Source organism: Hevea brasiliensis, chromosome 17, assembly GCF_030052815.1.
Source record: "Hevea brasiliensis isolate MT/VB/25A 57/8 chromosome 17, ASM3005281v1, whole genome shotgun sequence".
In the NCBI taxonomy this organism is placed as follows: domain Eukaryota; kingdom Viridiplantae; phylum Streptophyta; class Magnoliopsida; order Malpighiales; family Euphorbiaceae; genus Hevea; species Hevea brasiliensis.
In genome coordinates this window covers 57,725,554-57,782,596 of record NC_079509.1, presented here as the reverse complement: position 1 = coordinate 57,782,596, position 57,043 = coordinate 57,725,554, and the positions used below count along the sequence as shown (strand labels likewise).

The 57,043-nt window shown below is 32.9% G+C and overlaps 4 protein-coding genes, 2 long non-coding RNA genes and 1 other non-coding gene across 10 annotated transcripts; 6 read left to right on the top strand and 1 right to left on the bottom strand.

The window, feature by feature from the left end:
* The first annotated feature begins 4,400 nt into the window (after window positions 1–4,400).
* Window positions 4,401–5,477, top strand: LOC131175559 (uncharacterized). Its single transcript, XR_009145741.1, has 2 exons — window positions 4,401–4,681; window positions 5,258–5,477. It is a non-coding gene; the product is annotated as an uncharacterized LOC131175559 (long non-coding RNA).
* Window positions 5,478–8,188: 2,711 nt separating this feature from the next.
* On the top strand, window positions 8,189–14,035 carry LOC110641999 (E3 ubiquitin-protein ligase ORTHRUS 2). 2 transcript variants are annotated; one of them, XM_021793919.2, is made up of 9 exons: window positions 8,189–8,686; window positions 9,429–9,961; window positions 10,491–10,616; window positions 11,649–11,748; window positions 11,834–11,895; window positions 11,985–12,087; window positions 12,297–12,441; window positions 12,667–12,881; window positions 13,295–14,035. In XM_021793919.2, the coding sequence occupies exons 1-9, from the start codon at window positions 8,237–8,239 to the stop codon at window positions 13,838–13,840; spliced, it is 2,280 nt and encodes a 759-aa protein (XP_021649611.2). In that variant the 5' UTR covers window positions 8,189–8,236; the 3' UTR covers window positions 13,841–14,035. The 2 variants fall into 2 exon arrangements, with proteins under 2 accessions (XP_021649611.2, XP_021649612.2); XM_021793920.2 differs by lacking the exon at window positions 10,491–10,616.
* A 7,726-nt stretch (window positions 14,036–21,761) lies between these two features.
* On the top strand, window positions 21,762–28,937 carry LOC110642017 (peroxisome biogenesis protein 3-1). Its single transcript, XM_021793941.2, has 7 exons — window positions 21,762–22,305; window positions 22,712–22,873; window positions 23,008–23,207; window positions 23,341–23,471; window positions 26,764–26,891; window positions 28,019–28,246; window positions 28,486–28,937. Exons 1-7 carry the CDS (start codon window positions 22,241–22,243, stop codon window positions 28,736–28,738), a joined length of 1,167 nt encoding a protein of 388 aa, XP_021649633.2. The 5' UTR covers window positions 21,762–22,240; the 3' UTR covers window positions 28,739–28,937.
* A 2,141-nt stretch (window positions 28,938–31,078) lies between these two features.
* LOC110642021 (pre-mRNA-splicing factor SPF27 homolog) lies at window positions 31,079–35,741 on the top strand. Of its 2 annotated transcripts, none has more exons than XM_021793946.2 (7): window positions 31,079–31,409; window positions 31,519–31,697; window positions 32,057–32,140; window positions 34,374–34,443; window positions 34,535–34,668; window positions 34,759–34,817; window positions 35,474–35,741. In XM_021793946.2, exons 1-6 carry the CDS (start codon window positions 31,167–31,169, stop codon window positions 34,814–34,816), a joined length of 768 nt encoding a protein of 255 aa, XP_021649638.1. In that variant the 5' UTR covers window positions 31,079–31,166; the 3' UTR covers window position 34,817; window positions 35,474–35,741. The 2 variants fall into 2 exon arrangements, with proteins under 2 accessions (XP_021649638.1, XP_021649637.1); XM_021793945.2 differs by lacking the exon at window positions 35,474–35,741 and adding an exon at window positions 34,908–35,233 and having other exon boundaries at window positions 31,080–31,409.
* A 10,593-nt stretch (window positions 35,742–46,334) lies between these two features.
* Window positions 46,335–53,545, top strand: LOC110642003 (chaperone protein dnaJ A6, chloroplastic). The gene is made up of 8 exons (XM_021793924.2): window positions 46,335–46,518; window positions 47,106–47,267; window positions 48,663–48,804; window positions 48,990–49,047; window positions 50,351–50,393; window positions 51,988–52,036; window positions 52,131–52,211; window positions 52,331–53,545. The coding sequence occupies exons 2-8, from the start codon at window positions 47,161–47,163 to the stop codon at window positions 53,183–53,185; spliced, it is 1,335 nt and encodes a 444-aa protein (XP_021649616.1). The 5' UTR covers window positions 46,335–46,518; window positions 47,106–47,160; the 3' UTR covers window positions 53,186–53,545.
* Window positions 53,546–53,658: 113 nt separating this feature from the next.
* On the bottom strand, window positions 53,659–54,937 carry LOC131175333 (uncharacterized). 2 transcript variants are annotated; one of them, XR_009145412.1, is made up of 3 exons: window positions 54,825–54,937; window positions 53,980–54,122; window positions 53,659–53,890 (listed from the first exon to the last, which is right to left on the bottom strand). It is a non-coding gene; the product is annotated as an uncharacterized LOC131175333 (long non-coding RNA). The 2 variants fall into 2 exon arrangements; XR_009145413.1 differs by having other exon boundaries at window positions 53,980–54,113.
* A 56-nt stretch (window positions 54,938–54,993) lies between these two features.
* Window positions 54,994–55,067, top strand: TRNAN-GUU (transfer RNA asparagine (anticodon GUU)). The gene has a single exon. It is a non-coding gene; the product is annotated as a tRNA-Asn (tRNA).
* The last annotated feature ends 1,976 nt before the right edge of the window (window positions 55,068–57,043 follow it).

Sequence of the window (57,043 nt, the reverse complement as noted above, 5' to 3'; positions counted from 1 at the left end):
GGTGACAGGAGCGTGGCTCCGTATAATTTGGTGTCAGCAATTAGTGCTAGAAAAATGTTGAGGCGTGGATGCCAAGGGTATTTGGCATTGGTGAGAGATACATCTGTAGAAGATGTCAGCATGGAAAATGTTCCTGTTGTCAGAGAATTCATGGATGTCTTCCCTGAAGAGCTTCCAGGGTTGCCACCAGAAAGGGGAATAGAGTTCTGCATTGATGTTATTTCGGGTACAAACCCCATATCCATGCCACCTTACAGGATGGCACCAGCAGAATTGAAAGAGCTGAAGGAGCAACTACAGGAGCTTTTGGACAAGGGTTTCATACGTCCGAGCACTTCACCCTAGGGTGCTCCTGTTCTATTTGTGAGAAAGAAGGATGGGTCATTGAGGTTGTGCATTGACTACAGACAGCTGAACAAAGTGACAGTGAAGAACAAGTATCCACTTCCTCGGATCGATGATCTGTTTGATCAGCTCCAAGGAGCTAGATTCTTTTCCAAGATAGACCTGCGATCAGGCTACCATCAGTTGAGAATCAGGAATGAGGACGTGTCCAAAACGGCTTTCAGGACAAGATATGGTCATTATGAGTTCTTGGTGATGTCTTTTGGACTCACTAATGCACCAGCAGCCTTCATGGACTTGATGAACAGGGTGTTCAAGCCATTTTTGGACCGTTTTGTCATTGTATTCATAGATGACATTTTGGTGTACTCTCGGACCGAGGAAGAACACGTGTGGCACTTTAGGATGGTGTTGCAGACTTTGAGGGAGCACCAGCTATACGCCAAATTTTCGAAATGTGAATTTTGGCTAGAAAGCATCTCATTCTTGGGACACGTGGTTTCTAGAGACGGTATTCAAGTGGATCCCAAGAAAATTGAAGCTGTAACTGATTGGCTTAGGCCTACAACAGTCACTGAGGTGCGAAGTTTTCTGGGTTTAGCTGGCTATTATAGGCGTTTTGTACAAGATTTCTCCAGGATAGCGGCTCCCCTAACTAAGTTGACCAGGAAGAATGTTCCATTCATTTGGACAGATGACTGTGAGGTGAGTTTCCAGAAGCTTAAGGAGTGTCTAACCACTGCCCCTGTGTTGACACTACCTGTGAGTGGTGAAGGATACACCGTGTATTGTGACGCCTCCAGAGTTGGCCTAGGGTGTGTTTTGATGCAGAATGGAAAGGTAGTGGCTTATGCTTCAAGGCAGCTGAAGAGGCATGAGCAGAACTACCCCACCCATGATTTGGTAATGGCGTTGTAATCTTTGCCTGAAAATGCTGAGACACTACTGTATGGTGATGCGTGCGATATATACACCGACCATAATAGTTTGAAGTACATCTTCCAACAGATGGACTTTAACTTTAGACAGAGGAGATGGATGGAGCTTCTGAAAGACTATGATTGCACCATCCGGTACCACCACAGGAAGGCCAATGTTGTGGCGGATGCTTTAAGCGAGAAAATCTTACAGTAGTTTGGCGCACATTTCAGCAGAGAAGAGACCGTTGATTCAGGAAGTACATGAGTTGATGGATCAAGGTTTAATCCTGGATCTTTCAGATGAGAGGGTATTGTTGGCTCACTTTTCAGTGAGGCGGACTTGAGGGCGAGTTAGAGTTTCCCGGCCACAGACCAACAAGCGATGAAGATCATAGAAAGATTACAACAAGGTGAAGGTGGTGAGTTTGGATTTGCCAATGATGGCGCCCTAGTGCAAGGTTCTAGGATATGTGTGCCCGATGTGGACAACCTCAGGAATGAAATCATGCGAGAGGCACACTACACACTGTACAGTATCCACCCAGGTTCCACCAAGATGTACCATGATGTGAAAGATAGCTATTGGTGGAATGGCATGAAGAGAGACATAGCAGACTTTGTGTCCAAGTGCTTGACTTGTCAGAAGGTGAAGTTTGAACACCAGAGACCGTCAGGGAAGCTGCAAGAGCTCCCTATCCCAGAATGGAAGTGGGAAATGATTACTATGGATTTTGTGACTGGGTTGCCTCGTACCACGCGAGGATATGATTCGATATGGGTAATTGTAGACCGCTTGACCAAATCAGCTCACTTCTTACCTGTAAAGACTACATACTCTGTGGCACAGTATGCCCGGCTCTACATTCGAGAAATAGTCAGATTGCATGGAGTTCTGGCTTCCATAATATCTGATAGAGGGCCCGCCACTTCTCGGTTTTGGAGAAAGTTGCGGAGGCACTTGGCACACAGTTGAACTTCAAGACGGCTTTCCACCCTCGACAGACGGGCGATCAAAGAAGGACAATCCAAACATCGAAGACATGCTTTGCATGAGTGTCTTGGATTTTGGAGGTTAATGGGATGAGCAGCTAGCTTTGGTGGAGTTTGCCTACAACAACAGTTACCACTCCAGCATAGGGATGGCACCCTATGAGGCACTATATGGAAGAAAGTGTAGGTCTCCTCTGTGTTGGACGGAAATGGGGGAAGCGAAGGTGCATGATGTAGACCTAGTGCAAGACACTTGAGGTAGTTCCTTTAATCGAGAACGATCGAGGGCGGCTTTCGATGAAGCGTAAGAGTTATGCACGGACCCAGACGGAGGGATGTGGAGTTTGCAGTGGGCGACTATGTATTCCTGAAAGTATCTCCAATGAAGGGAGTCATGAGATTCGGAAAGAAGGGCAAGTTGGCACCTCGGTATATCGGACCTTTTGAGGTTACTGATAGAGTTGGAGCCGTTGCCTACCGGTTGGAGCTACCACCCAACCTTTCTCACGTTCATCCCGTGTTTCACATCTCCATGCTCAGGAAATATATTCCCGATCCTTCTCATGTACTGCAGCCGGATGTGATAGAGCTAAAGGAGAATTTGACATTTGAGGAGCAACCTGTAACCATAGTGGACTACCAAGTAAGACAGCTAAGATCCAAACAGATCCCTATGGTTAAGGTTTTGTGGAGGAGTCAGTCAGTGGAAGAGTGCACCTGGGAGTCAGAGCGGGACATGCGTAGCAAGTACCCTTACTTGTTCAATGTATAATCATGTACTTTATTCTGCCTTGTGTAAAAATTCGAGGACGAATTTTCTGTAAGGAGGGAAGAATGTAACACCCCAAATTTTTTTTTATTTATGAGTATTTTTGGTATTTTAATTTTATTTGAATTTTAGGAATTTTTTTTTTAGATTTTTCGGATTTTAAAAATCGGGTTCGATTTTCCGAAAATATAAACTTTGATGATTTTTAAAAATTAATTTAAAGACCACGTGGCAAAACTAAAAATATATTTGGAGTCTACGTATTTTTCGAGTTTTCGGAATTTTTGAATTTTGGACCTCGTTTTCGGTCCCGAGGCAGAGTAAAAATTCAAAATTTTGTATTTCGAATCGAACCGGCCGAATCGAACCGGACCGGATCGGACCGGTCGAATCGGACCGGTCTCTTCTCTTTTTCTTCCTCTTCCTCCCGCGCGCGACGCCCTCTCCCCTTCTCTCTTTCTTTTCTCTCTCCTCCCCTCCCCTGCCGCCGGCCAGCCGCCTCCCCTGCGTCCTCCCCTCGCCGTAGCCTCCCGGTAGCCCGGCCAGTGGCCGCGCGAACGGCCGAAAAATGCGCGCGATTCCCCCCCTGCGCGTGCCGCGCCGCTTCGACTTCCTCGGCCAAATCCGGCCGATCCGGCCATCAATTGGACCGGGTCTTATGTCCAAAATCATCTACTCGGCGAGAGCTTTCCATAGACACCAAGAACGCCGAAATCCATCGAGCGGATTGTCCGATTTTAGCTCGGGAAGATTTTAGCCTATTTCGACTTTTGGGCAAGATTTCTCGAAAACCGTGAATCCCACGAGGAAACCGAGACCACCAGCATGCTCCATTCGTCGAGAGCTTCGCAACGACATAAATTTCGAATTTTTTCGACACCGTTTTTCGGTGGGTCCCACGAAACTTCGCAGTGTATTTTCGAGCATTAAATGAGCTTAGAAAATTCTGAAAAATTTATGTACTAACCCCCGTGTTATGGGCTTCGTGTAGGTATCCTCGATTCGCGGAAATTCGGCGATTGACCAAGATGCGCAAATTTCGGGCCAGACAGACCCGTTACCGGAAAAGTCTCCGAATTGGGCCGAGGTTTTGGCTAGTCCCCCATTGTCAGACGTCTCGAGCGCGTCCCCGAAGTTGGAATCGGCAAAGGTAAACCCGAACCTAGTTTTTACGTAATTTTCTAGTGCTTAAATAGGATTAAAAATCCATAAAATATTCGTGGTAGCTTAGAAAATTACGATTCTTTTTGCAATAGCTTAGTAATATTGCTAAGGACCGCGGGGCAAAGTTTTATAATTTTTAGAGCTTGTTTGAGTAATTTTTGCAAAAATGATCTATAATAAGGACAAAATTGAAATTTTGCGTATTGTGATGAATGACTGATTTGATGGGCCCAGGAGGGGCTGTGTGATATGATTGAACTGTTGATGTATGGATTGTGAGTATAGAAGTGCGTTTTTAGCCCTTTTGCAGGTTGGGTAGGTCCTAGGTATAGGGGAGACTCTGCCGGATTTTCGGCACGACTTAGGACGTACTTGATATTTTTCTTTGTTTGTATTGAGTCAAATTTATTAAATAGATGTAATGTAATTGTCAGGTGAGCCGGGACAGCCTTCTTCCTCCGCCCAGCCGCCACAGTAATTTGTCGTCAAGTTTGTGAGTAGAATATTAATTTTAATTGTAATTTCGATATTATTATATGTTCGAGATGCCCATGCATCACTTATATGCATATATTTATGTAGTTAAACTCTAGGCACGAATTATGTTGCATTCATAAGCTATTAATGTGCCATGAGTGTTGTTGTGGTAATTTGGAGCGCGGTGTCGTGCGTTGGCGTGCATGTGATGTGGTGTGGACTATGGATAGGACGGGGTAGTCACGGCTTGAGTTCTTGGTGGGACGTTCCTTCGAGGGTAGTCACGGCTTGAGTTCTTCGCTGGGACCCGCGATTTGGTTTATTAAGCGAAAGTCCGGCTTGAGTTCTTCGCTGGCACTAGGTTGGATTTAAGAGAGCTGTATAGGGGATCAGCTCCCAATATATTATGATTGATGCTACAGGGTGTGTGAGTGCTCCAAATTACCTTTTTGATGCTATGATGTGAATATGATGTTGATGTTGCATTTCACTCTACAGTTGCATTAGTTTGAGCTAGTTAGAGAGATTATGGTTAAAATTGATTTTTTTCTCTCTGAGTCGAACGCTCACTCCTGTTCAAAAATTTTTACAGGCCACAGGAGGATATTTTGTTCTGGGTTAACCTGCTTTTCTACCTCGCAGGTTGTTTATCAATAATTGTGTAATTTTAATTACTCCTATAATTTCCGCATGTGTTAGCAGTATTTATTTGAATTTGGTCTGTAATATTTTTATCATGTTGGACCTGTAAACTTAAATATGTTATGCACGTTGATGGATTGGATGAGGGAGCTGAGCTCCCATTTATTTTATGTTGATGAGTATGTGGAGGGTGAGCTGAGCTCCCCAATTGAGTATTTATTGTGTTTACAGGTCGGGTGAGTCAAAAACTCCCCGTTGGAAAGTCCATTTTATGGCCGGACTCTGTCCATTTGTTTTCTTGAAATTGGGCCCAAATGGGCCTTAGAGTTGGGTTAATGAATAGTTAAGGCTTACTACGGGCCTCGGGGGCTTTAGGCTGGCCCAGGTCCTAGTGCCGGTCCGGCCCATAGGTTGGGTCGTGACAACAAGTATTTGGTGAAACATTTGGAGAACTCTTTCCCTCTTTAACTACACTGCTACTGGGTGTTCTCTTTCAGTGGCATGTAACTATCACATTATTTTAAGTATGATAATTTTATTATTCTTATTTTAATTTCAAGTATCAAATGATATAAAAAAAAATAATAATATGTATAAAAAGTTAAAACTGTAAAAAAAAAAATTGTAATTAATTAATTAATTTCTTCAAATAATTTGATCTTGTAAATTTAAATAATAAAAAAATATTAATTACTAAATATAATTATCATATTATCTAATTTTTAATTTGAAAAATAATAATAAAATTAAGACTATATTTAATTAAAGTTTTAATATTTTAAATTGTAATCTTTAAATTCTTTCAATTAAATAATAATTTTTTTAATTACCAATGGTTTAATTGCCTAATTAATTTTGATATAAATTTTTTTTATTTTTGCCTATAAATAATTAATATCTCCTACTATTTATCACACGCCAAACTTTTTTCTTTTCACTCAGTATTATCTCTTTATCTAATTACTCTTAATTTTTTTTATTTACTTTACTATTTTTATTACATTTTTCAAGAGTTATTGATCTTAATTTATAAATATAATTTATATATTTATGTCAATTGTTATTTCCCTAAAGTATTAAAAAGAGTTCATTGAATCTTTGAGAATAATGGCTCGTGCCAGAATTATTCTTAAAACAGTATCACCATACCATAAACTAATATTTTATTTTCATCATTTTATTATTATTATTTTCTAGCACTATCCTCCATTAATTTATCAATTTATTTTTTAATTTATAATTGAAGCAATAATACTTTTCTTAGTTCATTTATAATTCAATCACTAAGTCATTAATATTAATTAAATAATAATTTAAAAATATATAGTCACATTTCATAATAATTATATTTTGTAACTTTATTTTTATTACTATTAGTCTTATTTTACTTTTCTTACTTCATTATTAATATATATATTTAAGAGTAAACAAAACAAAATTAAAATAATTTAATTTTTTAAAAGAGTTGAAATGACATAGATTATTAATTAAATTAAAACAAATCAAATAAATATATTAATATTATTTATTTGAGTTGTCCTCTACTAATTTCTTTTTTTTTTTTTCTAATTGAGTCACTAATGCCTTTTTCTACCGGATTTATAATTCAATTAATTACTCACTCATTAATGATTAATTAAATTACAATTTTAATATATATCATTACATCTCATATATGCTTATTTTGTAGCACAATTTATTATTATTAATAAATTTATTTATAATAGAAAGTTAAGTCGACATAAATTATAAATTAAATTAAAATAAATCAAATTAAATTAATATTATATTATAATCAATTAATATAAAGTTAATCTACATTGTTTATATAAAATCACCCAAATACACAAGCTTTACTTTTTTATAAAATTAATATAAATTTTTCTTAAAAAATTAAAAAAGCCATATTTCAAGTATTCACTATAAAGAATTAGCAGCTACTTTTTTTTCATTTCCTTCTTATTTGCTTATTTGTATTAAATTATTTTCTTAAATAACTATTTTTTAGTAAAAAATATATAAAAAATAAAATAAAATCATAAATTTAAATACAAGTAAGAATAATCTTAAATATTAACTGAAAGCAATTAATATATATATATATATATATATAATAATTGAATTAATGAATCAAAATCAAATGTTAAAATAATCAAACTTTGTAATTTTATCATGTTAGATAGTAATTCAGTATCACTCAATTTATTTTATTGATAATATTAATAAATTTTAAATTATTTTTATGAATAAAATAATTTAACTATATTACATAAATTACTATTAATTTATATATAAAAAAAATTAAAAAATATATTTTCTTAAATAATTATGTCATAATTAATTTAAAAAATTAATATATATATATATACACACACTACCGTACACGGCAGGAATATTCGCTAGTGAATAACATTAAAAAAATTTTAAAAAATTATTTATTTTTTTAATATTTTTATAATTAAAATTTTATTAAATTTAATTTTAAATTATTTTTTAATATTTCTCAATTAATATATTTAAAAATATATTTTCACTTGCAGTCCTTGTGAGAATAAATTTAATAATTTTTAGATTAAATATTTATATTTAAATTTAAATAAAATATAATATATTTTTTAATTTAAATAAAAATATTTAATAGAATAAATATTATTAAATCAATTTTCAACTCACGCTTATGATAATTATACCGTAAACAGTGCTAATAAAAAAGTAATAAAAAGCAATAAAAGGTAAGGGCAATATGGTAATCTCAGAAACTCCGTCCAAAAATTTCAAAAAGATTCAAGCTCTTTACCTAACCCGCCTCTCCCTTTTCCCACTGCCCGCCTCTCTATCTCTCCATAAAACCGCATAACATAAAACTGTCTATTCATCTCTCTGTTTCTCTTCCCTCTGTCTTGTGTTGTGCTTGTCCTGTTCACACTCTATGGCGCACGATATCTCGCTCCCGTGCGACGGAGACGGCATCTGCATGCGCTGCAAGGCAGTGCCAACTACCCAAGAAACCCTCACTTGTATCACTTGCGTTACTCCTTGGCACATAGTTTGCCTTTCTTCCCCGCCGGAAACCCTAGCATCCACTCTCCAGTGGGAGTGTCCTGACTGTTCTGGTGAACCTGCTGCCTCTGCAACGGTTGTTGCCGGAAGTGGAAGTGAATTGGTGGCTGCTATAAGGGAGATTGAAGCGGATGCGGCTCTTACAGAGAAGGAGAAGGCGAGGAAGCGGCAAGAGTTGTTAAGTGGGAAGATGGAGGAGGAAGATGTGAAGAAGAAAGGAAAAGGAAAGGAGAAGGAAAGTGGTCATGATGTGTTGGACATTCTTGACGAGAGTTTTAAGTGTTCATTTTGTATACAGTTGCCTGAGAGACCAGTTACTGTGAGTTTACTTCTGTCAGTTTTTATTTTTCTCTTGTTTTACTATTTTTTTAATTCATTTCTGTATATAGTGTTTTTTTCTGCATGATTTTGATCTTGTTTGGGTTTCTGCATTGTTATGCTTTTGTTTGTATTTGTGCATTTTTATGGATTTACCCGGAGTTTTCTTCTTTTGCTTTAGTTATCTCATGCTTTACTATCGTTTTCTTTTTAAGTTTCATTTCTGTAAATGGGTGTGTTTTTTTCCTGCATGGTTTTGATATTATTTGGATTTCTGCTTTGTTCTGCTCGAGTTGTGGTTCATTAGTTTCGTATAATAAAGTTTTTGTTATAATTATTCTTGTATTTCGTGGATTTTTTTTGAAGTCTTTGTATTTAAGGTCATTATTGTGATTTTTTTTTTCTTGTGGGTATTCGTGATTTTATTTGTAATCGATCACAGTTCCTTGAAATCTAGATTTTATAGATGCATATAGATTTTGGTTCCTTTTTTTTTGGCTTTATTTACCACATTTTCCCCATTTTCAACCTTTATATCATTCATATTTGTTAGAGGATGTTGGGCTCATTTAGTCTTTATTCCAATTTTGGCATTCCTTGGATTATTTTGTCATACAAATATGTGGGTTGTGATCGAACTGTGATTGGGAAGTTGTTGAGGAACTTATATGCTTGCTTGATGGAAGGCTAGTGATGCGTGCGCTTGCCTAAGAACTGAATTGGTAATTATTGTTTTGTTTCAGACACCATGTGGGCACAATTTCTGTTTGAAATGCTTCCAGAAATGGATTGGACAAGGGAAGCTAACCTGTGCTAAATGTCGGAGCACAATTCCCTCTAAAATGGCCAGTCAGCCACGCATTAATTCTAGCCTTGTGTCTGCCATCCGAATGGCGAAGATGTCGAAAACAATTGTTGCTGGGGGCCTCCCAAAGGTTTACCATTTTGTACATAATCAAAACAGGCCAAACAAGGCATACACTACAGAACGGGCACAGAGGGCTGGTAAGGCCAATGCCTGCAGTGGGAAGATATTTGTCACTGTGCCACCAGATCATTTTGGGCCTATTCCAGCTGAAAATGATCCTGAGAGAAATCAGGGTGTGTTGGTTGGGGAGTGTTGGGAGGATAGATTAGAGTGCAGGCAATGGGGTGCACACCTTCCCCATGTTGCTGGTATTGCTGGACAAACAAACTATGGTGCACAGTCGGTGGCACTTTCTGGGGGCTATATAGATGATGAAGATCATGGAGAATGGTTCTTGTACACTGGAAGGTGTTTTTAAAGATCACTAGACAGTTAAATAATTTGAACTTTATTTCATCAATCTCCTGCTTCCTTTTTATCACTTTGATTGCAGTTGTTATGTTCATTGAATGAGGTAAATCTGTTAGATATTATATCTATGGAGGACTTTTAACTCCTTCCTCTAATTTAGTTGGTTGTATATTCTTGTGCTTCACATCTTCTCTAGCCTCAGTCTCTCTCACTTTACATGCTTTACTGCTTTTACGGATAAGGTATGGTGCAATACCAGAACAGGATCAATCGTGAATTTATATCATGTCTGTCCTTGTAACTTCCTATTTATTGTTGTCCAAAACTCTCTTTTTTATTTTTTCTCTCTCTCTCATTTATACTTACTGGGTGCCATTTGGTGATGGGATAAATTTATTTGTTTTGTTAATTTATGCTTCTGTCTATTTTGTTTCTCACCTTTTCTTTAGAGTTCTTCAAGTATTTTATCCACTATCAGTATATTAATTTGCTGATGTTCAAGTCTTTTCATGGGTTTGAATGGCAGTGGTGGTAGAGATCTTAGCGGAAACAAACGGACTAACAAGGAACAATCCTTTGACCAAACTTTTGAAAAATCTAATCAGGCTCTTAGAGTGAGTTGCAAAAAGGGATATCCTGTAAGAGTTGTGAGGTAATTGCTGGGATCCATGATTCATTTGTGTTTGAATGTGTATCGGTTGTGTGTTTTGGTAATTTATGGGTGCATGTGCAATCTGGAGCATAACACTTTGTTTTATCGTTGTTTGAGTGGCTACTAATGCTACTAAAGTTTGAGGTCAACTTAGTTAAATGCAAGTTGAACTTGAATATTTTGCAAGTTAAATCCAAGTAACTCATGGATAGTTTGACTCGGTCATACTTTTTGATTAAGTCGTAGTGAATTGGATCAACATAACAATTTTGTAACTTAAGTGAATTTCTTTTCTTCTTTTTATTGCTTCATTTAAGAATTTGTTGACATTGATGTTGGTCAAATGCTCATCTTTGCAGTGGCATTGTCCATAAGAGAAGGACGGGCATATTAATGAGTTTTATGTCTCTTGCAATGTGTGCTGGCAATGATTTTTCACTGCCCAGGGCGTTAAATATTAAACCATGGCAGTATGCCAGTATGCTATTCTTATTGTAGATTGGAATTGCAATTTCTTATGCTAGCCTAATTTTCTTGGATCTATATATTAAGTGGAGGGCCAGTGCTAGAAAGGAATTGGTAGTTGTTATATGCTAGTACTTTAGTTTATTTCGTTTAAAATGGCAGTTTAAAATGTTGCACAGACACCACCTAGTTGAATTTGACTACAAATTTCTGATGTTAATCATGGCCAAATATATGAAAAACTAGCACTTTTTTAGTGGAGGTGCTTGTTGACAATAAATAAACCAAAGAATACTTAGCTTTTTTATTGTATTGGCTGATATCGGTTTTACCTGTAATAAGGGTTGAAATTGTAAAGAATGAGAGCCCAGTTCATATGGGATTGCAATTTGTTGATATGAAATGCGCAAGATGCTTATTTTATTTTATTTTCTTTCTGTGGAATTTGATGATTCTGTGTTGATGTTTATGGTACACAATTTAGGTTGCTAGAATCATTTTTTCATTGTTTTTAACAATTGCTGTTTACTTTCAATGTTTGTCATACTTTCTGTTTGAAATGAGCAGGTCCCACAAGGAGAAGCGTTCCTCATATGCCCCTGAGAGTGGGGTGCGATATGATGGGGTCTATAGAATAGAAAAATGTTGGCGTAAGGTTGGAATTCAAGTAAGTACATCAACTGCTCATTGAATTTTTCTTTCCATGTTATTTTCTAAATAGAGAATTTTATTGACAGTTTTTCCTATATTAGGGTCATAAGGTCTGTCGCTACTTATTTGTTAGATGTGACAATGAACCTGCTCCTTGGACAAGGTTTGTATTTGACAATTGGGTTATTTGGTTTCCTTTATTGGACCATCTCTCTTGTTCTCCCTCTTAATGTTTTCCAACTTTAACTTTAGTGATGAGCATGGGGATCGACCAAGACCTTTGCCTGCTATAAAAGAGCTCGCCAAGGCAACTGATGTAACAGAGAGAAAGGAAAGCCCATCGTGGGACTATGATGTGAGTGAATTTATCCTGTATGCTTAATTTTTCCTTCTTGGAAATGTTTTCTTTTGTATGGTGATGATTTAGTCTTGAATGAATTTTCACACAGATTTCAATTATGTTATGAGTGTAGAAACTTTTGCCAAATGTTGTCACAAATTGAATTCGTTCTTTGATTTTTGTTACTTCATTGGAAAGGAACTCTGACATGAAAAATAACTTAGGAAGAAGATGGTCGCTGGAAGTGGAACAAACCTCCACCTCCTAGCCAAAAACCAGTTGATACTGGAAACCCTGAGGACAGGAAGAGGTCACAGAAAGCTACAAGGAAAGCACAGAATACAAATGTGAGGGAGAAGCTCCTAAAAGGTTAGTCTTCTTTTTTTTTTAAAAAAAAATCTTGTTAGTACTTATTAGTCATTACATTGCTGTTTTTGACACTTCTGCCAATAAAAAAAAAATTTCACTCTTGTTTAAGTTTGCTGATGTGGAGGATTTCAACATAAATGTGTTGATTGTATTTATGCATGCATTGTTCATATTTGGTCTTTGGTAATGAATTTTATATTCACTTTGGTGAGTCTGAATATGCAGAGTTCAGTTGTCAAATCTGTGGGCAAGTGATGGCTCAACCAATTACAACACCCTGCGCACATAACTTCTGTAAGTCATGCTTGGAAGGTGCATTTGCTGGGAAGACTCTTATAAGAGAGAGAGGTAGAGGTGGACGGACACTACGAGCACAAAAGAATATAATGAAGTGCCCGAAGTGTCCAACAGACATCTCTGATTTCCTTCAAGATCCCAAGGTGTGATATAGATACTTATAACTGCTCATTTTTGGGAAGAACAGTATACAGGTTTTCTGCGTTCCTTGTTTTCTATGATTTTATCTGATGAAAACTTGAAATAATTCTGGCTGTAAAACCTCACTAAGGCCCTGACTTGACAAGCTATTTTCATATTAACTCGCTCTCCGCTCCCCTTACTCTTTTATATTAGAAATAAATTTTTGACATCTTCCCTGCAGCTTTTGCAAGAGTAAGATGTTACCATTGAACCAAGCCAAGAATCAATTAGAGCTAGTATTAATTTTGAAATCCTAAAACTGCATTGAGTAGAATGAGTGAATGGCCAATTTTAACTTTTGTATTCCATAGTCTTTTAGCAAGTAAATGATGTGTGAATTTAAGCATGGGTTACATTTTTGTTGTTATGACAGGTTAATCGAGAACTGATGGCTGTGATTGAGTCACTGCAACGACAGATGGAAGAGAATTTGGATAATGTAAAAGATTTAAGTGAGGATGAGGCAGATGGTTCTGAGGAGAATCCTACTGAACCCGGAGAGAATGATTGTGAGAAGACTACTGCTCACAATACTTTGGAAGGCCCATCAATTGAGCCCCAGATGGCCATTGAGAAGAAAGTTGATCATGGTGAAAATCCTGTATACTCTGAAGCTGTAGCCAATAGTTCTGAAGAAACTGGTGATGGCAGTTTGGAGGAACCAAAAGTTAGTTGCAATCCCCAGAGGGTCAACAAGAAGAGGAAAGTTCATTTTAAGGGTAGCTCTGAAGGTGATAGTGTGAACCCGCAAGTCCCTGCATTGAAGCGTTCTAAAAGGAAAGGTGCTGACAGTGGAGTTCAGTCATTGGAACCTCCTGCTGGGCTGAAGACTAGGAGCTCAGTTCAGGAAGCAACAGCTGATGGCAATGATTCGCCATCGAGTCCTCTCATTGTGCAATCTGATGATGATTTTGAATGATAAGGTTTCTGTTTTAATTTAGATATGATGGATGCATAATTGAATATGCATGATTTTTTGAATGGCTGGGTTTTTGGGAGCAAGCTCTGTTTTTGTGGTGCTAAGCAGTAAGCACTGTATAATGTGAAAACATTCACTATATTTTTGTACGTGTAATTGTGGATGTTTATGCTAATGCAAAATCATTCTCTGCAACTTTTTCATAACTGATTATTACTAGTTGAATGTTCTAGCAAAGCCATACACAAGTGGATATCAAACTTGTGACATTTTTTTTTAAAAAAAATTTCATATTTGAAAACTTAATAATTGAATTCAATTTTAAAAAAAAATTGAATATAATAAAATATCTATATAATTCACTTTTTTATATATTGATGGCCATGTTATCTTTTCCTCTTATACTCGATACCATTTCTCCATTTAATTCTTTTAAACTTTATGAATTCTCTCCACTTGAGCTGAATCCAAATATTTTCTCTCAAACTATTCATCTTTCAAACACGAAAAAAGGATCTACTAATTAAGGTCAGCACAGAGATGAAGCATGAACATATGAGAATCTGCAGATGGAAAGCTATGTAACTGCATATGAATGAAAAAAGAAAAAATCAGTGTATTTATTGACAGAAGTACACACCTTATTCAAGCAAAATTTAAGTTTTTTTTTAACCACGTGCATTCCCATCCGCTTATGCAAATGGTACAAATACATGATTAGTAAGAGATGATAATTAGGTAAAACTCTTTCAACTGTGGTAATTAGGGTTGTGCACGGTTCTTGGGGGAACCGAACCATACCGAATCGATAAGAATTGCATTGAATTGAATTTATTTTGATATTTTGATTCGGTTCTGGTTCTTCATTAAGAATCAAACCAAAACCATACCAAAACCGAATCAGAACTGTACTGAACCGAGAATCGAATTTATACATATATTTTTTTTAGATATATTATATACTTTCAATATAATTATATAGACTTATATATGTATATATAATTATGAACTAAATATAACTTAATATTACATTTCATTTTTCTATATTTTCTTAATAATTTTAGTTATAAATACATTAAATTACCTTATCATTCTTAATTATAAATATACTATTATCTTTTATATATATTGTAACATTCTCACTTTAGCTAGTCCCAATGTCGATAGAATGTTTGAAATTATAATTAAACTAGAGTGGGGAGTTATAAAGAAACCAAATAATGCTCATAAAAATCAAGAAAAATTTTTAGAAATGAAATACACTAAGGTTAAATGAGCCGAAACCCTAGTGATGAGTAACCCGAAGGGGAAGTGACAGTGAAGGCCGTTAGCAACCCTAAACTCGGGGAAAACTTCATAAAATAACTTTTGGGACCTCAGGGAAGGATTATTGGGGTTCCCATGATAATAGAAAGTTAAGAAAACACAAGAAAAATTTAATCAATCGGTACACACAATTTTGGCTCGTTAAGCCAAACGGAGGGCATTTTGGTCATTTTGTCTTTAGAGATGTTTTTTTACCAACTTGTCCATTTATGTAAGTGAATTATATGACATAAAATATAAACAAATATTGATGAAAAATTATTTAAAAATGAATAGGAAAGGAAAGGAAAGAAAAAGAAAGTAAATTGGATTTATTACCTAATGCTTATGTAAGCATGAGGTAATTAATTCCTTTGGCCCATCAAATTTATGAAACAAAATTAAAATACATAAAAGAGGGCAAAAATCTGAAACAAACCAGCAGCCCTCTCCCTTCTTCAAAACGTCACCCATGCTCTCCCTCACTCCTCCATTAACAAGCTTCCAAACCTTCATTTTCTCTAGTTTTCTTTCAACAAAAACCCTAAGTGTCAACATAAAACATTGATATTTCATCTTGGTGAATCTTTTGGGAGCAAAAAGAAGTGTAAAAGAAGAGTTCTTGCAAGTTTGAATTTCTCTCCATTAGAGGTTAGTGACTTAACTTGTTTTTCTCTTTCAATTTATGTTGGAGGAGTATGATTGAGTTTAAATTTACAAAGAAATTTAATAAATAACATGTGTATGCCATCCCACATTTTTGGCAGCCTTGAATGTGGTAAGGTTTTGAGGATTTCATGGAACTAGAAATGGTAGTATGGCTGCCTTAACATTAGTCTCTTACGTGAAATGGTGAAATGCAAGTTAAATGCATGATTTGAGATGTTAGGGTTAGGGTTTGGGTATGAAATGGAGACTTTGAGCATGTAATAGTGAAAGTAAGTTTTAATGGTCAATTAGTGACCATTTGGTTATGTGTAAACAAGAAATGAAGTGGTTTGTATAGTGAGAATTGAGGTTAGTGTGGTCGCTTGGTGACTGCATGAGTCCAGCAGTTTTGGGCAGCAATAACTGGAGTTGTAGAGGTTCAATTGGTGCAAGGCCAATTGAAAATGAAACTAGACACATAATGGCACAACTTTAGTGAAGAAACCATACCCATAAAACCAAACCAAGTTGACCTAAAGATTGCCCTAATCTGGGTGACCTGTATTCTGCCTGGGCAAATTGACCAAATGAACAGTATTTATTCATTTGGTCATAACTCAGCGCAGAAAGGTCCAATTGACCTGAAATTTTACCAGCAACAAACTGAGATATAGACCTACAACTTTCATTAAAAAACTTAACCCAAATTATGATCATAACATATTCAAAAAGTAACCTGCAGTCACTGCTCAAAATACTGTAGATTTGGTCAGTCTAGAAAATCTGGAAAATTTGTAATCCTGCCAGTTGTGGTTTTTGAGCCATAACTTGAGCTACAAAACTTCAAATGGAGTGATTCAAAAAAAGAAATATAACTAGACACAATAAGGAACAACTTTCATGTTGAAAACTTTGCCAAATTTCCACTACAAAAATGACTAATAGAACAGTAAATACATAACTTGAAATTTAAAAATTTTAAACAATTAACATTAAGCTTAGAAATTGTATTGGCAACCAATATCAACAATTTTAGAATGCAAAATGTGGTATGTTGAGAATATTAAAACCAATATACCTTTTGTCCATATAAAAGTCAACATTTTTGTTAACTAATGAATTGAATAGTAACACGTAAACTTGAATTTCAAGAATTGTATAATTTAAGAGTGTAACATGCCCTAGTACACCTAGCAAGATTGGTTTGGATAGGTTGGCATGCCAATAGGGTTCGCGCAGATCGCATATGGATTCATGCCATTCTGTGTTTTATGGCTTCACGTGCCATTCTGTGATAAAATAGCCTTTGGCTATGTTGATTGAGATATTATACTTGGGTTTTATTCCTGATAATTATTACAGCTTATTACCTGTTCTGTTGCATACCGGGAGACACAATGTGACCGATGGTGTGATGGTCCGAGGTACTTAATACTCAGTGCCAGTTCACCCATTTATCCAATACAGTCGACTGGTATGGGTTACTCGGGCAATGATAATGAATCTTACAAAATTTTAATCGAATAATACTGCAATAAATGCCAGAAATTAAGTCTACCTAAAATGTAAACATACATTCTGCATATTTATGTTATTTTAGTTATTTTATTTTATATTGTCACCACTAAGCAGAATTGCTTAGAGGGTCGTTTTTGCCACGCAGAGACGGGAGTCCAAAGACCTCATCGTGAGCTTTCGGAGTCCAGAGTGACCTCACATTTGCAGCGCATTTGATAGGACATTAGGCCACTTTTGGAATTTTGTATTTTGTAAACTTTTGTAATGAATATTATAAACTCATATAATTATGCTTATGATGTAATTATCTATGAACTATGTTCAGTAATAAATGTGAGCATTTCTCATTGAATTGAGTGTGATATGAAGTGAATTGAATTTTGAGATACTGAAGTGATTTGAGAAATTGTTGAAAATATGTTGGTGGTTGACTGAGATTGAAATTATGATTATATTGGAAGTGTTTTTAACAGATTCAGAATAACTGTTTTTCCAATTTACAGCCGGCACTCTGCTGGATTTTTTATAAAATTTGTAGAAAATTCAGATTAATAAAAAATTATAAATAAATAAGTAAAAATGGTAAATTGAATTGAAATATGATTTGGTGCTCCGGCACACTATATGACATATCTTGCTCGGCTACACTGTAGACAAGTAAGGGGTGTCTCACACACACACACACACATATATATATATTCTTAATTATATTTGTATCTTATAGTTAAATATTATATGATTAATAAATAGTTAAAATATATATTATATGATATACTATTATATTATATAATATATTTAATCTTAAGTTATATATGCACCTTATAATTAAAAATTATATAATTTAGTTATAGCTAAAAGATATATTATATAATATATTATGTATTAATAACTCAATTCAAAACTTAAATGCTAATTTAAGTATGACTTTTTAAAGAAATACTCAACTCAATTCAACTCAACTAAGCTTTTATCTCAAAAATTTGGGATCGGCTGTATGGATTCGCTTTCTCCACTCTAAACAATTTGGGGTTAAATCCTCAGAAATGTGTAATGCTTCTAGGTCATGTTGTACTACTCTCCTCCAAGTCAATTTAGGTCTATCAATTTTTTTCTTTCTATCCTCTAACCTAATGTGCTTTACTTGTCTAACCAGAACCTCCGTATGTCTACACTTCACATGACCAAACCACCTTAATCTTCCTTTTCTCAACTTATACTCAATTGGCACCACTCCTACCTTTTCTCTAATACTCTCATTACGGACTTTATCTAGTCTAGTATGACCACTCATCCACCTTAACATTTTCATCTTTGCAATTCTTATCTTAGACGCATACGACTCATTCAGTACCCAACACTCACTACCATATAACATAGCTGGTCGTATGGTTGTACGGTAAAATTTTCCTTTCAACTTATTGGGAATCTTGCGATCTCATAAAACTCCCGTAGCACGTCTCCACTTCAACCATCAGGCTTTAATCCTATGACTAACATCCTCCTCACATCCTCCATCTACTTGAAGGGCTGAGCCGAGATATTTAAAGTGATTACTTTTGGGCAGTACCACTCCATCCAAACTAACTCCTTCCTTATCACTAGTTTGGCCTTCACTGAACTTGCAATGCATGTATTCTATCTTCGTTCTACTTAACTTAAAGCTCTTTGACTCTAGAGTACTTCTCCAAAGCTTTAACTTTCTATTGACTCCTTCTCGCGTCTCATCTATCAGAACAATATCATTCGTAAACATCATGCACCAAGGAATACTCTCTTGTATATGTTTCGTCAATTCATCTAAAACTAATGTAAAAAGATAGGAGCTTATAGCTGATCCTTAGTGTAATCCAATTGAGATCGGAAAATCTTGTGTCCCCTCCTACTGTGCGCACAATAGTAGTTGCTCCTTCACTTTTTAAAGAAATAATTACATAAAATTATTTTAAGAACCGTGAACCGAATTGGAATCGTACTGAATTAAATTAGAACCGAAGAACCAAGAACTGTACCAAACTGAAACCGAAACAATAAATAACCAAACCGGAACCGTATCAAAATTTCAAAATTCTGGTTCAGTTCCGATTCTTAGGCGAATCCCGAACTGAACTGAAATCGAACACTCCTAGTGATAACCCCATATTCAAACTCTTGATATTATAAGCAAAGTTAACCTGGGGAGGTCGTCTACTTCAAATGATCCAACACTTCGTAATTTATTTATTTTTCCTCCCTTTAATTCAGTTTTAAGTGACCCATTATTACATTGAGATTCACAATGAGGCAGTAGGACAAGTTTCTCAGCAAATTTTAGAGTACGATGGGAGCATATGCTTTCTCACTTGTATAAACGTTGGATTGATTTCCTATAATTTATAAAAGGACTCACATTTATATGAATGTGAGAACTTATTTTAATGCCATAAACTCTTAAAGCTGCAAAATGAAGAATTTTTTTGGTGTAACTCAAATTTAGATTTGAATTTAATTGGGTTCTGGAGTTACTTTTTTGAAAAAAATATTAATCTAGATGTTATTGAACAAACAGTATTTTATTATAATAAAGTTTTCATGATTTAAATATATTGAATTTAATTTTAAATTATTTTTAATATAATTAAAAATATATTTTTTCAATAATAATTTTAAGTATAATTGCTAAATAAATCCTTAAATCTAGTTAAAAATAAAATTATTTATATCTCAAATAAAGTTAAATTAAAATAATATAGATAAATTTTATATATTATATTTTAAATAAATTGAGTTTAAATATTTTATAAAATTATTAAATATTTAAAATATAAATTATTAATAAAAATTTTAATGTTAATTAAAATATTTAAAAATATTTGTGCCAAAAATAATTTAATTAAAATATTTATTTATCTTTTAATTTTTTAAAACTTATATTTATTTTTCAAACTTCATATTTAAATTTTTAATAATTAATATAATTTTATATTATTTTAATCATTCAATTTAAAATAAAATTTTGATAAAGCTGTGTTCAGCTCAATTAGATTTCCACAGCCATTTCCTACGCAAGTACTTAACTATTGCCATACTCTAACTCAACCTCTTCTCAGAACCTAATCCATTAATCAAAGTGCAAAAAATGTGAGGATTAGGCAGGCAATTCTTTGCATCCATCTCGTTGAACAACTCAATTGCAATATCATACGTCTTAGCCTTACAATATGCATTGATAAGAATACCGTACGTTATAACATCAGGCTCAAAGCCATCATCCTTCATTTCCCTGTAAACCTCATCCTACTTAAGCAAGTTCTTCTCTTGACCCCACCCTTTCTAGGAATATAGTGGAAGGCTTGATATCAAGCACGGATGTTCTATTTTTCATTTTATCAAACGCATATTGTGCGGTCTGCACCTGCCTCGACTTACTCCGACTACAATCAATTTATTAAAAATCTGATGATTCAATCTTCATTGGGTTTCGCCAACCCAAATTATCAAATGCTACCGAAAGAGAAGGATTTTTTTTTCATATAATTATAATGAAAAATATTATGCATATTTTAACTTTGTCTCATTTATTTTTTTTTTTTAAATTTAAGTTTAAATTTAAGATTTTAAAATTAAGGGTTTAAAATTTAAGATTTTAAATTTAGAGTTTAAGATTTAAAGTTTAGACTTTTAGAATTTAAAATTTAGGGTTATGATTAAAATATTTATGGTTGATGGTTTAAAATTTTTAGATTTAAAATATTTGAGTTTAAAATATTCAGATTTAAGTTTAAATTTTTAAAATTAATTTAGATTTTTAGAATTTAAGGTTTTGAAATTTTAAAGTTTAATTTTTTAAGGCTAGAAATTAATTTTGGGAATTAAAAATAAATATTAAAAAGATTACAAGAAATCTTCATAAAATTATAGAGATTAAAATAAAAATATAAAATATTAAAAAATTTAAATTAAATAATATAAAAATATGAATGAAATTTATGTAGAAGTGTAAAGGTTAAAATAAAAATAAAAATACTAGAGGAGTAAATAATAATTTTTAAAAGATCACGAAATTTTATTAATAAATTTAAAATTTAAAATTTTTAGATATAAATAATATTTTTTTGACAAAATTATTAAAATCTATAGGTAAATTATAATTTTGAAAATTTCAGGGCTCACAGCGCTAGATTAGAGCGTAATTCTACCCTATAATTAGAGATAACTGCATTGATCTTTTTACAAGAGAAAGTGAGAGAGTTATCTCCACAGTAATCAATTGATTTTGTTAAAATTAAAATAATTGAATTAAAATGCAAAAGACAATAATATTTGATTTTTTGGTATAATTAAGCTTCTTAGAAATATAAATTCGTTGGGCTAATTTGCAGGCTCCGAGGCTTCTCATTCTCATCTCACTCTTCTCTCTCTCTTTTTTTTTTTTTATTTTTTTTTAACGTGCGATGTTCTTGCCTTGCCTCACAATATGGGGTGAAGAAGCCGAGAAGGTGATGGAATTGGAGTGGTAATAGGAAAAAGGTTCCTGGAAATAGCGAAACACATCACTGGTAGAAGTAGCATAGACAGAGTAAAGGGGTAAAGGGTTAAAGGAGAAAGCCGTGAAAAGTACATCACTGCATGGGAATTCTAGCTATCTTCGCCTCTTTAATTTTATCTAAACCCTCGAAGTTGCTGTAATTCCCATTTCTTATCAATACCCTCTTTCTCTGTCTCCCTCTCTATAAGCCCTCAATGTTACACATAACGATCTCTCTTATTTGGTAGCTGAAGCTTACCTTCTCATTGCCTGCCGGTGGGTTTTCCTAGGCCTATCTGTGATAACTGATAAGGGTCTTATTCGTTTCTCTATTAGCCTTTCAAGGGCGTTCTTCTTTCTTCTATCTTGAGAGGGTTTATCATTTTCAATTATTGCCTGCTTCTATATTCCTGAAATGGATTTGCATGGCACAGACGCTTAGACATGGACTTTTGGGGTATTCTATGACTTCAAAGATGCTTTCTCTAAGGTTGTTATTTATTTATTTATTTATTTTTCGTCTTTTTTGGTATTCTTAATCTTCTGGATATCTCTTGAATTCGTTTTTTTTTGCTTTAATTGTTTGCTTCCTTATTTGGGCTATCATTGTTTGGAAATTTTATTTACGGGTTTAGTCAAAAGTAACTGTTTTAATGCTTCATTGTTTTAGGCTTTATTGCATTTCTATATTTCATGTTTTAATCTTTGCTAGAAGTAGTATTTTTGTTCTGCTATTGCTTGTTAAGTTTGTTTTTGCATTGGATTTATTTGTTTCATACTTGATTTTTACTTCCAACCTTTCTTAGTTTGCATTGACAGTCTTCTGGTTGTTTTTCCAATTTTTTCTGTTTGGCTAGCTTATGTACTTTGCTTTTCTGACGAATTGGTAATTATAGGGAGTTTTGGAGAAGGCATAGGAGGAAAATTCTTATTGCAGCTGGTGTTTTTGGAAGTGGTTATTTTCTCTATAACTTGTATAATGCACACAAGAGTAGCCTTGCTGATTTGGAGAGACAGCATGCGGATGAACGGGAACATGAGGAGCTTATTAAGGCTCAGTTAAGAGAAATCCTACTCTCTTCTTTTCCTTCGCCTCCTTTGGATTTTATTTTTTATTTTTTTGGAGGGCTGAGGGTTTGTGTGAATTTTCTTATTTGGTTCTTGTACTGTGTGGTCTTTGCCTGATTGATAGAATGCAAGCCCATTTTGAGAACATTCAGAGAATAGCTGATGCAACAACTTTGCCTCATGCAATGCACTATTTAAGCAGCCGGATAGCAGAAGAGTTGGACCTTTTGCAGCTTACAGAGAGGCTAATGAAAGGGAAGGGTCAGCCCAACACTTTGACATCTTCAGAGAAACTTGAGCTATGGGACAGACTCAAAATCTTAAGTATACAGCTGCAATATATATAATTTTTTTTTCCCTCTGATACTTGTTTCTTTATGAGTGTTTTTAGTGTTACATAAATTACGTTGTGTATTATTTATAATTATTTAGAATTTTGTGGCTGTGGCTGCTGCAGGTTTCACAAGAACAGTGGTCTCGTTATGTGCAATGACAATGCTTTGCTTGTATATCAGAACTCAAGTAAATATTCTAGGAAGACATTTGTATATTGACACAGCACGTGGTCTTGGAAGCTCACACTTACTCGTAAGAATAGTTCCATTTACTGTCTGTACCATGTTCAAAATATTTGCCCATTACCATCTAGTTCGCATCCTGATTGGTGTCTCTTTGGCAAATTTTATGATGCTTTAATTTATCATGGGTGTTTTATATATAATAATAGACCAATGCGATTGATTCCTGAGCTTAGGAATAGCTCAGTTTTCCTGGAGTTACACGGTATTAGTGGTTCATTACCTTAGAGATGGCATTCTCGCTGGGATTACTTTTCTAACTGCTTCTGGTGGACCATGTTTCCATTACCCCGCGACACTGCAAATGGGCTGTCAAAAGTAGCCCATTTGCAGCATCAAACGTGCTTTAGTTGTAAGGCATTCTTCCAGAAAGGCAGATTGCTTCCAATGGGAGTATTGAGCATCTGCAGGCTCCACACTTGCATGTAATTGTTGCCAGCATGACAAAGAATGCTGATAGAGTCATATTTGTCTTTGTTCTATTAAGTAACAGTCTAGCCTTATGTAGAGAAGTTTGGTGTATCAATTACATAGAATGAGAAAAAGTACTTCGAAATGTTTTAAGACTGTCATTCAATAAAATACGGTTATAGTTGAAGTTTTTGGTGTCCTTTAGATAGGAGTTGATGACAAAGTATGGATTGTAGTTGAAGTTTCTGGCATTTGCAGAAAGGAAAAGTTTTGGGATGATTCACACAGGTTTTAATTTCTGGAGAGTTAACAATAGCTGGAGTTGGAATATTGTTATTCTAAAGAGAAAAGGATACTGTAGACTTCAGTTGTAAAGATGGAGTACTGATTAATTTGACTTCAATTCTGGAAATTCCTCCACTGGGGATCAGCTGGTCATGGAAGTGGGGAGGTTTAGCAAGGAGCTTATTGTCTGATGAATACAATATTTAATTTGTTTCCTCATGACTGATATTATTACTAATGCAATATTTGTACCTTGCAAACTAAGTTTTGTTGAAAAGACTAGGCATACATGGAAAGGGAGGGTACAGGGAGAATGCTTCTGATGTACATCTTGTTTACATGTTTGCTAAAGCTGGAGGTTAATTACTTCATCAAATAAAAAAGAAAAATTAATTGTTTGTTGTAGGAGACAGTAGTTGGATGCTACTTTGTGATAATATTTGGTATGGAGATATCATATATTCTAGTTACATGCAGAGAAGAAAATTGTGTTAATAAACTTTGATAGGTTAAAAAGATATCGAGCTTGCTATCTTTGTGCGTGTGCATATTCCTGTGCATGACTTCATACATATTTCTCTGTTTCTTGCTGGGTTTTTTGAGATTCTGCCTACCTACTATGTTGAAATTCAGGTAATAAATGTTTGACAATTGTAGGCATTTTGGTTTTGTTCATAATAGCTTCCATGGGATTGTAATGTGTCCTTTGGAGCAGGACACAGTCTTGTGGGATGGGATGGTCCCACCCATGTGCACGCACACAAACTGTTGCACTAACCAAAATGTTGCTTTCTGAAGAACATTGTGAAATAGATACCATCCTCTTATAGAAGTGGCTGTATAACTTCAACTATAAAATGAAGCTTTCATATTTTGCATTTCTGGATGTGGTAACTTCTACTTGTTTTTCTGCATTTAAAATTTGGTGTTTTCTGCATAGGAAATTTATTTACATATTGTTTGGTTCAATTCTAAAACAAGATTTGGAATTCATTTGAAATGACAAATGAATTCCACTGTTTGGTGTGACACAACTTAAAATGCAGAATTCAATTGAATTTCATATAATTCATGTTTGGTATAATTCTAGAATTGAAATTCATTTGTCTTCATTTTCTAAACTACCCTCAAGAGTAAAATTAAAAAATTATAATTTTATTTGGAATTCAAAAAAATTCATATCTAATAAATTTATAGCAATTACCAAACATATAAACCAACTAAGAATATAGTAATACATATGAACTAAATTCACATGTCTCATAATATAGGAGATTTATATAACAACATAAATATTGTCATTACTAAGTGCATGATAAGCTTAAATATTAAAAAATTAGAAAAATATAAAATATATTATATACTTGTCCAGCATTTTAATAATAAATAGATAAAAAGTTAATTTGTAGTTTACATCTTCTTTTTTAGCTAATGAAGTTTAATTGGGGAGAAGTTTTTTGATAAGGGTATTTTAGTCTAGAAAATGTTGTTATGTAAGTTTTGTGGAATTCATTTCAAATTCCATCAATTTTGATAGAAATTGGTTTTACTTATAACCAATTTCTAAAATTGAATTCTATTTTTTTTTTAAACCAAACACAAAAAACATGGAATTCAATTGAATTCCACAGAATTTTGTGTTGTGGAATTGAACCAAACAAACTCTTAGTTAACAATGAAAATAAGCCAACTTTTTGTGGTTGCTGCTGTATCTATGGCAGCTGGTGTCACTCTTACTGAGCTTGAGGTTGGTAGCAGCATTATGTAGTCTATGACTTCGAGGCATGGCAACACATTATCATTGTGATGTGCCTTGTCTGTAGCATCCGTGGCAATTTTTCCTTCATGTGAGTACGTATTTATGGCACTTTAGAGCTAACAATCAATGAAATTGTGACATAACAATAGAGTAATTTGACCAACAATGTAAAAAGAATGATCAATGAAACAAAAAAATAAAGCTTCCATAAGTTAATAAAACAAGAAAATAATTCTTGTTAATGGGACACAGCCAGATTTGACACTTACTTAGCCTCCAAAATTAGAGCTAATTATTTTTATCAAACTCCAAATATGGAAAATTAATGCAAACTGGGTATGACTTCCTACGATGACATCTCTTCAGTAGCAGAACCGCACATCTGGAATTTAACTACGACATGGTTACTGGGTCTGACTTCCCATAACTTCATCTGCTCAACAGAAGTCGATAAAGCATTGTGCAATCTCTGTTCTATAACTTTTATTGTCACTTCATTTAGGCATCTTGAGGCCTGTAGAAATGTATCCATGATCTTTTACATGTTAGGGTCAACATAAATCTTTATCAGCATAGGCTTTCTTTAACTAAATTTCTCACTGCAATTTCTGTGCTAGCATTTTTGCTTGGCCATTACTTTGTCGTGTTTGGACATTTGGATGTCCATATGATGTTATAAATTTCTTGTTGTGAACTTGTGATGTGGATGCTTGATACACTGTGAATACTGCGTCCTTTTCTCAGTATGTTCCCATGTTCATGCCTGTGGTCTTGTTAATGGTCATTCTGCATCTCATATGTGCCTTGCCATTTCTCTGAAAGCAATTCTTTTCATTCCTTTTGACAGGACGATGCTGATCTCATTGAAAGGGAAGACCAGCAAAAATTTTTGGCAAGTTCTGATTTTCTTGCTAATTATGGCATGCCAGCACTGATTTCTAATATCCAAGCAGCAGTAACAGAGGTTCTTAAGAGGTAATTTTTCCTTGTTTGTTTGGAAATTTGGCAAGCGTCTTCTAATTTCTACCTACTTTAAATTGGGAACGAATATTTAACTGATTAAAAAAATGTCAAAGCTTTTACTTTGAAAAAAAATAATCAATTCTTTCCAAATTGAAAATACATGCCATGTTTATTGTTTTTATCGCGAGAATGAGTCAATAAAAAGCTAGAGTTTTAGAGAAATGCTCTAAAGTCAAAAGATTTTAAGTTAAGTAGAACGAAGACAGAATACATGCATTGCAAGTTCAGTGAAGGCCGAACTGGTGATAGGGAAGGAGTTAGTTTGGATAGAGTGTTATTGCCCCAAAGTAATCACTTTACATATCTCGTCTCAATCCTTCAAGTAGACGAGGGATGTGAAAAGGATGTTAGTCATAGGATTAAAGTCGGATGGTTAAAGTGGAGACATGCCACAGGAGTTTTACGTGATCACAATATTGCCAGGAAGTTGAAAGGAAAATTTTACTGTACAGCAATACGACCGGCCATATTATACGGTAGTGAGTGTTGGGCAATGAAGGAGCCGTATGTGTCTAAGATGAGAGTTGTGGAGATGAGAATGTTAAGGTAGATAAATGACCATAGTAGACTAGATAAAGTCCGTAATGAGAGTATTAGAGAAAATGTAGGCATGGTGTCAATTAAAGATAAATTGAGAGAAGGGCGATTAAGGTGATTTGGTCATATGAAGCATAGACATATGGAGGCTCCAGTTAGACAAGTAGAACACATTGGGTTAGAAAATAGAAAGAAAAGAAGGGGTAGACCTAAACTGACATGGAAGAGAGTAGTACAATATGACCTAGAAGCAGTACACATTTCCGAGGATTTAACCCAAAATCGTTTAGAGTGGAGAAAGAGAATCCATATAGCCGACCCCAATAAATTTTTGGAATAAAAGTTTAGTTGAGTTGAGTTTAATGTTTTTATGGCACTTGAGATTACAAGAACCACCTTTACACACTCAGATATCTGTTGCTGAAAACATATGAGAACAACCTCTGAACAGTTTCCCTAAATTATATATGATAAAAAACAGAATCCACTATTTTTGGTTTGTTATTTTCCATTTTTCCTTACAACAACCTTTGTCTCTGCAGAAAAGAATTGAGGGATTTCTTCAACACCAAGACTCTTCATGAAACTGTTATGCAGATACTTGACTTGTTCATGAGCAGAGGAAGTCCACATCACTGGGCAGACTACTTGATGCCTGAAGATGCTAGAGTCTACAAGTTAGCCTTAGGTTCCAACAGTGATGACACAATAATTACTGATACCACAAAATTTGAACAGCTTATGGCAGAGGCTCGAGCAGTGCTATCAAGGTATGTTATATAATTCCAATCAAGAAAATGGGCATGTGTCTGATTTGAATGGATTTGTGCTTTTCCTACTATGCAAAATTGTTACCTAAAAAAAATCTCCCTCTGCTTTCCTTACCCTCTCAACATAAGAGTTTGATGTCACTATTCCTCAAAAATCTTAATCCCATGATTTCAAATTATTTTACTTATCCTATGGTAGCTAGTGAACTGGTGAAAATGGCCATTTTCATTCCTTGCAGTGCTGAATTTGGTAAAGTTGTGGAAATATCATTGAAAGCAATAGTAGATGCCCTGGTGGCTGATGTGGCAGCCGAGTCCGGAGGTGGCAGTCTAGCATCAGGGATGCCGCTGGCAAGGCTTTTACCGCGAGTTGCACAAATGGGTCCGTTATTGTTTAATGAACTAAACCAAAATCGGTTTATCCAAATCATCCTTAGTGTATCAGAAGTTGAACTCTTCTTCACTCTTCTTTATGCTAATATGCCAACATAGACTAGTAAGAATGAGTTTCATTTCCTTGGACATTTTCATTTTGATTTTTCATACATGGGCACCATTGTAAATAATTTGTATGGTACTAGGTGTGGATTCACAAAATTTGAACAGCATAAAACGAATAGAAGAGAATATTGAGAAATGTTTCATTAAGTTGTAATTCTTTACCAAATAATATTTGTTTGATTATGATGAAGCACCTAGTTTATGTTCTACAATGGTAAAATAAAGCCCTGCCATGAGTGTTTTATTACCTTAGTTATTTGTTTTCTTTGTGGTTGATATTTTTTAGTTACTGAACCATGGCTGAGGCATCTGTGATCGGTTTGAGGTCTTTAACTAGCATTGGTGACCTCACCGACAAGAACCACACAGCCGCTCTCCTCCGCCATCCGTTTGTTTTCATCTAACCCAGTCACATACCTGACGTTACCAAATCCTCCAGTGTCACTACCCTCAAGTTGCTCCCTCCATAAACCCATCACTACTCCAACTTTCTCCTCACAGCTCCTTTAATCGGGAATAGCTCCAAGAAAAGTCTCACACCCCAACACCACCTGCCTTCTCTCCCAATGCCACACCCTCCACCCATCTTACCCATGCCAAGACCCAGCCAGCTTCGCGGAGTGTGTAATGAAAATCTTGAAGAATTTGCTCTTCTTTGAGAAATTAGTGATAATGTCGATATGTTGAAGTTAATTTAATTGGATTTTTGGCAATTAAATTTTCGTGAATTTACAGTGAATGAGGATTTTTTGCAAATGATTTAATTGGCAATTCAATTTACTTTTTTGGTAATGATTTAAGACTCAAAATATATTATAGAAAATTAATTAATTAAATAAAAATAAAATCATATTAATAGCATAATAAAATTAAAAAAAAGAAATAAATTTATAAATTTAAAAATTTATTACATAATTTATTTATTTTATATTTATTTCATCATTAAATGTTTAGCTAGCATGTAGTACAAATTATTAATATGACAAGATATTGCATATAAAATATAAATTATATATTTTACTTCAACACATCTATTAATAGGCACTTTGAACATGTTTTGATAATAATAATTTTTCTATTTTAATAAAATTATTGTAAACATGCATTGTAATATGTGAATATGTAATTTTTATAATTCGTGAATATTTTATATTTTGTATTTTTTTTTGTGAGAACTTAGAATCTGGTTTGTCAGTTTTTATGATTTTTTTTTTTCTTTTAGAGATTAAGATTTTACATATTAAAATTCTGTTTGTTTCACGAAAAATAATTTGTATATGTAAAATTTTTTAAAAAAATATTTTTATAAAAATATTTTTTATTGTCTGATTGCAATATTAAATTTATAATATGTATTTATTTTATTTATATATAAATATTTTTACATTTTAATAAAATTATTAAAATTTAAAAAAAATAACTTCTTTTTTGAAAAAAAAAATTTTTTTCTTAAAAATAATTTATTTTTTTTATTTACAATAAAATAATTTCCATTAACTAATTTGTTTAATGTCTTAAACTTTAAAAAATATAAAAATATATTTTTTTAAAAAATATTTTTCATGAAATAAATAAAATCTAAAATTAACTATTTTTAATTAAAAAAATAACTTTTTTCTAATTTTTTCTTAAAAAAATACACATTAAAGTTATTATGAAATAAATTATTTAACTATAATAAATAAAATTTCACTTAATTTAAATAATAAATTATTAAATTAAAATTAAAATAAATTTTCATTAATTAGAATGTATTCCTTTCACACTTTTAAATTAAATCACCTCAATGAAAAAAATATTTATGAAGGTTTTTTTTTCTTTTTTAGCAAATTAGGATTACACTCATTAAAAATTTTTTTTTTGTTAGAAAAATTTTTTATAAGGTATTTTTTTTTCACATTAAAAAAATATATTCAAAAATTAAAATTTTATAAAAAAAATAATTAATTTTTTATTATAATTTTTATATTTAAAATGAAATAATTTAATTTTTTAATTTAAAATTATTTTAAAATATAAAAAAATTTAATATAATTACATAAAAATTTAATTTAATTTTTTTAATTATAAAATAATTTATTTCAAATAAAATCAAATTATTTTAACTGAGAAAACTACATATAAAAATCATTAAACTTAATATGATTTGATTCAGAGTGAATGAACGTATATATTCACTTAATAAAGTTATATTAGAGTCCTTATTCTCTGTCTATTTATTAAAAAAATTATTATTAAGAAAATAAATTATTTAAGTATAATTAATAAATAAATTTTCAATTATTATTATTATTATTATTATTATTATTATTATTATTATTATTATTACTCAAGTTATTTACGGACCGAGGCAGGGCAACGCCCAAAGAGAACCTTTTACCATTAGCCCACTGCGCGACTCCATCAAAAGCAACCACCAATGGCGGCTACCGGAAACGGCGAAATTCTGATGCTGGAGGCACCACCGGAAGCCTCACGACCTTGGTCGAATTCTTCCAATTCAGAAATCATAGACTCGTTGCCGTACATCGACGACGATTATGGAGATCCCTCCGTTAAGGCGGAGGTTGATCGCCTTGTCGAAGAAGAGATGCGTAGGAGCTCCAAGAAACCTGCCGATTTTTTGAAAGACTTGCCTCCTCTTCCAAAGTTCAATTTCGAGGTTAGCCTCGACGATTCTTGGATTTTATTTTTATTTTTATTTTTGTTTCTGAGTTTTAGGGTTTTAGATATATGATGCTTATCCAATGTTTGTGGAATATTAATTGCAGAATTATCCAATGCTTGCTAAAGAATATGAACGTGTGAGAGCTGGAAAGCCTCCAGTTACTCTTGATTTTTCACGATATGCTCACTTGGATTTGCCTCTGGCTAATAAGATGAATGATGAAGCTGCTTGGAAGCAAGCACTTCAGCGAGCACAGCGTTTGCTACAGCATCAAGTTATCAGGTGCATAATTATGTTGGTGTTGATTTCTATGGTGCATAGGGAAATTCTAGGCAATTATCTGTAGCAGATTGGAAGTGGCCATATTTAGTAATCAGTTAATTGTTCTTAGTGCAATTTGATGTGTGATTGTGTAGAGATGAACATTGCAAGAATGAAAATTTTTTAATTAGGATTTTGTCTTCTTCTATACCTCAATATAATATTATCTTTACCTAGATAACATCATTATTTGCATCACAAAGTTCACACAGATTTCTAACCATCAAATAAGTCCCTTCCTTGCTGATACTTGCATAATGCATATAATTGATATATTAATATCCTTGCATTTCTCATAAATTAAGTGGATCATTTTACAGGTTGGAAAATTTAGACCTAATATCAAAATATGGTCCAAATGTCTGGATACAACACAACCGACAATTAGAAGTAATGTTATCCAGGTATGTCTGAAAGTTTTTATCATTTCATGTGAAGTACAAAATTTTTGAAAAGAAATTATGAATTGTAGGCTTTTTTTTTTTTTAATTATGATTTGCATTTGTGACCAGGTGATTGACATTTAGATAGTTAAATGAGCTGGCATTTATTTGGCAGTATGACTTGATTCTTAGATTAGTAAGATAAATCTCTCAGCCCGTGAAGGTTCTAACAAAAATATCCTGACACCTCTATCATAATCAGTAATAATTCACACTGGGGGCATCAAAATGATGTAACGGAAGAGTTCAAAATAATTAGATCTCAACAATTAGGGCTAAAATAGGGTTGATTGTTATTGGAACAAATAAAATATAATTAGAGTTTACGGAAAACCTTTTGATAAATTTCTGAATACAAAAGAAAAACCTGGTGATATGTCTACCAAGAACCTTATTTGTACTATGTAAGATAAATCCTATCAAAATTGAAAATATGATAGTTAATAAAGACTCAATGAACAGGAATTCTAAATAAAGAATGAAAAGGAAACTAAATAAAATCCATAAATGAATAGAAGTAAAATTCAAAACTGAATAAGACTTCAGATGCTTTTGCATCAATCTCTCAAGGTTAGAGAAAAAGTCGGCTCCAACGAGTAAGCTTGGAGATGCTCTATATAGATGGGTTGCCACGTCAGTATCAGACTTCTTTGATATCTTTAATACTTTATTGATTCTTTAATTCCTCAAGACCTGTGACTTGAGTGCTCATAACTGACAAAAGAAGAGAGCACTTATGTACTGCATCAGCCACCACTGTATTGGACTGTCCAGACTTGTATTTCAACGAGAAATTAAATTCTTTAAGGAAAGAATTCCATTCAGCATGACCTGATGTGCAAAATAAACTATGAACTCATGGTAAGCTAACTAGTGTTGTCAATGGCGAGTAGCCCTCACCAAAGGATAGACTACATGTCATAAGTTGAATATCATCGTCTAGAGTTAGTCAACTTCTTAGTTCTCACTAAAGAACTCCATAGGCCTTCCATCTTGGCTAAGAATTGCTTCAATTCCTACGTGTTAAGCATCACACTCAATAACAAACAACTTCTGAAAATCTAGTGGTGCAAGAATGGGAGCCTTCTTTCAAATGTTTTTTTTTTTTTTTATGCATATTGGGACCACTCAAATTCACCTTTTCATAGATTCAGCTATAGGACTCATAATAGAACTGAAACTTCAAATGAATCTCCTATGAAAAGTTTTAACTTCTTTGATAGATTTAGGTGTTGCCCACTTAGTAATAGCTTGAACCTTTTCTGGATCTGGTTTCAAACCTTTTGCAGATGCAAAGAAACCAAGAAAAATTGCCATGTTTCAAGTTTATATAGAGCTGCTCCCTCTGAAGTACCTCTAAAACTTGTCGCAAATGTTTCAAGCGCTCTTCCTTATTGTGGCCATAGATCAAAATGTCATCAACTATTGTGCTCTTCTCACAGTTAGATAGAACAATCAACTTAAATGTTTGTAATGTAAATTGATATCCAAACGTGTAATTATGTATAGATGTAAATGTAATTTTCCCATTGCAAAAAAAGTCTTTAATGTTCTCATTGTTAAGAACAGTAGTTAGAATGGTTAAGAATGGTTAGAAATTCTGTTTTATAGCTTATTAAAACTTGGGAGAATTAGCTTCTGATATAAATGTACTAAGAGCCGTTGTAAAATGTATTATACATACAATTTATTTTTCTTCTTTTCTCTCCAAGTCTTTCCTTTCCCTCTATTTCTGGCTACCTAAACACCTTGGTTAAGCCATCAGAATCGTGAGGCTTAACACTCATGTACTTGATTTCATGAGGCTTGTTATAGACGCTATTTCAGCAACTTAAATCGATGGCATGGTTTGGCTGTGCAAGAAACCATTATGTGTTCATATGATTTTACCATGTCAGAGAACTACCCAAAGCTATGGCAGATCTACTGTCATTTTTATGTTTTTTAATTCTATTATTTTGGGAAGATGGTGGGATTTTATTTTGGGAACTGTGTAATAACTGTTTGAGTTCAATGCTCAGCACCATTTAAGTTTGAAGAAAATGAGAGTTGAGAGGAAAGTTTAGCTATCACTGCTATATCTTGCTTTAGTGGTTTCTTCAACCATGTAGATGCATGTTAGGGTATTTCTCCTCACTGTAAAACTTATATGTTGCTTTGCATTTTGGTATAAGATTCTTTTACTTTTTTTCAGAATGCAGAAGTTAGCTCAGGAACAAAATGAAAAGATTGAAGCTGTGAATCGGGAAAGGAAATATCATCAGGTAATGCAAATTACTAGCTTTCATTCTTAAAGTGATCTTTGAATACTCTTTTGATGGCCTTATAATTATTTTCCTTTGTTTGAATAACCAGCAAAATACTGCATATGAGCTGAATGCTTTATCTATGCAATGGAAGGAGCTTTGTCACAAAAATATAGAAATCCAAGCTGCATGTACTAGAATAGAAATGCAGATAGAGGAATTGAAGAAAGAAGCTGCTGAGAGGTTATCTACTTTTTCTATTTGGTTGGTTATCTCTTACTGTCTTACATACAATTTACTAGCTAAAATGTTAACTAGTTTTTATCTATTCAGAGGCTGGAATTTGGAAGCTAGCATAGAGAATGGTTCTTTATTACATGCAGCTCAATGAGGTATGATTCTTTGCTAATATGGCATTTGATTGGAATTGATGCAATGTGTTTTTAAGATTAAAATTTATTAAATATTAAATATGTTTGAAGGAGAACAAACTTTGGTTGGATTGTGTGGTGGCTCGAATACATGAAAATCTTGTCGAAGGAAGTGAAACCTCTGTAAAAACTGAAGGTAGTCTTGAAGGGACATTGATGATGTAATGTTGTAGATTGGGTTGCTCTGATTCTGTAGTGATTAACTTGATAATGTTTTGTAGCTGTCAATTTGAAATTGGAGAAGTCTCCTTCAAAGCATATTTATTCATATTCCGTCACTTATCTTGTTTGACATGGAAAAATATTTGTAGTTCATTTTTTGTGCTCTGTGCATATAATTCAGAGGGCTGGTCTAGTTCAAGGCCGGTTTTGGTCCAGCTGTTTTGACCAGTTTCGGTTCTGGTTTCAGATTAGAACGGTCTGGTTCTGAAATGGACTGTGGCCGGCTCTACTTTCACTTATACAGTTTCATCTATTAAGATTCAGTTATGACTTATCGCGTATCTAATCCTACACATCCCAGTAATTATGGTTTAAGAAATTACATAAAAAATGTCATTGCTCGGACCAATCTTTGAAGTTTATAATGTGTGATCTTTCATTATTGGTTGTCACAGGCTCCATAAGCTTGTTGGTGGAATTTTTTGGCACACGCACAGAAAACACTGTTTCTAATTCTGCCCTGTTTCTATGATTAAGATCAATTCCTCTTTAGGCTTAACAATCTCTGTTGTACTTGATTCAAATTCTTCATGTGGATCATGGAGTGAAGAGGTTGAATTAGATCCGGCTCTTCCTGCTTCTCGCAAAAATGGAAGCTTTGGATTTGTGTAGGGTACATTTTTTTTTTTTATATATATAAATGTCTGTTTCTGACTCTGAAAATTGTGATGCGGGGAGATGTGAGTATAGAACCTAGGGGTGTGCAAACGGTCGGTTCCGAACATAACCAATAAAATCGAAAATTAAAAATAAAAAATTTTAAAAATCGAACCAAACAGATTAATAAGAAAAAATCAAATCGAATTAAACTGATAAATATCGGTTTAATTCGATTTTAAACTGATCAAATCGAATTTTATAAAATTTCATATTTTTAACATTAAATCTAAATAATAAAAACATACAACTCAATTCAACTAAGCCTTTATCCCAAAAATTTGGGGTCGGCTATATGGATTCGCTTTTTCCACTCTGAACGATTTTGGGTTAAATCCTCAGAAATGTGTAATGCTTCTAAGTCATGTTGTACTACTCTCCTCCAAGTTAATTTAGGTCTATCTCTTTTTTTTTTTTATCCTCTAACCTAATGTGCTCTACTTGTCTAACTGGAGCCTCCGTATGTCTACGCTTCACATGACCAAACTACCTCAATCTCCCTTCTCTCAACTTATCTTCAATTGGCACCATTCCTACTTTTTCTCTGATACTCTCATTACGGACTTTATCTAGTCTAGTATGGCCACTCATCCACCTTAACATTCTCATCTCTGCAACTCTTATCTTAGATGCATACGACTCTTTCAGTGCCCAACACTCACTACCATATAACATAGCCGGTCGTATGGTCATGCGGTAAAATTTTCCTTTTAATTTATTAGGAATCTTACGATCACATAAAACTCCCGTGGCACGTCTCCACTTCAACCATCCGGCTTTAATCCTATGACTAACATCCTCCTCACATCCCCCATCTACTTGAAGGACTGAGCCTAGATATTTAAAATGATTACTTTGGGACAGTACCACCCCATTCAAACTAACTCCTTCCCTATCACCAGTTTGGCCTTCACTGAACTTGCAATGCATGTATTCTGTCTTCATTCTACTTAACTTAAAACCCTTTGACTCTAGAGCACTTCTCCAAAGTTCTAGCTTCCTATTGACTCCTTCTCGTGTCTCATCTATCAGAACAATATCATCTGCAAACATCATGCACCAAGGAATACTCTCTTGTATATGTTTCGTCAGTTCATCTAAAACTAATGTAAAAAGGTAAGGACTTATGGCTAATCCTTGATGTAATCCAATTGAGATCGGAAAATCACTTGTGTCCCCTCCCACTGTGCGCACAATAGTAGTTGCTCCTTCGTACATATCTTTCAATACTTGTATGTACCTAATAGATACCCTCTTTTGTTCTAACACATTCCATAAGATCTCTCTTGGAACACTATCATAAGCCTTCTCCAAATCAATAAAAACCATGTGTAGATCTTTCTTCCCATCTCTATATTTCTCCATCAAGCTTCTAATGAGAAAGATCGCTTCCATAGTTGAGCAATGGGCATGAAACCAAATTGATTGAGAGAGATAGAAGTATCATGACGTAGTCGATGCTCCACAACTCTCTCCCACAACTTCATAGTATGGCTCATGAGTTTAATTCTCCTATAGTTTGAGCAACTCTGTATGTCTCCCTTATTTTTAAAAATAGGTACTAAAATACTCTTCCTCCATTCATCAAGCATTTTCTTTGAGTTTAGAATCTTATTAAATAATTTAGTTAACCATGCCACTCCCATATCTCCCAAATACTTCCACACTTCAATTGGTATTTCATCGGGTCCACAGGCTTTACCCACTTTCATTCTCTTAAGTGCTTCCTTTACTTCTAAAGATCGAATCCTTCTAGTATAATTTACATTCTTTTCTATTGTTCTATAATCTATATTCACGCTATTACCATTTTGACTATTATTAAAGAGATCATTAAAATAATTTCTCCATCTTTCTTTAATGTCCTCATCTTTCACCAACACTTTTCCTTCTTTATCCTTAATGCACCTAACTTGATTGAGATCTTGACATTTCCTTTCTCTACTCCTTGCTAATCTATAAATATCTTTCTCCCCTTCTTTAGTTCCAAGCTTCTCATATAACTTTTCAAAGGCCTGTGCTCTTGCTTGACTAACTGCCTTTTTTGCCTCTTTTTTTGCTATCTTGTACTGTTCATATGCCTCATTATTATCACATTTAGGTAATTTCTTATACCATTCCCTTTTTCTCTTCACTGCCTTTTGTACTTCCTCATTCCACCACCATCTCTCTTTTGAGGGTGGTCCATGTCCTTTAGACTCTCCAAGTACTTTTCTAGCTACTTTTCTAATCTTTGATGCCATCTGTATCCACATATCATTGGCCTCCATATCTAGCTTCCATACTTCGGACTCGAGAAGCTCATTTTTGAACTTCACTTGTTTTACTCCTTTGAACTCCCACCACTTTGTTCGAGCTACACTATTTCTTCTAACCTTACTTGAATTGTTCCTAAACTTGACATCCAAGACCACCAACCTATGTTGACTTGTTAAAGCCTCTCCTGGAATGACCTTGCAATCCTTGCATAGAGCTCTATTTGTCTTCCTGGTTAAGAGAAAGTCGATTTGGCTTCTATGTTGCCCACTTTTGAAAGTCACTAAATGTGACTCTCTTTTTATAAAGTAGGTATTTGCTAGTATTAGGTCGTATGCCATAGCAAATTCCAGGATGCTTTTTCCCTCCTCATTTTAGCCATCAAAACCAAAACCTCAATGAACATTCTCATAACCTTGCCTATCACTTCCTATATGTCCATTCAAATTTCCACCGACGAAAACATTCTCTTCATTCGGTATGCTTTGCATCAAATCATCCATATCTTCCCAAAACCTTTATTTACTCTCATTGTCTAGTCCTATTTGTGGGGCATAAGCACTAACTACATTTATTGTTTCTCCTTCTAGTACTAGCTTTACTAGAATAATTCTATCTCTTACTCTTTTCACATTTACTCTGCGTCTTTCAATGTTCTGTCTATGATTATACCCACTCAGTTCTTATTTCTCTCCTTCCAGAAACCACAGTTTGTACCTGAATTACCCACTTCCTTACTTTTCTCTCCTACCCATTTAGTCTCTGAATGCAAGCAATATTCACCCTTCTCCTTTCCAAGGTATCCACAAGCTCCATTAATTTTCTGTAAGTGATCCAACATTCCAAGTACCAACCAGATCCTCCTCCTATCCTGCTCCTTCCTAATTGGTCTCCTTCTATGATATCTTCTATTGTTTTCTATATCTATCTTGTGTTCTGTTCCACTATTTGTTCTACTATCATCCTATGGACTAACTTCTTTACCCACACCCGCCCATGATGTGGGAACCCTTGCTCACTTAACACCACACCGGCGCGGCATGGCGCGTCGCTTCGGTGAACGCCCTACACCCTTGCATATTTATCACTACACCGGGCTCCGTGTAGCGCGTCGTTAGTAGAGGACGCCCCAACGTTTATATCATTTGAATCCATATCATAGGTGTGTGAAATTTTCTGTTGGTTGTCACCTCATAACCCTCCTCCTTTACCCGGGCTTGGGACCGGCTAAGCGCAAACTACTTAGGCGGAGTTTAAATAATAAAAACATAAAAACAAAAAAAATTAGAAATCAAAATTCAAAAATCTTATGGTTTGGTTCGGTTTTCTTTGATTTTCCTTGATATATATATTAATAATTTTAGTTTGGTTCGATTTTTTTTTTATTTTTTGTGAAAATAATCGAATTGATTAATTGAAATTATCAAAAATTATAAATTGAATCGAACCGATTAAATTTTATAATTGAACTGATTGAATCGAATTGACTCGATTCGGTTTGATTTTTCGGTTTAAACCGAATTTTGCTCTCCCTAGATGTGACAGCATACCCTTAAAAAAAAATTAGAGTAAACTACAATTTAATCCCAAGGTTTGACAAAATTTATAATTCAGTCTCTCTATTTTTAAAACCAAGCAATTTAGTATGTAAGATTTGATAAAATCTAAAATTATCGTTAGAATTTTAGTTAAATTATCTCTAATTATAACAAAAATTATCAAAATGTTTTTAATTTTATTTTCAATTTGAAAATAAGCTGATCTCAAAGATTTTATTTTATTAAAAATTTAGTTACTTGAATAAATTTACAATTTAGTTTCTGATATTTAATTAAATTTACAATTTAGTCTTTATCAATTATCATTAGAATTATGGATAATTCTCTATTAAAACATTTTTTAACTATATTTTCAATCATATGGTTTTTTTATATTTAATAATATAATATAATATTTAAAAATATTATATATGTATGTATAATTAAAATAATAATAACATAAATAAAATTTTACGGCATTATTGAAGATTATTTGTAAATAGTTATAATATTTAATGATAATTTATAAAATATATAGTTGATTTTGTAATTAATTAAAAATTTTTAAGAAATTTAAAGTAATTAATTTATATTTTAATAATTTAAATTTAAAATTTTTTAATTTAATGGGATCCATATTTTAAAAAAGTAATATTAAATTGTTAATAAAATAAAATTTGATGGACTAAATTATTAAGAAAATAAAACTTTATGAGTTAAATTATTTTTAGATTAAAAATAAAGATAAAAGACATTTTAGTTATTTTGTTAAAATTAATGATAACTTAAACAGTAAAAGTTAAGTTATAGGTTTTGGTAAATCTTAAAAACTAAATTGTTTGGTTTTAAGAATATAGAAATTAATTATAGATTTTATTAAATATCAGATATTAAATTGTAATTTATTTAAAATTTTATATGGCCCATCCACATTAGAATGCATATTTGAGGTAGACCTAGCCAATGGTTGGTTTAGAATCGAATTGAAACTGGATTGGTTCAAATTGAAATTAGCATCCGATTAAAGTGGGTTTAAACCAGATTAACTGAAACTGATCGGTTTGACTTCAGGTTAAAATTGGGTTTATTCTTTAAAAAAAATAAAAAATATATGAAATTTAACATTTAAATTTGATTAAAATTGAAATTGAATCAAATTAAAATTTGTATCAAATCTTTCTCAATAAATGCCTACGATGTATAGATGGATGCATCTCCTTATGAAATTTTGTGTTAATGGATGCATCTCAGAGTCCACGTTTTGTGTAGTGGAATTATCTATTTTCTGTTTTCGTTGGTTCACACTTCATGGACGTTAACAATCACAAATGATTTGAAAAGAGACTAGGTATGAGAATGCTTTGTGAGGAGTCCCTTTCATTTTTTTTTGTCCCCCACTCGAGATGAAAAATAGGCTAGAGCCATCATATAACCAATAGTCTTGAAAGTATTAAGGGGAAAAAAAAGATTTTTTTTTATTTAACATATTAGGTATCTTTTATGTTCGTTTTATGATCTATAAAATATTAATTTTTTCGGGATTCGCGACTGCTCCTCTCAAAATCACTTGAAAATTTTTCTTTATAGCTATGTTTAGATTAGAGGAAAATAAGAGAAGAAGGAAAATTAAGAAGGAAATAAAAATATTCTCTCTATTATTTTGTTTGGGACTAAGGGAAAATTAAGAAGGATGAAAAATAAGGGAGGATAATAACAAATGAATGTCATGGATGGAAAATAAGGGAGGATAATAACAAATGAAAATAAATAAAATTAAATTTTTTATCTCTATAAAAATTTATTTTAATTTTTAAAAATGATAAAATAAATATTTTACAATCCAAAAAGCTACTTTTCTTTATTATTTTCCTCTCTAATATTCAAATAAAAGGAAAATAATTTTTACATTATTTTTATTTTTCTTTTTTATTTTTTCTCTTTTATTTTCTTTTATTTTTAACAAAGTTTCCAAACATGGTGTAAGAGCGCTAAATGAGTCGTACCTTGATTGAAGGAATACAATCTTAATAGCGCACCTTGCAGGGACAGTGGACACCAAAAAAAAAGGGCTTGCAATAGAAAGACATGCTGAAAAAATGTTTGTTCACTATGTTAAATTTGTAACAACACTACTACTATTTTGGTCTTTGTTCTCCAAATAAGTTGGTCTTATTCCATTACATACACATTTATAAAAATAGTATCCTATAAATCTCATGATTTATGTACCTGTGATATATTTAGGATTAATAACTTAAAATAATCTAAATATTTTCATATTAATAACTAATCCTGCTTTTGGTCTTGATCCCACATCGTTCAAGTAACATGTGTGTGTGGTATATAAGCATGTGCATAATTGTCTTTCAGTCAATAATTGCCTGAAGGTGTAAGTGTGTTTAGTAAATCTTTCATGTTCCATGTGTGTGCATTTTTTTGAAATTAATTTAAAAAAAAAAGAGCAATTCTTTTTTTTTTAAGATCAAAACACCAAATGCATTTTAAAAATTGTTGCGAAATAAAGTATTAATATTTTTATATTGATTTTGATATAATATTTCAATAACCTATATGACTGAAGTTTGATGTAATATTCAAATAACTATATTAAATCATAGAATTATAACCACTAGGTTAACACTTTAATTTAAACTTTTTATTTAAAACTTACCATGTAAATATGTAAACCAAAGGTTTTGTAATTATAACTCAAATTTAATTCTTGTGTTCTTCTTTTTATTTTTATTATATATATATATATATATATATATATATATATACACACACGCGCGCGTACATTCATATTTTAATGAAAATAAATTACTCATGAGTTATAATATAGTACACTATAAATTAAATTGATAGCATAAAATTTATAAATATTAAAATTTAGTAAATATTAATAATAAAAAATTAAAAATTGAAGGGCAAAAATATATATTTGGCCAATTTAAACATGTCAAAATTTATTATGTTCAATCAATTTAAATATTTTAATTTTTTTTTATAATACTAAAAATGTCACCACTCAACCTATGGATCGGACTGGCACTATGACTTGGAACAATCTAAAGCCCTTGAGGCTTGTAGTAAGTCTAATTATTCCTTAATCCAGTCCTAAGGCCCATTTTAAGCCTAATTTCAAGAATTCAACCGGACAGAGTCCAGCCATAACATGGACCATATAACGGAGAGTTTTTGATTCGCCTAACCAATAAACACAACATATATAACAATTTGGGGAGCTCAGCTTACCCTCCACATATTCATAATGGCATAAAATCAAATGGGAGCTTAGCTCCCTCATCCAATCCAATCATACACACACATACACGCATTTAATGTTTAAACAGTACATATAAGGGAGCTGATTCCCTATACAGCTCTCTATATCCAACCTCTGTCAGCGAGTATCTCTTAAGCCAGACTTTCGCTTAATAAACCAAATGCGGGGGCTAGCGAGGTCATCTTGAGCCGTGCCTACCCCGACTTATCCATAAAGGATCGGGTCTCAACAAGTCAAGCTCCAACCGCGTCTACCTGTCTTGTCTAAAACCAATACCGCACACCACACACACGCCAACACACGCATACTGCTCCAAATTACCATAAAACAATATCCATAAACATTTCATCAACCAAAGATGCAACATAAAATGTGCCTAGTATTTAACTACATAAATATATTTATAGGTGATGCTTGGGCATGTCTTGAATATATAATAATATTGAAATTATAATTAAAATCAATATTTTACTCACAGTCATGAACAGAGGCCACTGCGGCAGCTGGGCGGAGGAGGAAGGCTGTCTCAGCTCACCTGATAATTTAATTACAATTATTTAATATATTTGACTCACTATAAGTTTAAAAAGAATCAAAGACATCATAAGTCGTGTCGAAAATCTGGCAGAGTCTCCCCTATACTTAGGAACTACTCAACTTGCGAAAGGATTCAAAATACACTTCTATATTCGCAAGTCACACAACCACAACTCAATCACATCACATGGCCTCTCCTGGGCCCATCCAAACAGTCAACCACGACAATTTAAAAAATTACCATTTAGTCCCTATAACTAACCCTTTTGTAAAAACTACCGAAATGAGCTCTAAAAATTCTAAAATTTTGTCCCGTGGTCCTTAGTAATATTATTAAGCTAATGCAAAATAAATTATAATTTTCTAGCATACCACGAATATTTTATAGATTTTTAATCGAAATCAGGTACTAGATAATTAAGAAAAATGAGATTTCGGGTTTACCTATGCCAATTATGACCCTTGGGATGCGTCCGGGACGTCTTAAAATGGTAGGATAGCCTATAACCTCAACCAATTCTGAAACTTTCCTGGTAGCCTGCCTACCCGCCCAAAAGTGTAAACCTGAGCAACTGTTGAATTTCCGCAAAACGAATGTACCTACGCAAAGCCCACAACACGGAGGTTAGTACATAATTTTTACGGAATTTATTAAGATCATTTAATGCTCGGAAAAATATTACGAAATTCTATGGGACCCATCGGAAAACAGTATCAGAAAATTTTGAAATGGATATTGCCACAAAGGTCTCATCGAGGGGAGCACTCCAGTCTTATCGAGGGGAGCACTCCGGTACTCTCGGATTTTTCGTGGGGTTCATGTTTTGTGAGAAATCTAGCCTAAAAATCGAAATGGGCTAAAACTTCCCGGACAAAAATTAGACAAACTGCTCTATGGATTTTTATGTTCTTAGTGTCTATAGAAAGCTCTCGAGGTGTAGATCGATTTTGAGGTAAGACCCGATTCAATCGGTGGCCGGATCGACCGAAATCGACCAGGAAAGACAAACGGTCGCACGCACAGGGGAGTTTTTGGGATGGTTTTCCAGCCGCCTAGAGCGTCGCCCGGGGGTGGGGAGGGTCCTTGGAGGCGCACCGGCGAGCTGGGAGGGAGGGGCAGTTGTGGGGCGGCAAGGGGAGGAGAGAGGAGAGAGAAAATTGAGAGGGAGTTGGGACGCGCGGGGAAGAAAAGGAGAAAAGGAAGAGGATCGGTCATATTCGGCTGGTCCGACCCGGTTCGGTTGGATTCAGGATATCCGAAATTAAGTTTTTGCTTTGCCTTGAAATAAAAAATGAGGCCCAAAAATTCTGAAAAAATTTCAGAAGACTCAGAAAAATTTGTAGAGTATAAATATATTTTTTATTTTGCCACGTGGTCTTTAAATTAATTTTTAAAAATTATCAAAGTTTCACATTATTGAAAAATCAAATCCGATTTCTAAAATTTGAAAAATTTTAAATAATTTTTCAAAATTTAAATAAAAAAATATTAATATTTACCCATAAAATAATTAATTTAAAAATTAGGGGTATTACAAAAAATTTTAATATTATTAAAATAAAAAATGAAAAAATGTTAAATTTTCTAATAAAAGTAAATCTTTGTAAACAATAATTATTTGATTATATTAGAAATAAAAAAAAAGTATTTCAAAACTAAATAAAATAAAAGAACATAACAAATACCAAATACAAGATCCAATACCAATTTATGGAACATAAGGAGCACAATTTTATTTGAATATACAGAGAATCATAGAGACCTTACTAACATTGCCTATGCTTTTTTTTTTTAATTTATTTCTTGTGCTTGGAATTAGATTTCTCCAAATTCTAAGAATTTAATTTGTGTGAATGAACTGCTCCCACATGCAGCAATAAACATTTATATATATATAAAGTCTAACTGAAATATAATTAATAAAAAATATTTTTTCAAATAGTTATTTATTAATTATGTTAAAATGCATTGAATCTTCCTCTTCTATTATTATTCTATAAAAATAATATTGTGAAAAAAAGCTTTTCAAATATTTATAATTAATATTCATTTATTAATTATTTCTAAATTCATTGAATATTCTTTTTTATTTTTCTAAAAATATTAAAACAAATCTTTAAAAATTTTAAAAAAAATTTCAAAATTCCATATAAAAAGAAAAATAAAAAAAATGCTTTAATAGGGACTCTTGTCATTTTCTCTTTGTTTTAGTCTTAATATAAAATATATAAATATATAGATATATAGATAAATATAGATATAAATAGATAAATACAAATATATTTAAAAATAAAAAATTATTAATATATAAAAATAAAATAACATAAAAATATATTATTATTTTTAAAGAATTATAATCTTATTAGAATATAAATAAGTAATTTACCCATAAATTTCAAAATCATCTACAATTTATAATAAATATTAATAGATAATAATTACAAAATACTAATTAATCAATGAGTTTTTGTTATGAGTGATTCGACCTTTATTTGACCTTTATTTTCTTTTAAGTAAAATTGAGTGTTTGACTAAGATTATAATATCAAATAATGGTTCAATACTTTTATGAAAGTAAACTATTAAAATTTATAATATATATATATATATATTTTAAAATTCTACATAAAAATAATTTATTATTTTATAATTAATTTTAATTAAGATTTAAAATATCTAAAATATAATAGCAATTTTATTTTATTTATATTTTAGATATTTTTTTAATAAATAAAATAACTATTAATAATATATATATATATATATATATATATATATATATATATATATATATATATATATATTATGAACGTGCAGCGCACATATTTGAAAAAACTAATATCGTTAAAAAAATTGTCCATAATTATAAATTTAAGCAAATATGTAAAATATTTATTCTTTTAATTTTTTTTTAATCCAATGTAAGTTAATCGAACGGCCGATAACAAGGGCACACGCAGATGGAGTAGAGTAACGAAAGCAGGGAAGAGTAGCTGAGTTAAAGGGGTTTTTCTTCTTCTCCAGTAAGAAAGCTCTAGCCTCATCTTTCACCAGCGCCTCTCTGCTTCTTCTGCCTGCAACTCACCAATCTCTCTCTCTCTCTCTCTCTCTATCCCGCTGTGCGAGAGAGCGAAGAAGCCAGCGACTCTCCAGTTGAAGACACAGGTCCTTTCACCCCTCTCTCTCTCTCTCTCTCTCTCTCTCTCTCTATTTTTGTTTTACAGAAAACATAGTTTCTTTTTGCGTTTTTGTTGGGAATTTCTGTAATCGAAATTGATTACCTTGGGTCCCTGAAAGCAGTAATAAATTGCATGGATAGGAATTGGGTATTTCTTTTTCTTTTTATGTTTTTGAATTTCCTTAATCTGCAATTTGGTAGGGTTTTTCTTGTTTTTGAAGCTAAACTTCATATCTTGGCTTTCAAGAGCGAGTGTAATTAGTTCCAAAAGTTCTGGAGAAATTAGGGTTCATATTCATGGTTAAATGTAGTGAATTGAAGCACTTCCAGCAAAAACTATTGTGCTTTTACTCTTGTGAGAGCTTGAAAGGCTCTAATCTTGTGAGGCGTCATCTACTAAAATGGTTTCACTTTTCCTGAGGAAAATAGGAAAAGTCTAGTGTTTTGAGGTACAATTACGTGGCACATACATGCACAAAAATGTCTGTTTGATATATACTTTGGATATCTCTGTTTAGTGACTTCAGGTGCCATTATGTGTGTTAACTAATTTTCCAAGTTTCATGTTTTTCAGCTTGAAGGGCAAGGGTTTCAGGTGTATACTTATTCCATCACTAAAAATCTATTGGATGGCCATTGTACCTTGTGGAAGCACATCTGTTGCTCAATGGGGTATTCGACCTCAGTTTATGCTTAGATCCTATATGCAAAATAGGATAGTAACCTCTCAATATGGGTGAGCTATCTATTTAACCCCAATCTTTTTTTCTCCTGTATAGTTAGACTATATTTTTTTGTGTGTAGAGGAACTGAAAGTCCAGAATCGGTTAGTTTGATGGAACTTTTTCTGTCATTGATGTTGTGCCATAACCAGGTCCTTAATTGAAGGCATTCTGACATTATAGTGAATTTCTTGCCTTTTGGGTACCTTTAATAATGTAAAGGTTATCTGTTGAGAATTCACTCTAATTTGAGGACTCCAACATTTATAAGAATATTTATACTACTAAACTGACCCATCTCTAAATTGCCCTTTTATGTTCATTTCATTACAAATATGGCTCTTCAGGTCCTAAAATCCACAAATAGTTGAACTAACCCAAATAGATTTTATGTTCAAAGAAATTAAATTTTATCAGAGCATGTCTTATAGTGCTATTTTCAAAATGAAGAGAGTTGCTAGAAACCTGTACAGTTTTTTGCTGTTCTCTAAAATTATAAATTACAATGAGAAAAGAAGGTAGAAATTGGAGGTCCTTGCACAAACAGAATATGAGAATCAAGAAAAACACATGTTAACTATGAAGAAGGTTTCTTGGTCGTGGTGTGACTTGTTTACCTACTGAAGCTGTGATCAATGAGCACAGAGCACCTGCTGTTTCTTGTTGATAAAACCTTGTGACTCTTCGTACATGATTAACTACATTCACATGCTCTTCTTGTTTAGTTTGTCATGTAACTGGAAGCTCAGTTTGGTTGTCCATCTTTCAACAGTTCTTTTAGTTTTTAAATTACTCATTTGGTGGTTAAGGAGTTTCTATTTTGTGTTCTGCCTCGACATCAAATATTAGTGATTGTTGTGATTGGTACTGTGATTTTTGTGCCATATAGTGCACCAGATTAGCTTTTTAAGACATGGAATTTTCATTATGTAATATCGATACAATATTGGAAGAAGACTCAATTAGTATACCTAGGAATTATTCATTGTAAAATTAGAAAGTTTATATTTTTAGTTTTAGAATTTGTTATTTAATAATTCTATTAGGTCTATAATTTCCTAGTTAGGATTGGATTTTATTCTTAGTTTGTTTTGTTTTGGATCCCTAATTAGTATTTGATTAGGGTTTCTTAATCCTAATAAGTAGGATTGCTAGTCTATAAATGCCCATGCAATTTGGATATTTTTCTTAGAGACTATTATTATGATATTATTGACAATTGAGAATAAATAAAGTTCTGAGAATTAGTTTCTCTAGAGAAGTTGTTTCTCCTCCTTTGAATCTTGAGAAATTGTTACTCTTGATTGTTTAGTTCCTTCTTGTTCTATATCAAGTATGCTATGTGTAAACTTCACTTCAAAACTAGTTTGTAGTAAAAGATAATTCAGCAAATTTAAATCCTTTTGCAGTCTTAACAACAAGATGAGCTATTTGACAGCACCGAGTTTAAGTCTATTTTCTCGGGATTCCTTCCCCTTATTATCCTATGTGGGGCCATCTCAAGCTGCATATCGTCGTAGGGGATCACGATTTACAGTTAGAGCTGATCTTGTGAGTGTAACCATTTTTTCTTTGTTTTTATGACAATAAGGGCAGTATTGGCATTCTTACTTATTTACTATGCGCAACCCCCCTCCCCTCTCCCAACATTTTAAATTGCTTGCTTGATTCTATAGTTGATATCCTTTCTTACTCTTATGTATTTACTTGGAGCACAAATATTCTTTGAATTGCAGGAATACTATTCTGTACTTGGAGTGTCAAAAAATGCAAGTAAATCTGAAATCAAAAGTGGTCAGTGCTCCCACTAAACTTTGTTTATTGCAATGCAAACTCATCTTTTTGTTGATGCTTTCTGTGTGAAAACTTGAAAGCCTAAATGCCTAAAATTTCATAAATAGTTGATAATTTGATATGCAAATAACTTCATTTCAATTTTCCCATCTCTATCATGTAGGTTTTGTTTGTTATATAAACAGAAAATTCTGTTAAGAGAGAAGAAAAAGAAAATTATTAGAAAAAGGATAACTGGATTAGTGATCCTTCTTGATCCTGAACCAGAATGGGCCAAAACTGGATTTGAACCGGACCAGAATTGGCCTGTTAGGTTCCGGGCCAAATTCGGATTTTTCTTTTTTAAAAAATTGGATAAAATTCAACCATTGGATTTGAACAACTTGAATGGATTTGAACAACCGGAATAGAATTGGAGCCCAAGGGGGGGGGGGGGGGGGCTGCGGTTCTGGGTCCGGTCCCCCTAAATTCTGATTCCGGTTTAGCCCATTGGCCACTTCTATCTTGTACTTACTATCAAAAGTAGATTCTAGTGAACTTATTTGACTAATTGTGCTTTCAAGATCTTGACTGAGAAATTGAACGCTTGCATTTGATTTAGCTTTTGCCACAATTGTTATAGAAATTTTACCAAAGAATTTGAAGTGCTGCTCAAGTAGTCCCCACCAGAAGTTGCAATGCCAAATGCATTCACACGGTGCAGAAGAAAGTTATTATTATATATAAAAAAAAAAAATTAAATGCTAATTGGTATGGTATAAGGTAGGGTTAAACTTGTATCACACAAATTCTAAATAAAACATTGGAAAAATCATTGGAAGTAGTATTCTCTCCATATCATAAAAAATGATTGATTACATAATAATGTTTATGGATACTGGATGGTAAGAAAACCATTAGTTCTTCATTCAATTAAACTCTTGTTTTGTTTATAGAATAGTAAGGGAATGGAATGACTATTCCATAGTGAATATTCATTCTCAACTTTGGTTCAAATTTAAACGCGGAATAGTTGTTCTCTATATCTAACTACTCCATAATCTCAACTTTGGTTAAAACACATTAGTGAAAAAAATAATCATTTTACAACCTATGGAATAGGAATGGATATATTCGATTTTGTCAACCAAATGAAGTATAAATCCTTATGCAAGTTGAACTCCAAAATGGGACAACAAATAATTTGCTGAATTCAAAACATAAAATTCTATATACTGGAGCTAATTGAGTTATTATTCTTGGCTTATCCTGTTATCCTAAAATTTAAGATATACTAACCCTTTTTATGCTTCTTGGTTTTCAGCTTACCGAAAACTTGCTAGGAGTTACCATCCAGATGTGAACAAGTAAGTTTAGTTTTTATATGAGCATGATCATCCCCCTTCCTCCCCTCTGCTGTCCTTGTTTCCTTTATCTTGTGTTATCTTTGTTGTCTGATAAATTGTGGAGTGTGTATGCTTAGTTTCTCTAATTAGCTGTGGGGTAGATTTAGATGGTCATTCTTTTCGTTCTTTTGGAGGCACTGATCTCAGGTTTAGTTGCATATGATGTGTACTAGCCTATGGAAGATAGTATGCTTGGACTGGCTGTCTCTGAGCTTCCCCTCTTTCCCTCTTCTGACATTTTTCCCTTTCCTTCTTCGCAACATGTGGCCTAAACTATTCTCAGCTTTTGGTCCTTTATGTTTACATAATGAGAACTTAGATTAGTCAATAGCAAATGTGCAAAGACTGGGATTTGATTGGAGCAGGACCTGGAGTAATATCATTGGAGTGAATAAAGAATTGTAAGAAACATCTAACTAATGATATATTTGACTGGCTAATTAGTGCTAAATTTAAGAAATGTCGAAAGTACAAAGTGTCATAACTCATAACTGTTCATGATGTTTTTGAAGATAGCTCAAAGGCACTTAAGTTGATTGTCATCTTCAGTTCAAATTCCCAAGAGTATGCAGGAAGCTATAGCTTTAATGCATAACCTTTTCAATGAGAATCTACATTATACAAGTGGGTCCTGCCTGCCCCTAAGTTTGCTGACTGAGAACAGTGGTATGCTACTTACCGACTAGGTTAATACAAGAATTGGCCATCGCACTGTTACATATAGGAGAAGAAGATATAGAAATAAGGATAATAATGGGCATATGGGCACGTGAGTAGTTGTTTAAGAGGGAAAGTTTGTTAGTTGTCGAGAATCTGTTGAAGTAGTTAATTGTAATTGGAGGGAAATTGTAAGTAGTTGCAGTTGTTGGAGGAGGTTAGAGCAGTTATACGAATTGGAGGGAAATTTGTATAAAAAGGATTTAGCTTACTTGTAATTGGCATTCTGAATTCTGGATCAATAATAGTACTTCTCTTCTCTCTTCTTCTTGATTTTTCTATCTTCTTTCTCTTTTCTTCTCTATACTATCTTCCCTTCTATCTTCTTCTTCTACTGGAATACCTTCTGTTATTGTTTGGAGGTTAAAAAAGGAAGTTTGTCACATTTTTGGGCCTTCAAGTTTTCAAGAGGGCAGCAGCTTGTCTTCTTTCTCATGTCTTAAGGATATTTACGTTTCCCCATTGTATGATACAGTCGATGTGAAGATAACTAAATGTGTATAGGGACAACAATTTGCAGTTGAAGGGGGATCATCTTTGAGGACAGGTGCATATGGACTCTAGCTTTACTAGCAAAGAACAAATGTAAAGTCATTTTGTCTTGCTTAGAGTGTGGTAGCGGTTAATAGTGATCCAACATCCTATTGATCAAATTTTATATTTAAATGTGTCCATTTGCATTGGAAGGGAACTTAGAAAAAAGTTATGGATCTTCAAAAGTCAGTTGCTTTTCTAATTTAGTTGCATGGAACATAATGTTATTTAAGGTCTGTTTTTGTGGATAATATTTCCTGCATTATCCAGGCCTTTTTGAATTGTATTGTATCCTGTGCTGCAGAGAACCTGGGGCAGAGCAGAAGTTTAAGGAAATTAGTAATGCATATGAGGTATTAGTTCATTTTTGTGCTTATCCTGTTTTCTGGTTTATTAGCAAGCAACAGCAGTTTTGATCACCATGATCTACAATAATTTGTCCTGCAGGTCTTATCAGATGATGAGAAACGATCTTTATATGATAGGTATGGTGAGGCTGGACTTAAAGGTGCTGGTATGGGCATGGGGGTAAGTTAATTTCCATGGATGATGCATAGTATCATGGCTTCTAGAGTTCATAATCGGTCAAGATTTTTTTTTTCATCTTCTGCCTTCACATTGTTTGATCTGTTTCTGTGATATACCAGGATTTCAGCAATCCTTTTGATTTGTTTGAGTCACTATTTGAGAGCATGGGAGGAATGGGAGGTATGGGCGGCATGGGAGGCAGAGCTTCCAGGAATAGAGCGGTAGATGGCCAGGATGAATATTACAATCTTGTTTTAACTTTTAAGGAAGCAGTTTTTGGGGTTGAGAAAGAGATTGAGATAACCCGACTTGAGAGCTGTGGGACCTGCAATGGTTCAGGTGCAAAACCTGGGACAAAGCCATCTAAATGTAGTGCATGTGGTGGCCAAGGCCAGGTTGTCTCATCTGCAAGGACTCCATTAGGTGTCTTCCAGCAGGTAATGACCTGCTCTTCGTGTGGTGGGACAGGAGAAACATTTACCCCCTGCAACGCTTGTTCTGGGGATGGACGGGTAAGGAGAACAAAGCGTATCAGTTTGAAAGTGCCAGCAGGTGTGGACTCTGGAAGCCGTTTGAGGGTCCGATCTGAAGGTAATGCTGGAAAGAGAGGTGGCTCGCCTGGTGACCTCTTTGTTATTATTGAAGTCATCCCAGACCCTGTGCTAAAACGTGATGACACTAACATCTTGTACACATGCAAAGTCTCATACATAGATGCAATTTTGGGTACAACGATTAAGGTACCAACAGTTGATGGTATGGTTGATCTCAAGATCCCGAGTGGAACTCAGCCGAACACTACACTTGTGATGTCGAAGAAAGGAGTCCCCGTGCTAAACAAAAGCAACATGAAGGGTGATCAGTTGGTTCGTGTACAAGTTGAAATTCCAAAAAGATTGAGCAGCGCAGAAAGAAAGCTAATTGAAGAGCTTGCGGATCTAAGCAAGGCCAAAACGGCTAGTAGTCGAAGATAACTGCTTAGACATTATCTATCTCTATTCATATATAGCTGGGCAGATGAGTGACAATATCATATTCTCCTCTGTGGATGCAACTTTGGAGTTGCTTTGTTGCATGGAAATTTAGCACTTAGAAATCATTATAGTTTTGAAAAGCGCAAGCAAGTTTCTGTAATGGTAGGCCAAAGTCATTGTGATAAGTTTGTCCTATATAATTTTATCTTTTTGAAAAGGGAGGAGGAGATGTAGGAAATGTTAGTTGGAGATATATTGCTCTTTGAATTTATTTTTCTTGATTTTGATAACATTATTCTTTGAGATAGGCAAAACTTAAATCTCTTGCAAATATATTTCCATTTCATTTGTGGTTTGATATGAATTGTATCAAAGGATACTTTTATTTGAACCTATTGTATTTTTATATATATATTGTTAAGTCAATTGAAAATATATAAAATTAAAATAAAATTCATAAATTTGACACAAAATTAAGGAGAAAAAATCCATTATTTTACTGATAAAACTCATTTATTATTAGGAGGGGTTAAGCTTAGACATTTAAAGGTAGGTGCTGATGGGCAATGGAAGGGCAAGGATTACAATAGCATTGCCCATCAATGCAACAATTAGGGAAGCCATTACACACTTGATTGCAATCTATCGTCCTAGGACATCTTAAATGAAATGCTTCTGCTCCTCCTTCATATTCCCCCCACAAACCTGCCAATTATTAACATCTTACTAAGTCAATTTTATATAATGATAACAATAATGTTGGTGCACAAATGAAGATGCAAAGGAGGACTAACCAGAAGAGGCAAGAAAGAAGATAACAAAAAATGCTGTCGACTTGAGTGAAATTCTTTCCATTGTCTACAATTGAGAAGAAGTTTGAAAGTTGTGTACATGATTTGGCTTTCAAGAAGCTCCTCCTTCTCCTCCTCTGCAATATCTATAAAAGTGATTTATGTATAAATTTTGGATTTTATCAGATTTTCTTTACTTCTCAACAAAATCTGGTTCCATTAAATGTGATTTCACTAGTTTTCCCTATTTCATAACTCGTCTTAAATCTGAGTAAAATACAAATATATTTCATTATTCGAATCAGTTCTAAATCCTATTACTGCTATCATAAGTTCATAACCCTAAATTTCAAGAAATTTAAATATAAGACTAAAAATTTTAAGATTAAACACATCATACAAAATATTTACCTAAGTTTATACAACCCAAACATAATATATAAAACATGATAAAAATATTACCAATATGAATATAAACGAGATTAATTATAACATTTGGAAACAAAATAATAAATAAATTTATTTGATCTAGCCTGGTTTATGTCTAGTGAATAGGCATATCACTTATATAAACTTGGATATGAGTCCCACTCCTACTTAGAAATGAAAGACAATATTTATAATAACATTTTAACACTAATCTAATTATACCCATTTAAATTATACCATTTGAAAACAAAATAATAATTTAATTATACCCAATTTGCAGTAACCCAAACATCTGTGAAATGAAAACTAACCCTAAACATCTGTGACAGTACCTGGAAAAATTACAACATCTATGTAGGAAAAATAACAATAAAATGAAACCCAAACATCTGCGAATTAAAACTTGAAAACCCACTCACTGTGTGGAGGGGAAGGATGAGTAAGCGAGCTTGATATCCACTCACTGTGCAGCGGAAGGGAAGGATGATCAGGCGTTATTTTTGACTGAGATGAGAGAATGGCGTATTTTGGTCAGATTGCACATAAACTGCTTCACTAAATATATTTTATTTAATTGGACACAGAACAGCTGGAATAGCTCAGTTGGTTAGAGCGTGTGGCTGTTAACCACAAGGTCGGAGGTTCAAGCCCTCCTTCTAGCGAAAAAAAATTTTTATTTTTTATTAAAAAAAAAATAAGGTTTATTTTTAAAGAAACTTTTTTTCTTGAGTCTTTTATTTTTAATTAAACGTAATTTAAATTTATAATATTTTGGCATAATTTAAAAATAAAAATTTAAAATTTTCATATAAAGTTGACTTAATTACATACATTTGTTCTAAATTAATTAAAATATTCTGTTTTCTATATATTTTAAATTAACTTATATTTCAATCTTAATTAGTATTTTATTTTAAATTATAGCACCAATTAATTTTTATTTATGTAATTCATTGTTGAAAATAAATTATATACATTACTTAATATTTTTATTTTATAATAATTGAACTTGATTATATATTCAATAATTTATTAGTTCAGGAAATTATACTTATCACAATAAAAAAATTTAAAGGAAAATACCAAAAATAAAAATTTAGTGGTTCATTAGATTGTTCCCTATTAGTTCAAGATAAAATTATATCGAATCAAAATTGTATTGAAATTTTAATTTGATTTTAATTTTTATATAAATTTAAATATTAATCGAAATCAAAATCTGAATTACACACTCTAATTTTTAAACAAGAATATCCATGACTTTGTTTTGGATATTAAGTAGAGTGGTCCAAAATGCCTCAAAATCCTATTTTTCCTTATCTTTTAAGCAAAAATACCTCATTAGGGGAATAAAGGGTAACGAACATATACCACAATAAATGGTAGAATTAGCAATAAAATATTTTGCAGTTGCATTAATTTGCCGCTATAAAGTTAACATGCAACGCTTACATATGAACAATTATTGCTAATGATACATAAAAAAAAATATCAATTATTATTTATTATTGTTACTATTGATAAATTTTTAGTAGCAATAATTATTGTCAATTTTTTTTTGCAATAATTATAATTTTGTTATAAAATATCTACGACCATAATTTTTTAGCAACAGTATATAACAATTCGTATATTGCTACTAAAAATATAAAATTTATTATCATAAGTTTATGACAGTAACATATGAATTGTTTATAACTGTAGGTATTTTATAATAAAATTGTGATTACTATAAAAAAAAAATTAGCAACAACAATTATTGCTATCAAAAGTTTATTAATGGTAACAACAATAAATAATTGTTGCCACATCTTTTTCATATAACATTAGTAGTGATTGTTCATTTCGCTGTTGTATGTTAACTTTATAGTAACAAAATTAATGTCAATACAAAATTTTTACTATTAATTATAATATTTGTTGTAGTGTAAGGAAAGTAAAAGTCCTTTTATCAAAACTAGGCAAAAGAAACTAATTAATGATAAATGAGGGTTTAGAAAAAAAGATTAAGGAAAAAAGAAGAAAGATAAATAAGGAAAAAAGAATGAATGATTAGGAATGACAACAGATAAGGGTTTTGTGAGTACTTGATTCGATCAAACTTTAATAGGATAGGTTTAATTAGTATATAATCGAGTTTGGAATGGGTTCGTGTTTGAAAAATAATACCCGTAACGAGTTCGGATCATGTTTGAATTTTATGTTTAATATCTATTACCCAAACTCGTTTATATACTTAATTGAATATAAAATATATATTTTTATAATAATATTTATAAATTTTTATGTATTTTATTTTATATAAAATGAAATTTAAATATTTTATAGAATTATTGAATTTTAAAAATATAAATTGTTAATCAAAATAATTTTTATATAGATTATTAATTACAATATATAAAATTAAACAGGTTCAAATTTTTTTTTAGTAATAATAATTGGGTTTGAGATGGGTTTAGATAGTTGAGAATAACTCTTAATTAAATTTGGGATGAATTCAAGTTTTAATAATATTAATCAAGTTCGGTTATGGTGATTTTCATAGTTATTTTATCTGTTGTCATTTTTAGAAAGGACAATAGTCGAAGAAAGGAAAAGGAAAAGGAAGATAAGAATAGATAAGGATTTCGTATAAAGA

Excerpts from the sequence above, each read along its gene's own strand:
- LOC110642021 (XM_021793946.2), top strand. The coding sequence starts at position 31,167 with ATGGCGGCTACCGGAAACGGCGAAATTCTGATGCTGGAGGCACCACCG. Across the intron at positions 31,410-31,518 it reads TTCCAAAGTTCAATTTCGAG|AATTATCCAATGCTTGCTAA; the intron begins GTTAGCCTCGAC and ends TATTAATTGCAG. Across the intron at positions 31,698-32,056 it reads CTACAGCATCAAGTTATCAG|GTTGGAAAATTTAGACCTAA; the intron begins GTGCATAATTAT and ends ATCATTTTACAG.
- LOC110642003 (XM_021793924.2), top strand. The coding sequence starts at position 47,161 with ATGGCCATTGTACCTTGTGGAAGCACATCTGTTGCTCAATGGGGTATT. Across the intron at positions 47,268-48,662 it reads ATAGTAACCTCTCAATATGG|TCTTAACAACAAGATGAGCT; the intron begins GTGAGCTATCTA and ends ATCCTTTTGCAG. Across the intron at positions 48,805-48,989 it reads TTACAGTTAGAGCTGATCTT|GAATACTATTCTGTACTTGG; the intron begins GTGAGTGTAACC and ends TTTGAATTGCAG.
- LOC110641999 (XM_021793919.2), top strand. The coding sequence starts at position 8,237 with ATGGCGCACGATATCTCGCTCCCGTGCGACGGAGACGGCATCTGCATG. Across the intron at positions 11,749-11,833 it reads GGCGTAAGGTTGGAATTCAA|GGTCATAAGGTCTGTCGCTA; the intron begins GTAAGTACATCA and ends TTCCTATATTAG. Across the intron at positions 11,896-11,984 it reads GAACCTGCTCCTTGGACAAG|TGATGAGCATGGGGATCGAC; the intron begins GTTTGTATTTGA and ends CTTTAACTTTAG.
- LOC110642017 (XM_021793941.2), top strand. The coding sequence starts at position 22,241 with ATGGCACAGACGCTTAGACATGGACTTTTGGGGTATTCTATGACTTCA. Across the intron at positions 22,306-22,711 it reads TCAAAGATGCTTTCTCTAAG|GGAGTTTTGGAGAAGGCATA; the intron begins GTTGTTATTTAT and ends TGGTAATTATAG. Across the intron at positions 23,208-23,340 it reads GGACAGACTCAAAATCTTAA|GTTTCACAAGAACAGTGGTC; the intron begins GTATACAGCTGC and ends TGGCTGCTGCAG.